We start from the raw sequence: 59,681 nt of genomic DNA on the forward strand, positions 1-59,681 counted from the left end.
AAAAATTTTGCAGAGTTCATTTTATGTGTTGTTCCAGGCAAAAAGGGGGCATCTTGAGGATCGATAGGGTCTTTTCCCTTTTCGGTCCAGGTGAAACGACGTCGAGGTGGTAGCTCAAAGGATTTGCGAGGAGGAAGGATTTTCTCCCATCCATGGTGGCGTGCAGATACAGAACGTTGTAACTGAGGTGGGTTCGCTTTATTGGTAACATAAAGATTTGAACCAGAAGCATGTATTGTAGCCACAGTGGGTTCTGTGATACGTAACTTTGGAACAGAATTGATGTTATCAAATAGCCAAGTTTTAGGGATTTCTAGATCAGTCCAATTGAGAAGTTTAGGCTCAATTATTGTATCGAATGGTCTAGGTTCAAACAGAGTGACTAGTTTAGAGTCAAGTGTAGGAACGGTGGCAGTTTCGGGTTCTCTAGTGAGTTCATAGAGGACTTTCCACTGGATTCCGAGGCTAGGAGAATCGTAATCCATTTGTAGTTTAGACAATTGGAGTTTGACTTGGAGGACCTTTTCGATGTTTGGATCGGAAAGTGAGATGAAATAATTTGGTTTGATTTTAAACCAAATAAGATTATTGACTAAATTGGATTGAACACCGCCAATTAATGCATCAACGGGTTTGTGAAAACGATTATCCATTAAAAGGGCAATAACAGGTTGATCTGTTCCTCGGCGAAACAGGGAGGTGATCTTGATCTGTACAAGTCCGATATGGATATAACGAGCGAGAGGATTTTGTTGTTTCCATCGGTCGATTTTATCCTTGCTGAGGATATTAAAACCACATTGACCTTTTGCAGTATAGTCAATTGTTGTGTTGCCACTGAATTGTTCTAAAATTCGTTTCGAAAAGAGGGCAAATCGGGAAGTTTTGTAGACTTCTTCCTTTTTGATTCGTTGGAGTTTATCAAACTGAATCAATTGTTCATTAGTGAACTGGACTTCTTCTCCAATGATGTCACTAAGTTTGATGGTAGCATTTTCCTCTGGATTGGAAGGGGTGACGTTCATCATACAGATACTTTCAATATCTGAAGAATCCTCATCAGTAGTGGGTTCGGATGTGGAAGCATCGCTAGAGCAGAGCGTACTGGAGAGTTCGTAAAGAATGGTAGAGGGATCGGTGATTTCGCTACCATAGGCAACACAAAGGTTATCGGTTTGTAAACGTTTAACCATTTTGGAGGCCTTTTTACCCTTTTGAGGGCAATTGGTGGCATAGTGACCAGCTTCATTGCAAATATAACACTTGCAATCCTTTTTGGTTTCAAGGGCTTTAGAGGATTTTTTGGATCCTTTTTTGCGACCTTTGCCAGGCTTTGAAGGAGGAGAAGCTTGTGTGACGTATTTTTTGGATGCTTTAGGCTTGCGACCTTTCCATTTTTTCCAACGGAAATTTTTGCGCTTGGGTCGCTTGGAGGAGGTTGCTTTATAAGGAGCACAACCAATTTTCCAGGTTTCCTGGAGAATTCTGTCGCAGCATCTTTGGCCTTCGGCAGTGCCATTAATCTGGTTTTTTACCTGTTTTTTGGCTTTCGTCTCAAGACATTTTTCGTTAATGAGACGGTAGACGAAGTTGGTGCGAAAACCAATATTATCGTTCTTTTGGATACGAACGAGGAAATCGGGATAGCCTTTTGCAGCAAGTTCATCCCAAGGACTGGGAAGTTTGTGAAAGAACTGAGGTAACCAATGTTCTATCGCATTAGGTGGGAGGCGTCGAAAGTATTTGGTAAATAACTTGACGTACTCAGGGAATTGGCATATGTTGCATAATTCGATTTTCGAAAGAGCACATGTAGCATCGTCAGTGAGGAGTTGTTCACCGGTATGGCCAACTAATTCTTCTTTAAGAATTTTCACAAAACCGCGTAAAACACCATCGATTTTATCGAAGTTATTTAACAGGGCGTCTTTTTGCTGTTTACCTTGAGGAGTTTGATCCCATTGTCGTAACCAGTCAAGTGCATCACCTTGGAGGGTTGCTGAAAGGTAATCAAGGAAGCGGGGTCTTTCCCAGGTTCCTTTGTAGTTATTGACTAGAATGGCCAAGGATTGAGCCCATTCGTCTATAGTTTTTAAATGGTCCTTATAAGGAACATGTGTGAGATCAAGATAAGTGCCATTTTGTGAAATGGGAAACTTATTGAGGTCATCTTTACGTGTCCAGGTGGAGGACTTAACTTTCTTGTCGACATGGTTACTGACTGGAAGATCGACTTCCAACATAATCTAGAAGCAACCAATACCCATATGGCTTCTTCTTTTGATGATGTCCAACAAGGCTTACTCTCCTTGAACGACAAACTTGAAACTCTTACCCAGATTTTCACCCTTTCCAATAATCCTGAAACAGCCCTTCAGGAACAATTAAATCAAATGAAGATCGACCTAGCTAAGCTTCAAAAGATTAAGTTATCCGATCTTTATCCGCCGGATCCCCCTGATCCTCCACCCAAAGAGCCACTCTCTTCTGACAATTCTCCGCCAATATCTACAGACCAAACCTCTGTGAACAAACCCATCCGTTACAAAGTCAAACCTTTGTTTTACGGCCATGAAGACACTGTTGAAAATATAAAAGTTTTCTCAGCACCCTCTTCTTCCTCTTATCGCCGTGATGACTATGATAGTATCATAGATCAGCTTAATTGCCTACAAGCCTTATACGTCAATCCAACCCTTACGTTTGACGAAAGCGCTCATATCATCACACGAATAAGACAGATCTCTTTACAAAACGAGAATCTCCTTACTCATTTTGGTTACCCCATAAATGAAAGTTCCAGTTCCTCTGATGAAGAAAATACATCAGACGAGGAGCAAGTTTATGTCTTTTCCGATAAATCAGATTCCTCCGAAGAACTTGATGAAACCATTCAAGCCGACCCTATTCCGGAATCTTCCTCTTCTGATACACCTATCAAAGAGACTCCCACACCTTCTAAACGAAAAGGAAAATCCAAAAAACGTCGTTCCGATTTCGTTCTCGACGAATCCTTCTATGGAGATTTTCCCACCGAAGACTTTCTTCCAGCCGAAGAAGTCTCTGGTTCAGAACAAAAAACTGACGAAGAAAAATCTAAACCAGCTACTGAACCCAAAATCTATACGTCTTCGTATAAATACGACTTCTCCACAGTCCCCTCTACGGTCCCCACCTGGACACGTAAAGATGACCTCAATAAGTTTCCCATTTCACAAAATGGCACTTATCTTGATCTCACACATGTTCCTTATAAGGACCATTTAAAAACTATAGACGAATGGGCTCAATCCTTGGCCATTCTAGTCAATAACTACAAAGGAACCTGGGAAAGACCCCGCTTCCTTGATTACCTTTCAGCAACCCTCCAAGGTGATGCACTTGACTGGTTACGACAATGGGATCAAACTCCTCAAGGTAAACAGCAAAAAGACGCCCTGTTAAATAACTTCGATAAAATCGATGGTGTTTTACGCGGTTTTGTGAAAATTCTTAAAGAAGAATTAGTTGGCCATACCGGTGAACAACTCCTCACTGACGATGCTACATGTGCTCTTTCGAAAATCGAATTATGCAACATATGCCAATTCCCTGAGTACGTCAAGTTATTTACCAAATACTTTCGACGCCTCCCACCTAATGCGATAGAACATTGGTTACCTCAGTTCTTTCACAAACTTCCCAGTCCTTGGGATGAACTTGCTGCAAAAGGCTATCCCGATTTCCTCGTTCGTATCCAAAAGAACGATAATATTGGTTTTCGCACCAACTTCGTCTACCGTCTCATTAACGAAAAATGTCTTGAGACGAAAGCCAAAAAACAGGTAAAAAACCAGATTAATGGCACTGCCGAAGGCCAAAGATGCTGCGACAGAATTCTCCAGGAAACCTGGAAAATTGGTTGTGCTCCTTATAAAGCAACCTCCTCCAAGCGACCCAAGCGCAAAAATTTCCGTTGGAAAAAATGGAAAGGTCGCAAGCCTAAACTTCTCAATTGGACTGATCTAGAAATCCCTAAAACTTGGCTATTTGATAACATCAATTCTGTTCCAAAGTTACGTATCACAGAACCCACTGTGGCTACAATACATGCTTCTGGTTCAAATCTTTATGTTACCAATAAAGCGAACCCACCTCAGTTACAACGTTCTGTATCTGCACGCCACCATGGATGGGAGAAAATCCTTCCTCCTCGCAAATCCTTTGAGCTACCACCTCGACGTCGTTTCACCTGGACCGAAAAGGGAAAAGACCCTATCGATCCTCAAGATGCCCCCTTTTTGCCTGGAACAACACATAAAATGAACTCTGCAAAATTTTTTCATTTCCATACCGGAAAAGATGAAATTTTAATTGCTCCATCCCAAGGCAAAAAACGGAAATATACATATGTTAACGGCATCCTCAATTTCAAAGGTTATAAACCATATGGCCTTTGTGTTCTAATCGATACCGGCGCAACTACTAGTTGTTGCAGATATAATGCCCTGCCTTCTGAAAAATGGCAACAAATGAAACATCCCATTGGTGTTCAAGGTATTGACGCTGAAGCTCCCTTAAATGTGATTCAGTTCAAAGCCAAAGATGTAGCTATATGGCTTAATGAAAAAAAATTCATTATTCCCAAAATCCTGTGTTTTCCTTATATGCATGGCGATTTCATTTTAGGATGTAACTTTATCTATAGTTATCTTCCTTTACAGTTAAACGAAAAAACAATTTCGTTAACATTAAAAGATAAGACTGTTGTTGAAATTCCTATACAAGAAAATTTAGCCTCAGTATGTAACGAAAAATTCTCTCCACCTAAGCGAGAATCTGATGCCTTGGTACTACAAGATACCCATTGGCTCTATAACTCTCTTCGACAAAATTTCTCTGAAAATCCACTTACCTTGTGGAAGAGAAGTCCTCGTTTTTGTCGTCTTCAGCTCAAAGATCCCAATGTCATTATTCGAGTTAAACCCATGATTTATCTTCGAAGAGACATTGATGAATTTGATGCCCAACTACAAGACCTTCTTGAGAAAAAACTCATCGAGCGTACTAAAAGTCCACACAGTAGTCCAGCTTTTATGGTCAGAAACCATAGTGAAGTTAAACGTGGAAAAGCCCGCATGGTCATCAACTATAAACGGCTAAATGAACATCTAGTCTTCGATGGATACTTTATCCCTCGCAAAGACGTTCTTCTCAATCAAACTAGAGGAGCAAAAATCTTTAGTAAATTTGATTGTAAGGCTGGTTTCTGGCAGATTAAACTGCGCAAGAAATCCAAACCATTAACCGCGTTCAGTACGCCTCATGGACATTATCAATGGACCGTTATGCCCTTTGGCCTTAACACAGCACCCCAGATTTACCAACGCTGGATGGATTCAATCTTTAATGACCTTAAAGATTTTGTTGTTGTTTATATTGATGATATTTTAGTTTTCTCTAAAAACAGGGAAGAACATAAAACTCATCTCATATGCCTTTCAGAAACACTAAAAAAGTATGGCATAATTTTGTCTCCCACCAAAATCGATGTTGAACAAGAATCCATTGATTTTCTCGGATTAGTTTTAACCCACAAAGGCATAAAACTACAGGATCATATTATTATAAAGATCCGTGACTTCCCCGATATCCTTCAAGATAAAAAGCAGCTTCAAAGCTTTTTAGGAATCTTGAATTATGGCCGCTCCTTTATTAAAGGATTAGCCCAAAAGGAACTTCCTTTATTAAAGAAGCTCCAAAAGAATATCCCTTTTGACTGGACTGATAATGACACCACCATTATCCAACAGATCAAAGCAGATCTGGTACAGATCCCTGAAGTTTATTTCCCTCAGAATGGTGATAAACTTATTCTCGAAACAGATGCCTCTGACCTCTGTTGGGGCTGTGTTCTAAAAGCCATCCCCGAAGAAAAGTGGATTGATGACACTCCATCATCTCCTATGATTAGAGCTCGCAAAACTCCGATCTCCAAAAAACTTCAAAAAGAAGAATTAATTTGTGGATATAATTCTGGAAAATTCAAACCAAATGAACAGAATTATATTATTTATGAAAAAGAACTTCTGGCTATAAAATTAGCAATTAAACGTTTTCATATTTATCTTGCTCCAGAAGACTTTATTATTAGAACAGACAACCAAGCTGTTAAAGATTTTCTAATCAATAAAAGAAATTGCTTAGATGGTCGTCGCTTAAAATGGTATAATGTTATTGCCCAATATTCTTTTGCTATTGAACATATCAAAGGAACTAATAATTTTCTTGCAGATTTCTTAAGCCGACCGACAGAAGTATCTAACAAGGATATTTCTTCTCTCCTTCTAACAGATGGATGAGTATCCTAAGCCTATACCTGACAAAGAAGGTTGGATCACTGTTGCTAAAAAAGCAACCTCCAAACCCTCTCCATCACAGCCACAAAAATGGTTCGTGGTTTTTGCAGGTCACCAACCTGGTATCTATGAGAACTGGGCAGACTGTCACAAGCAGCTTCGATCCTTCAACGGTTCTTGCTTCAAGGCGTATGACACACTTATAGAAGCCCAAACAGTTTTCTATAATGTGGGCCAAGCCTCTAACAAAATGTTTTCAAAAAACCCAGACATTTTAGAAATTAACAATTTCTATGATCCTGGTCTTCCAAACAATTTGTACAATGAACTGAACACTGTTTGGAAAGCACATAAACTCGGTGCTAATAAAAAATTCAGACAGCATCTGAGTTCTCTTGCTGCTCTCATGGCTGAACAAACAGCTATGACGACTGAGCTTAAACAGCTCTGCATACAAAGCTGTCTTTCTATCGACTGGGAAAAAGATTTTTCGCTTTCTCAAATTAATTGTTTTCTTAAACTTGCCCAGTTAATAGGAGAACAAGACTTCCCTGCAAATACGTTTGCTAAAATCAACCGTATTTGTCTCCTGGAAAAGGCCAGAGCACTCTTACCTTCAGATATTTTTCGGTTTATCTACCGACAAATTGAGAATCATTATGATATAATAAAAACATATTATACCACCTATCATGAAGATATCAATACCTTTGATACTCTTTATAATGGAAAAAAGGTTCTTAAACTTGACTTTTTTATCATTCCAGGCCTTGAATGGTCCATGGATCCAATTGATTGGGGATTAGTTAATAAACTTACCTTTTCCTCCCATGATTCATACCAGAATTTTCCAGCAATGATAAAATCAATGATTTACAAAATCAGTCACCGCTGGCAATACAGTCGACATCTGACGTTCTGGATTTCTAGTTCAATTGGGAGTTTTGAAAAAACTCGCTTTTTTCAACCATACCAGATCTGGTACCTCAAATACACTGGTCAAGATGATGAGGCAGACTATGAACATCATAAACTGATAAATTCTGAGGAACTAGCTGCCGGCTTAGAACCTTATTATTTTGAAAGTCATAGTTTCTTACATCTACAAGACGTTGCTCGCCGTATTCTTGATGGATCATACTACCACCAAGAACCTATTTATTATTGTTGTGATGGACGCAGACTCTTCATCACTTCCATTCGCTGTTACTATACAGACGTTGCCGAAGGAGAACACAATATCCAGATGGCCATGACTTTCTTAAAAGATATTGTTCATCACCACTCCACCATGGACATACCGTCCCGAGTCAAAGATGAGGTTGAACGTACTAATCTTGACTGGGACATTGCAGACGCACAGTCTCCTGCCAGTACCCCTCCCCTTGATGAATATGAACTCCATAACATCATCAATGCCATGGAAGGGTAACCGACACTCTTCTCCAATCGACTGCAGCCTGATTCAGCACACGACAGAAGAATGTCCCATCTACTTTTCCAAAAGCTAAAGTAGCCGAAAGTTGCCGACACACTATTCATCAACAGTGAAAGTTGCCGACACTCTTTTTCAAACAGTAAAAAGAAAGATTCTCTCTTATCTTCTTTGACACTGTTTAGCTTCTGTAATATCTATTTAAACGAAGACCTTAGAAGGGTTTTGTTATCTGTTTTTTCATTCTCTCTTTTCCTCTCTTGTTTTGAGGAATCCTCATGTAAAGTTTTGTTTTTATTTCCGCATATTGTAATTGGTATCAGAGCCCTCTACGAATCTGGACCACTGTAAGTTTCTGTAATAAAGTTTTCAGCTAAACTAGTCACTCTGTTTGAACCTAGACCATTCGATACAATAATTGAGCCTAAACTTCTCAATTGGACTGATCTAGAAATCCCTAAAACTTGGCTATTTGATAACATCAATTCTGTTCCAAAGTTACGTATCACAGAACCCACTGTGGCTACAATACATGCTTCTGGTTCAAATCTTTATGTTACCAATAAAGCGAACCCACCTCAGTTACAACGTTCTGTATCTGCACGCCACCATGGATGGGAGAAAATCCTTCCTCCTCGCAAATCCTTTGAGCTACCACCTCGACGTCGTTTCACCTGGACCGAAAAGGGAAAAGACCCTATCGATCCTCAAGATGCCCCCTTTTTGCCTGGAACAACACATAAAATGAACTCTGCAAAATTTTTTCATTTCCATACCGGAAAAGATGAAATTTTAATTGCTCCATCCCAAGGCAAAAAACGGAAATATACATATGTTAACGGCATCCTCAATTTCAAAGGTTATAAACCATATGGCCTTTGTGTTCTAATCGATACCGGCGCAACTACTAGTTGTTGCAGATATAATGCCCTGCCTTCTGAAAAATGGCAACAAATGAAACATCCCATTGGTGTTCAAGGTATTGACGCTGAAGCTCCCTTAAATGTGATTCAGTTCAAAGCCAAAGATGTAGCTATATGGCTTAATGAAAAAAAATTCATTATTCCCAAAATCCTGTGTTTTCCTTATATGCATGGCGATTTCATTTTAGGATGTAACTTTATCTATAGTTATCTTCCTTTACAGTTAAACGAAAAAACAATTTCGTTAACATTAAAAGATAAGACTGTTGTTGAAATTCCTATACAAGAAAATTTAGCCTCAGTATGTAACGAAAAATTCTCTCCACCTAAGCGAGAATCTGATGCCTTGGTACTACAAGATACCCATTGGCTCTATAACTCTCTTCGACAAAATTTCTCTGAAAATCCACTTACCTTGTGGAAGAGAAGTCCTCGTTTTTGTCGTCTTCAGCTCAAAGATCCCAATGTCATTATTCGAGTTAAACCCATGATTTATCTTCGAAGAGACATTGATGAATTTGATGCCCAACTACAAGACCTTCTTGAGAAAAAACTCATCGAGCGTACTAAAAGTCCACACAGTAGTCCAGCTTTTATGGTCAGAAACCATAGTGAAGTTAAACGTGGAAAAGCCCGCATGGTCATCAACTATAAACGGCTAAATGAACATCTAGTCTTCGATGGATACTTTATCAAAGCAAACTCTAGCTAGCTTCATGTTTCATCATCAACTCCCCAAACCAGACCGTCGACTTCCTCCTTCTGCTGAATATGGTCAAAGTTTACCAAATAGTACTGCATCTTATTCAGTACCTCCATGGGGAAGTTGGGGTCTAGAGGGTGGGAGTACTATTCAAGCTAAAGATCACGTGATAACCATTTTTCCAACACCACAATACAGCAATTATGGAGAGGCAACCTTCGTCTCCGACTTCAAACATATGAAACCCCAAGTGTGTAGAGCCATAACGATGGGAAAGCAAACTGATCATGAGTTTAAACTCGACGTTGAAGAAGAAGAAGAAGATACAGCAGACTACAAGCGGATTATCAGTGCCCGTGGGAACACCATTCTTCATGTTGCCTCCAGTTTAGGCCATTCCGGCCTCGTCGACCAGATACTCAGCAGCCACTCTAATTCCAACCTAATCTTCAGCAAAAACACCACTGGCAACCTTGCTCTCCATTTGGCTGCTGCTGCTGGCCATCAAACTGTCGTCCAGATTCTGGTTCGTCATGCAGAAGATGATGGTTCGCAGCTGGATCTACTCGTCCAAGAAAATGAGGACAAGAATACTGCGTTACATCTTGCCATTAAAAATCATCACCACAAATTGGCTATTTTCTTAGTTGAGAAGAATCCAGATGCCACCATAAGAGTAAACCGCGAAGGAGTTTCTCCCTTGTATATGGCCGCCGAAGCTGGGGATGTGGAGCTTGTGAACGCTATGCTCAACAGAAGACCTGCTGATGATATGGGATTTTTCCAAGGCAAGTCACTTGTTCATGCTGCCATTCAAGGGAGGGACATAGGTAAAACAAACCCTAACTCAATTTGTAGATATTATCTGTTTTTGTTCGCTCAATCCAACTTTGTTGCCATGATTGGTTCTCCACAGAACGTACACATTCAATATACATCAACATCATTTCAAGAATATATATTTCTAGCCCCCAATTTTTTTTTTTTTTTTGGGTAAATGTTTTGCTAACCCCCAATTCACACTAACATATATATTTTCTTACTAGAGTAATATTCCCAAGTTATTTGGAAGATAAATTATGTTAACAAAAGATGAACTTCAAATTATTAATAATTCATAAATAATTTAATTAGTAATTTTGTTAGTGTGTACCCCCATCCCTTTTCCTCTCGATCGTCTGAAATATTAACTCTTTTATTTTTTTTCTTAATTGGTATTCACACACATGCCTCCATTGAAACTTGAACCACAGACCTCCCTTTGGGAGATAAGGGCCTGATACCACTATAACACTGACCCGTTGGTAATATTAACTCTTTTATCGTATGAATTACCAGATGTCTTAGATGCCATAATGAGGTACCAATCCTCTAACATGCCAACAAATGTCTTACACGCGGTAAAGGGATATCAAACAACTTACATTGCTACTTCTGTGGATGGAATGCCTTCTTACTGTATTTCATTCGATGATGGAAGGAAGACATCATTTTGTTTTGTTCTGCTTGATGAAGAAGGGAAAACTCCTCTTTCCTTTGCATCCTCCATTGGTTACCTAGAAGGTGTTTGCTACTTCTTAGACAAAACTTTTGATGCAACATACACAAGAGACCGGGATGGGTCTTATCCCATTCACGGGGCATCCAAGAGAGGCCATGTCAAGATTATAAAAGAGTTTATCCAACGCTGCCCTGATTCAAGGGAGTTGCTCGACGAAAAAGGTAAAAATATTCTTCATGTGGCTGCTGAGAGTGGGAAATGGAATGTTGTAACATGCATTCTTGAGACATCCGAGCTTGCCATGCTTATTAATGAAAGAGATAAAAATGGAGACACCCCACTACACTTGGCAACCAAGAATAGGCATGCTCGGGTTGTGACTATCATGACATGGGACAAGAGGGTTGACTTGGAGCTTGTAAATGATGAAGGCCTAACGGCTTTGGATGTTGCAGATAACGACGGTCAGACAGCATCCTCATTTGAAAAGGTATGTGTTCTTAATTGAAATAACTTATTTCTTGATTGGTGTGTGTGTGTGTGTGGGGGGGGGGGGGGGGGGGGGGGGGGGGGGGGGGGGGGTTGTAGAGAGAGAGAGAAAGCGCATTATCTCATTCATTAATCAATAATGTTTACATGGATGATCATGGATTTCAGCAACTGACATGGCTAGCCCTGAGATATGCTGGCGCACCACAAGCTAAGAAGTTGAGTACTTCCAGAGTGAGCAAGCAATCTCCTTACATGAATGCCCAAAGACCAAAGCGTCAACATAATCCACTCAGCATGGAAAGTTACAAAGAAGGGTCAACGCACTGTTGGTGGTGGCAACACTAGTGGCCACTGTGGCCTTTGCGGCTGGTTTCACAATGCCAGGAGGATATAACACACAGTTCTCCTTGAAAAGCGTATGTTCTACGTCTTCCTTATAAGTAATACCGTAGCTATGTATAGTTTCATCATTGTTGCCATTCTTCTCTTTTGGGCAATTTTTAATGATCTAAGATTGGGTCTTAGTTCTCTCAAATTAGCAGTACCCTGTTAAAATTAAATTAATGCCATCTTCATTATGCATTTTGGGTTTGTTCATGTATCTGTTATTATACATGTATCAAGTGTGTACATGTATCATGTGTATGGTTGAGAATTGTCTGAAAAATTCAGAAGTTTTTGAGAGAATAGTATATATAGTGTAAGAGATTTGTTGTTAAGATATATCAACACAACAAATAATTGAATACAAAAATAATAATATTTGTTAATCTATTCATTCTTCTCCTCTCTTCACATAAAAATTATTTAGTTGGTTGAAACTATAGCCAACATAAGTAGTATTAGAGCTTGATTTCGATCAAGAGCAAATTGGGCATGGAGCTTATTGTCGAGAAAACAAATCCCGAAGAAGATCGATCGTGATAGCGACTACAAGAAGTCAAAACCAAGGTGCCCATTAATCAGTACTTCCCGTTTTTGGTGGGAAAAATTATAACTTTTATTATATGACGATGAAGACCATTTTTCTTTCATATGATTTTTGGGACTATGTTGAAGATGAGTATGATGAACCGAAGGATGCAACTACTTTGATGAATGCCCGAAGACAACAATTGAAAGATCATAAGAAGAAAGATGCAAAAGCTTTAGGCTTGATTCAACAAGGAGATGCTGATACAATCTTTCCCAGAATTATTGTAAAAACAGTGTTAATGCGGAGTGTGGAAGCTATTAGTTGATTTTAATTGTAATTAACTCAATCTATTAATGACCTAGATCTGATTATTAGGTCAACTTGCTTAATTTATGATTACTTAAATTGTATGATCAATTAAACATCCACAATCATAAATATAAATACTGAAAAGTAAAGCAAGTTAAGTTTAGAGAGATTGCACTAGGATTTTTAGCGAGGAAACTGGTGGTTCGTCGCTGCCCAATCCAAAGTTTGTGTAAAAGAGAGTGGTGTTGGACTATGGTCAAGTTTTACATTTATAATATGCCACTACTACTTTTCACTAAAAATATAGGTAGGGCAAGTAGGGATTGTCCCAAGGGATTGGTGGGTCGTATTAGGTTGTGAAATCAAGATTAGGTTAGTAGGTCAAGTGATCAAAAGATTGGTTGGTGATTGAATTATACTAAGATGCAATTTAAACTAAAGTAAATAATTAAATGCAAAAGCGAGAAAATAAGAGAGAGAGATCTTGGGGTTTAGAGATCACCACTACGCATAACTTTTCTACACCCTTAATGAATGATTAATGGGGGGGAAACATGTATTGCAACATTAGAGTGTGTATGTAGTTGTTTCAATAAGTATGGATGATTAATTAAGTATATATTGTCTAAGCAACATGATGTATAGCACAATATATCAAACTAAGCCATTAATTCTTTCTTTAAGCTCACAATCCAAACACATCACAAGGTTAGAGACATATGCTAGTTGCTTTCATAAGTATGGAACATCAAACAACAAGCATAGATTGTCCTCCCATTTAACATTAAACTATAACTACACTACAACTAAGCTAATAACATGGAATTAAACTAATTAAATTAAGGGAAAGGCACAATCCATCAAGAAATGAGTATGAACCATCAAATAAACCATAAGAGCATTCCATTAAGCACTATGTCTTGACAATCTCTAAATCTATAGCATTAATACACATAGACATGTATCAATAACACAAAATCTAGAGACAAACACATGAACATCTATACTAGCATACATAGACATATGGATAGAATGAAATGATCAATTGAAAGCACTAAACAACATAAATCATTGAATAAACAAGATCTATATATATATAAGTGTCAAAACATATATCATAATATAAATCCCCTCAAAAATACATAAATCAAGATATAGAAAGCATACTTAGGGCTAACTCTAGCCCCAAGAGGATGTCTAGCCACTCATGGATGGTATCCTCTAACCCTCAAGGGCTAACTCCATGGTAGAGATTGCTCCTCTTCTTGGTTAATGGAAGAACTCCAAGCTTGTGTCTCTAGCCTCCACTTTTCTTTTCTTCCTATCTAAGAATATGGAAATTGTGTCTCTTGTGTATCTATCTAGTATATCTCAAGAATGGCTCATATTCCTTATATAGGTAGGTTAAATGTCATCCCCAATGAGCTGGGCTCGTACACTGGACTCGTACACCAATATTCCTTCCAATGATTGGATATGAGACAACTTTTAATGAGCTAGAGATTGGATTTTCTCGGGCTTGAGGAAGTTCGATCGATCGATCGAACTTGTGGTGAGATTGATCGAACATGGCTGAGATCTATTGAATTTAAGCTGGATCGATCATCTGTGGCGGCACCTTTTTGGATAAAAATAAATCTGAGATATTTTGAAGATATTTTTGGGAAAGAGACAAGTGTGGTAAGTAGGGTGGTACAACTGGATAAGATGGAATCTTTTCGATCGATCGGAAGAAAGTTGGATCGATCGAATTGTAGGATCTTTGGATAAGGACAAAAGAGCTTGGATCCATCTTGAAATGCTAAGATCGATGAACTTTTGATCAATCGAATATTTCCTGAGATCGATCGAACTTACTGAATTTTCACCACTCGTTTCCTTTTGCTTCCACTTTGCTCCTTTCTTTGATTCATCTCAAGATTGCTTCAATTATGCTCTTATTTAGCTAAGTTAGCTTATTTTGGGGATATGTACCTAAAAATGGAAATAATACAAAATCAATCTATAGCAGGAAAATAAGATAGATAAAGGTCCTAGAATACCTAAGTTTAAGGGGTTTAAATGCGCACTTTTCAGCGTTCATCACACCCCCAAACTTAAATATTGCTAGTTCCTAGCAATGAACTAGAAAGTAAAGGAATGAAATGAACAACTATACAACTATGAATTAGAAAGCAATAAATGGACAATGCCACTTTCATAAGGAGCACGATTACATTTAGCATACGCAACAAGCCTTTTAAACCCTTAGGTTACCCCCAGTGGACGAGTGAAGTCTCGTGAGGGTTTCCAGAATTGATACCGACAAACATTAAGCTCATTCTTTCAAAAGAGATACCAATATTGCAAATAAGCATTGGGAGAAGACTACCTCAAATATGCAATTTTTCAAACATTTTCAAGCAATCTCCCAAAATCTCAACACCAAGCAAGTAAGCATGGTTCTCCACACATCAAGAAAATGATCATGCAAATCAAAACAACTCTAGAATCCTTTTTGAGTGGACCGACATCAAATATGTTGCTATCTAAGCCAACTAAAGAAATGATCACATCATTACCCTCAAACTAGCATACAAATCTAGTCTCGATCATTAAGACAAAGAGTGAACCTTTTATTAAAGTTTTATTGTTCTAGGTGCGCTTATTATTTTCACTCGATTGTTTTTTTTTTTTTTTTTTTTTTAGGATCAAAGATGGAAGCATAGTGCAATGTGTTGATCTATTAAGCTTTCTAGCGATCCATGAGGTCGAGCGTTAGGTCAATGACTCCCAAACTAGATGGTTTTAGGGTACTAGGTATTCAAACACCCCTAAGGACTTACAAGCTCAAATCAACTAGGCTACAAATCAAAACAACATTCATCTAATCATTTCTCACTTCTCACCTTTTGGGGGAAGTCCTCATTTTTTTATTTGCTTTTGCAACAACTTTTTTTTTTGAACAAACAAGTTCAATTATTAACCTAGAGTTTGGGCCCTCCACCTTTCAGTGCGAGAAATTCAGTGCTTAATGAGGCTAGAATTCCGGCTACTCAGTGAAAAGGGTTTGTTATCCACCTTTATCAAAATGAAAGCTTTCAATGCACTACTAGCTCAATTGGGATATAACCAATTTAATAATCAACAAAGCATGTACCCCACAAATGAATGCTAGTATGCGCCTGTGCTAGTGTTGAATCCTAGAGTGAATCTCAAAACAATCACAAAATCAGGATGATGCGGACCACAAGTGCAAGCATGATATCAATCTTTCAAAAAATTTACTCCTAAATGGCATCCACAAGGCATACAAGGAGTATTGGACTCTCAAGTCAAACAATTTTTAAATTTTAAGCAATATAGTCCTCAAAAGATCAAAATCATAATTAGTTATGGATCAATCATAGAAAATTCCTTAAATACACAAGTCATGCTCAAAATTTTGAATTGAAAGCAAATACTATAATTAACACCGTTACACCCCCAAACTTAAATGGCACAATGTCCTCAATGTGCAAAGAGAACAAAGGAAAGAGTATACCAGTGCAGCTAAGTAAAGAATGGCGGGGACACAAGTATCCAAAGTAGGTGGCATAGCCCCCCCAAACTTGGGATTAACTGTGGTCCTAAAAAGATGGCACTGGATAAAAGTTCATTAGACAACAAAGGGGATAATAACAGGTGCACAGTGGATATGCAAGTGTAAATGGGATAAGAAATTGAAGTAAGGAGAGAGGAAAAAGGGTGGTCCTGAAAAATTCAGGCAGTACTCTCTCTCACTGAAGTCACTGGGATGCATCTGATGGAGTCAAGCACAGACAGATATATCAATACGCAAATATGACATCCATAAACAAAGTATACATAAAAGAGAAGTAAAGAATAGTACAGTACATCCAGTTTTTAGTCCAACAGACTGGCTGCAAATATATAACAGTAGCAAAAATATGACAGATATCACAGATATATAATAGGAGAAGAAGATATGGAAATTATGAAGAGGAGGTAGGATGAGCATGGCGTGCTCCGCGGATGTCTCTGGATAGATCTCGTAATGCAGATATGACATCCGTGCGGAGTGAAGCAATATTAGCCCGGATAGAAACCATGCCGTCCTCCAGAGTCTGAAGACGCTCTCCGAAGCTGGGTATCTGAGGTGGAGCCTCAGGTGCTGCTGGAGCGGGAGAATGATGATCCTGAGCCTGTTCCTCATCGTGAATGGGCGACCTAACTGGAGATTGATGCTCTGGGTCCTCTGCGGGTTATTCTAAGTCAATATCCATATGCATGGCAGCCGAATCGACTGGTACATCGTCTGCCGCCTACTCTGCTGCTACAGCCGCTGCCTGCTCTAACTCCTCTCTCTAGCTCCTCAGTTGCCTCCACAGTGTCGTCTTGTAGACTCTTGATAAGAGCCTTGTAGCTCTTATCCCAATCCTTCTTCTGGAATGTGCATGCCTCAGACTCAGTACGCTCCTGTGGCTAGAAGAGATAGCGCTGGTCTCTCAGAATCTGTGTGATGAGTAGCCGAATGAGAGATACTTAGCCTGTTTGGGCTTGGCCTTGCTGATATGATCAACATACAGCTTCATCATAATGCTCCAGATGAGTGCAGGAATGGATAGCCAATGCCTTGTATAGAAGACGTATAAAGCTGTAAGATAGTCGCCGCGCCTCTGTATCTTGTGGCCGGCCATAAAAACATTTCGGAATAGCATCGAATCAAAGAACCATAGGTCGTCTGGCAAATAAGTCCGAGTGGCGAAAGTCTCGCCACCGGCATAATGACCTGTGAGTGCAACGGCCATGTCTGCATATGAGGGCCTCCATAGGGTAGGATATGTGGAGATCGGGAGGACAGACATGTGGACAGCGGCAAGATCTAGAAAGAGTGTCCACATTGATATTGATGGGGTGGTCGTCAATGGTAGTCCGCAGCTCCGCCAGGTTACTCGGGGCAGGTTGGAGGTTCTGGAAGAACATCCGGACCAACTTCGGGTACACTGGGTATGTGACATGGGCTAGTATGGCTGAGATGCCCCTCCGGTCTATGTTGTCATATGTTGTTCTGGTAAGAACAGACCAAGAGAAGTAGTCTATATCAAAGACTGACTCATGTGCCACCTAAACGCGTGAGTATCTCGGCAATGGCCGGTCCAAGTCCTGGGCTAGCTGAGGTAGTGGTGGTGATGGAGATGGTATGTGCTCAGCCTTAGCACCAGCCTATGAAGAAGATGCCTCAGCTGAAAACTGTAGTCTACTGTCAGCAGATGGAGACTGAGGTGGAGTAGGCTCTGTTGGCTCCTCCTGAATATAAGAGGGCTCTGGCTCGGACTCACGAATGGGGTCCTGGATGTGAGATGGACCTGCCTGGTCGTCTAATCTCCGCCTCGCCCTGCGGTGATAATGTCCACGAGCAACAGTCTTGACCCTAGCTATGGCCTGCAAAATAAAAGGAAAACTTGTAAAAAAGAAGTTAGTGCCGGTATAAAGAATTAAAGCACATTTTATAGAATCATGTATGTCAAATAAGATACACAAAATAGATAAGGAACATGAATCTATGTAAGTGACAAAGAATAAGTGACATGATGTGAAGCATGCTAGACAGTATAAGTATGGAATGCATTGATGAGCGCTGAAAAATGCACTTTTAAACCCCTTAAGCTTGAGTGTTCTAGGACCTTTATCTATTTTATTTTCCCATTTTAGTACTTATTTGTGTTTTTGTCTATTTCAGGTCAATAATGTTAAAATGGGCTAAAAATGGTTTCTTAAGGCCTTTTTGGAGTCAAACTAAGTCTTAGTGATGATCCAGAGCAAAAAGAGGATGATTTGGAGCAAAAAGAGGTTGATGTTGAAAAACTGCCAAGTGAGATCGATTGTGAGATCGATCGAAAAAAGTGAGATCGATCGAACTTTTTCTCTAATCGATCGAACTTTTCTCTAATCGATCGAACATTTGCTGGTAGCAAGCTGTCTTATTCCCGCACGTGCCCGAACTCCCACCTACCACATAGTACAGGATTAGATATTTTTTGGGCTATATTTCTGACTTAATGGCTAAGAAAAGGACCTTCTATATAAAGGGAAGTGACCCATTTCGTAAAGAAGCTTTTATCTTTTTATTTTTTACATTGTATTTTTTATTTTTCTCTCTAGCAAAGTTAGAGATTAGGATTAGAAGAAAAGAGGGAAGTGGAAGCACATCTCAAGATCCATCTCTAGACCACACTCTCTCTCCATCTCTAGAGCTTCAAAGATGAAGAAGAAGAAGAGGAAGAAGAAGATGGAGCCATATTTGGAGCTTGATTCCATGACCACATCTACCTCCTCTATGATTGGTTAGATCTACACTTAGGGCTTGGATGAGTCCTAAGTCTTGCGTGATCTAAACCCTTGTATTTCTATTTTTTGGGATTTATATATATATTGTTGTGATTAGTGCTCTAGCCTTGTGAATTTAATGAATCTTGGTATATTTCTATGATTTTTATGGTTTAATTCTTCCTATTAATTCTCTAATTTATTTACATGTCTATGTGTGATTAAATTGGGAATTATGTCTCACATGATTCATATGGTTTAATTCTTCATATTGATTCTCTATTTTGATTACATGTTGTCTTATGTGTGATTATTTGGGGAATTGATCTCTACACCAGATTCTCTATGTTGGTTGCATAACTATGTGTGATTAATTAAGGATTTAGTGATGGCTAAGCATGGGTTTTCATTGAATGAGTTTATACTTATGCTTGATGGGTTGTTCTACAATTTAATTCATGTTTGTAGGTAGGTAGACAATCTATGCTTGCTTAGATATTCCATGGCTTATTATTGCAAATTCCATGATTCTCTAGATTGATGTGTGCTACAATTGTTGCTACCTAGATGGGTCATGCTTAAAATTGATGGGTTGTGCTACACTTAATTTAGGTAGACAATTCATACATAAATTAGATGGTCCATGCTTAATATTGTAATTGGTAGTCGCATTTTGTTCACAACAATGTATTCCCCATTAATGGAAAACAAGTGGTTAATTACATGAGCTTAGTGGTGATTCCAACACCCTAAGTCCTCTCTTCATATCTCTTAAATCCCTGTCTCTACTTAGTTTATTTTAATTGTATTTTCATTAATTGAAGTAGTTTAATCATCTCATCAAATCTCTTTTGTAATCTTGTGATACGCTAGAGTTGAAGTTAAATTCCAATACGTATAATCCCTTGGGATGATCCCTACTCACTCTTGCTACGTTAGTAGTAGTGTTGGTAGTGGTTTTTATAAATTTAAATTTGACATAAAAGGCTTTTCTTGAACCGCACATTCACTATATTATTTTGACGTATACAAGCGGCCCTCGTTATGCATCCAATGTGGAAACACAGGCATTGGGCATGTATGAGGTAGCATGAAACACAAGAGATAGTGTGTGAAATGTGTAATGCAAATCTGTGAAGTTCAATCAATCACAAAAATGTGAGATCAATTCGAGTTCGATCGATCTTGAGATCGATCTCAGAAAAAGTTCGATTAATCGAACTGTGAGGTGAAATTCAAAAAATCAGAGATATGTGGCGTGGATGGCACGGGGGCCTCACAAACACCCTTGTGGGCCCCTCTACACAACAAATCAACAAATTTGGTCACTTTTCATGGCCTGTGACTCCCAAAATCAAGAATAAAAATCAAAAAATATAAAACCTATATATACATATATATACACATATATACATACCTTCAAAGCTTCATCAATGGCAAGATTCATCATTAAAACATCATAGATCTAACATGGAAGGCATGGATTCATGAAAATAAAGCTTGAAATCAAAAGAGGGGTCTCGGATCTTACCTAAAACCGAAAGATGACATGAAAGGGAAATGAGATCTGAGGTCTGAGATGAGGGAGAGAGATTCGAGATGAGGTGGACTCGCCGGAGGGTTCGCCGGAGGTGGGGAGGTGAGTTGCAATGGCGAGGGACGAAGGTGAGGGTGTTAGATCAATCTATGGTATCGATCTAATAACCCTAGGTTTGGTTTTTTAAAAACATCCCGTTACCAGTTCGATCGATCGAACTGAAATCTCAGATCGATCGAACTATGATCGATCTCTCCTCACTAAAAGGCAAAATTGTTTTGTTTTGTTTTTTTTTTTTTTTTTTTTTTTTTTTTAAGCTTTTGAATTTTTTTGAAAATAAAAAATTTAAAAATGAAAAATATTTTTTTGGATTTTTGAAAAAAAAAATTAAAAATAAAATAAAATAAAATATTTTTTGGAATATAAAATAAAATAATATAAAATAAAATATTTATTTATTATTTTATTATATTTATTTTTTATTATTATTTTTTTAAATTTAAAATTCAAAACAAAAAAATCAAACTTAAAACAGTAAATCAAAGAACAGAGATTGATCTCTCAAAGATCGATCTCAGATGAACTCCGATCGGTCGAACATGCAAAAACCTACAGACATGTTCGATCGATAGGATAAAGAGCCTTTTGATGCAGGTTGGATGCAGGCTCAAAAATTTTCTAAGTGTTGGGACTACAGATCGATCCAAGATGAAGTTGGATCGAACGAAGAACTAAAGATTGATCTAGGAACAAGTTCGATCGATGGGACAGAGAGCTGAAATATACAGGTTTCCTTCAAACGATTGGGCAGAGAGGTGATTGGATGCAGGTTTGATGCAGGTATGGAGTTCGATCGATCGAACTTATGCAAAATGCTAATTTTCAACATGAAAGTGCATGCAATCCTAATCACAGTTCCTAACAATGTATATGAACCTAAACCAAATATCTAGACTTTTGCAAGAAATGAAATTTAAAATAGAAATGAGGGAGGAATAGGGTTATGACACCCTACGAAATGTACTAGTCTTTAACGTCTCTAGCAATACATTGGGCTCTTTTAGCTCGAGTCAAACATCTTGTGGTGCATCCCCTCCTTGATGGGGTGATAAATGCTTTGAACTCCACCCAACAAATGGTTCCCTAGAGAACTTGTTGGATTAGGCTCAAAAGAAATTTTTAGTCCTTGGTCAAAATGATCTTTAGGCTTTCATGCCCTTTTAAAACAAGATTTTGAAACTACTTTCTTGGAATTCAGGGTTGAAGATGAACTTTTTGGAATTTTGGTTTTACACAAAGACTCTATTCCTTCACATTCAAGGTCATGATATTTCTCTACAACATTCACTTCTTCATGCTTGTCAAATGAATTGGGGGTCGGATTGAAGATATTCAACTTCACCTTCATGTGACCAAATGAGATCTTCATCATCCCCGTCATATAATTAATGTTGGCATTCGCGGTTGCCAAGAAAGGACAGCCAAGGATAACGGGAATTTGGCTCTTAGGATTCGAGACCGGTTCCGTGTCAATGACAACGAAATCAACGGGGAAGAAAAATTTATCAATCTTAATCAATACGTCCTCAATGATACCCCTAAGCTTTTTGATGGATCGGTCGGCAAGTTGCAAAACTACCGACGTCTGTTTCAAGTCTCCTAAGCCTAATTTGACATATACAGAGTATGGAAGAAGGTTAACACTTGCTTCTAAGTCTAAAAGAGCCGGATTAATGATATGATCTCCAATAATGCATGAAGTGGTAGGTGAACCGGGGTCCTTAAACTTTGGAAGAGTGTTATGCTGCAAAATTGAGCTTACTTGTTTAGTTAAGACTATTTTCCTAGGTGCTTGGCTTTTGTTCTTCCTCTTTTGGGTGCTTAAGTCTTTCAAAAACTTGGCATAAGCCGGAATTTGCTTGATTGCATCCAAAAGTGGAAGATTGACTTTCACTTGCCTAAACAAATCCATAATTTCATTTGTTTTGGCATTTTGCTTGTCAATTGCAATTGATCCTTTTAAGACATCCGGAAATGGAGTTCTTGGCTTAAAAACCTTTTCAGAAATTTTCTTTGAAGTCCCTTCAACACAAAAAGTTTTGAAATCATTTTGCAAATTTTTCTTTCCAAAATCACCTTTTAAATCACTTTTCAACGCATTCTCATTTAAAAGATCATGCATATGTAATGAAGGAGGAATATGATAAGATACGGGACGGGTGTCAACTTTGGGTTGCATCGGTTCACTCTCTTCCTTGGACATGCCTACTTGGTTGTCCACAATCTTCTTACTTCTCAAGGTAGTCACCGCATTGACATGATCTATTGTGTGACCTTCCGATGAGGAATGAGTCTCCACAACACATTGTTGCTTGGGTGGGGCGTTCAAAGGCATTTTCCCTTTCTCTCTAGCAGTTAAGGTACTAGCTATTTGCCCTACTTGGGTTTCTAGCTTAGCAATGGATTGAGAATAAAAATGGAGCAATTGATTGTTCGCCTCTAAAGTGCCTAGAGCGGTCAAAACTTTCTCTTCAAAAGCGGGGCTCCTAGAATTTCCTTAAGAATATGATGGTTGATTAGGAAAATGAGAATTAGAAAATTGATTTCCTTGTGATTGAAATAATGATCTAAAACCTTGGGAACCTTGGCTTTGCATTGGAAGTGGAACATACTTCCCTTGATAGCCACCTTGGGGAGGGTTTGAGCCTTCCCCTTGGTTTCTCCAAGAAAAATTTGGGTGATTCCTCCAACTAGGATTATAGTGATTGCCATAAGGATTGTTCCCTTGATTAACAAAAGTTGCATTGACTTGTTCATAATGCTCACTTTGCACATGTCCTTGGGGATAATTGGAAGTAGAATGTAAAACACTTGAACAAGTCATACATGTCTCATTGGATGCATGATGGGAATGGTTAAGGACGAAAGATACTTGATTTGCTGAGTTTTGGTTGATCAAGAATTGATTAAACCTGTGAGATAAGGATTTCATCTCAGCTGCTATTTCATTGGAATGGTCAACTTGATGTAAGCCAACACTCTTCCTTCCACTTGAATTCCTACCATTCTTGGAAGATAAAGTTCGATGCAAAGAATTTTCACTCATGCTCTCATAAAGACGCTACACGTCATCCTCATGCCTATCAATGTAAGAGTCACCTCTCAAAGAAATATTGAACTAATTGCCATTTGGGCATGTCATGATGTGGACACTTCCTAAGCAATTCAATGAATCTTTCCCATGCCTCATGGAACGTTTCCCCATCCCCGTGTGAAAACTCTCGAATTGAGGTTCTCATGGAATTAGTCTTAGAAACCGGATAGTACTTCTTCAAGAACTCTTGTTGCATTTCTGCCCAAGAAGTTATTGAAAAAGGCCTAAGATTGTTAAACCAATATTTTGCCTTGTCTTTAAGGGTGAATGGAAAAAGTTTAAGCCTTAAGACCTCTTCCGGCATGTCTGTGTATCTCACGGTGGAACATACTTCAAGAAACTCATTCAAATGCTTATAAGGTTCTTCACTAGGAAGTCCATGATAGTTATGAAACAATTGAATGGTTTGTGGCTTGATCTCATAGTGGTGTGCTCTAAATGGTGGCAATTGAATGCATATGGATGCATTGTATTCATTAGGCACATAGTAATCTCTTAAAGCAAAGGGGAGGATTAGCAATTGGAGGTGCAACATGGGCACCTTGATTGCCTTGAACTATGGGAGGTTGTGGAGCATAGATTGGCCTTGGCATTCCTAATGGAACTTGGCCTTGTTGTTGTGGTGGGTGAATGAATGGCCTCGGCATGCCTAATGGTACTTGCATGTTATCATGATGCACATTGGGGTGGAGAATACCTTGTTGGTCTATGTGACCAAGGTCCTCCACATGGTCCTCATTATGTCTTTCCATTGATGAAATGGATTGACTAGAACTTCCTCTTCCCCTAGGGTTTCGAACAACAGATTCAAGATGAAATTAAGAGAGACAAGAATAGGTTTCAATGATCTACGACCATGCATGCACAACAAAACACAACAAGCAACAAGTAATGAACAATCATTTCACCTTCAAAACAAATCAATTATCAACAAACTTCCTCCATATACAAGGATCCCATACTCCCATGCTATCAACAATATGCAAAAATAATAAAATTGCCTCCACGTGGGCTCACAATTTATTTAAGAATTGAAATATATGCCTCCACGCGGGCCGACGATTTAACTAGAGATTGAGTTAAGAAAGAGCTCACAAAGGGTCCTTTAACACTTCAATTCAATTTTCAATTTTAGCTTTGCAAATTTTTAGATTTCAGTTTTTTCCTTGCTTTTGCTTAGCTCCTGGCTTGAAATACTCCTTTGCTCACCTTCTAGCTTAATGCACCTAGTCAAACAAGAACCAACACAATAAGTAACCAAAATGAAAATAAAGTAAAAATACAATCAAAAGAGTACCAATTCCTAAATGATTCCACAAATACGATGTTGTCTTCAATCAATCCCCGGCAACAGTGCCAAAAACTTGGTGGTTCGTCGTGGCCCAATCCAAAGTTTGTGTAAAAGAGAGTGGTGTTGGACTATGGTCAAGTTTTACAATTATAATATACCACTACTACCTTTCACTAAAAATATAGCTAGGGCAAGTAGGGATCGTCCCAAGGGATTGGTGGGTCGTATTAGGTTGTGGAATCAAGATTAGGGTTAGTAGGTTAAGTGATCAAAAGATTGGTTGGTGATTGAATTATACTAAGATGCAATTTAAACTAAAGTAAACAATTAAATGCAATAGGGAGAAAATAAGAGAGAGAGATCTTGGGGTTTAGAGATCACCACTAAGCATAGCTTTTCTACACCTTTAATGAATGATTAATTAGGGGGGGGGGGGGAAACATGTATTGCAACATTAGAGTGTGTGTGTGGTTGTTTCAACAAGCATGAATGACTAATTAAGTATATATTGTCTAAGCAATATAATGGACAACACAATATATCAAACTAAGCCATTAATCCTTTCTTTAAGCTCACAATCCAAATACATCACAAGGTTAGAGACATATGCTACTTGCTTTCATAAGTATGGAAAATCAAATAACAAGCATGGATTGTCCTCCCATTTAACATCTAAACTACAACTACACTACAACTAAGCTAATAACATGGAATTAAACTAATTAAACTAAAGGAGAGGCACAATCCATCAAGAAATGAGTATGAACCATCAAATAAATCACAAGAGCATTCCATTAAGCACTATGTCTTGACAATCTCTAGATCTATAATATTAATACACATAGACATGGATCAATAATACAAAATCTAGAGACAAACACATGAACATCTATTCTAACATACATAGACATATGGATAGAGACGCATTAAACCACATAAATCATTGAATAAATAAAATCTATATATATAAAAGTGTCAAAACATGTATTACAATACAAATCCCCTCAAAAATACATAAATCAAGATGTAGAAAGCATGCTTAGGGCTAACTCTAGCCCCAAAAAGATGTCTAGCCACTCATGGATGGTGTCCTCCAACCCTCAAGGGCTAACTCCATGGTAGAGATTGCTCCTCTTCTTGGTTTATGGAAGAACTCCAAGCCTGTGTCTCTAGCCTCCTCTCTTCTTTTCTTCCTCTCTAAGAATGTGAAAATTGTGTCTCTAGTGTATCTATCTAGTATATCTCAAGAATGGCTCATATTCCTTATATAGGTAGGTTAAATGTCATCCCCAATAAGCTAGGCTCGTATACCAATATTCCTTCCAATAATTGGATATAAGACAACTTTTAGTGAGCTGTAAATTGGATTTTCTCGGGCTTGAGGAAGTTCGATCAATCAAACTTGTGGTGAGATCGATCGAACATGGCCGAGATCTATCGAATTTAAGCTGGATCGATCCTCTATGGCGGCGCCTTTTTGGATAAAAATAAATCTGAGATATTTTGAAGATATTTTTGGGAAAGAGATAAGTGTGGTAAGTAGGGTGGTACAACTGGATAAGATGAAATCTTTTTGATCGATCGGAAGAAAGTTGGATCGATCGAACTTTGTAGGATCTTTGGATAAGGACAAAAGAACTTGGATCCATCTTGAAATGCTGAGATCGATAAACTTTCGATCGATCGAATATTTTTTGAGATCGATCGAACTTACTGAATTTCCACCATTTGTTTCCTTTTGCTCCCACTTTGCTCATTTCTTTGATTTATCTCAAGATTGCTTCAATTATGCTCTTATTTTGCTGAGTTAGCTTATTTTGGGGATAAGTACCTGAAAATAGAAATAATACAAAATCAATCTAAAGCGGTAAAATAAGATAGATAAATGTCATAGAATACCTAAGCTTAAGGGGTTTATATGCGCACTTTTCAGCGCTCATCAGAAACCCCAGTTGATGAAATATGTTGACTGTTTGTATGGGAAAAACCTCATGGACTGTTTAGTCCAAAGTAAACCGATCCATTTTGTTTGAAACAAAGTACACTGAACTTTGACTCTGGCTCACACCATATCATTTTACCAAACACTAATTGCTGACAATCTTCTGGTTTTGCAATTCCCTATCCAACAGCAACTTGACCTCAGGTTTATGCTTGATATTTGTAGAAGAGTAACAGGTAAATCAGACAACACTCCTTGAATGCTCCACCCTTTCAAAGTGTGATCGCTTTTACTTCTGTTCTTTAAGATCTGAACTCAATGTAGAAGAATTAAATCCTACTTTTCATTCGGTATATCCGAATCTTCAATATAGCTCTAATTCCGATGAGATAGAGAACAACACTACTAGATCACTCATGAATATATGTGTGTGTTCTAAAAAATTCATTCAGAATAATCAGATTTGATTTTCTTAATTTTCTCTGTCTAAGAAGCTTTTTCAAAATATAGAATTGATGTTCCTTAAAGCTATGAATAAACCTAGATAACTACCAATGTTTATATAGACTTTAGAATGTCATAATCCTTCTGTAAATATAGAAAATTTCGTCCATAGGACTTAGAAGGAAGTTTGCTCCAAAAAGGAATTAAAACGAATAAGGAAACTAAAGTTCTATACTGATTAGGACTTCTTAAACCGGTACTAGAATGTGGCTACCAATTCCAGAAGGTCAGAAGACATTCCGATGCACTCTTGCTACTGTTTCAGCCTTTGGCTACTGGTACCAAGAAGTTCCTACCGGTTCCCAATGGATAGAAGTAAATCTGCTATTTTCTTACCAGTACTAGATTTTGGCTACCAGTACCAAAAGGACGGAAGTAAATTTCCTACCAGTACTAGATTTTGGCTACCAATACCAAAAGGACAGAATGTATATTTCCTTAACACTTCGAACTTTTGAAACTTTCTAAGTATTCTCACTCACTCATATACCTTTCTAAAGCATTGTTCTCATTATTCTGGAGTGTAGTTTACCACAAACACTTGAACTTCTTTCAATCTGCATTCGATCTTCAATCTTTGAAATTTTGAACCGAAAAATTACAACTCTATCAGACTTGTTTTGAAAACGAGATTAGCCAATTATAAAATATATATCTCATAATCTCCCCCTTTAGCAATTTCGTGACAAAATTTTAAAAACAATTCAGCAATCTACTTAAGCAGAAAAATAAATTACAATGATTCTTAAAGGAAATAAAACTGCAAATTTTCTTGAACCTCGTAAATCTTCAACATTTGTAGTAACCTGTAATCTACATATTAGCTCAAGCACAACTACCCATGAAACTTACTTAAGGAAATAAACACAAGCATAAAATAGCAAAGCTAATAATGCTTGAATATTAATGCAATGTAATGCAATGAATAATGGTTCTCCCCCTCAATGCAAAAGTATCTCTCCCCCTGAATGATAAGATTATAAACTCTCTCCCCCTTTTTGTCACAAATGAATAGGGGTTTTAAGGAAAACATATCCTAGAAGTAAGAAGCAATCAACCATATAAATCTTGTAAATTGAAATCAATGAGAATGTAGACTCCACAAGACTATATATTTCAACACAAATTACCAAGATCAATTCAATGAAGTTCCACAAACTTCGTAAGTGTACTAAATCACCACCAAGTTCTAAAAATATATGATCGTCAATTGTTCAGATTTCAGACAATAAATCAATGATATCACATTTCCTTAAAAATCAAACAATCAACATGTGCAAAGGACATATATATATATTTTTTTTTAATATCTCTTTTTGTGCTCCATTTTTTTTTTTTGCATATTGGCGGCTTTCACGCTTATGGGCAGCCAACTCTTTCTTTTATTCCCATTTGTTTTAAGTCAAAGTAACTTCAGACAATTCCCAAAGGTAGCCTTTTCCATCTCACCTTTTTCTTTCAAAATGATAATTTTTTTCATTCTTTATTTTAAACTTTTCATTCCAAGCTATTTTTCAATTATTATTATTATTATTATTATTATTTATTTATTTATTTATTATTTTTCCACTCTTTTGGTCTAAAACATATAAATGAAGTTTAAATTCCAAGACATTGATCAATCATGTCAACATTATCTTTGACCAAAACAATGACATCACACAAGTAAATGTACTATCAATGATTCATTTACTATACGAAATAAGTAAGCAAAACTAATTTCTTCAACTCATAGCCATAGTATGTTTTACACAGATAATCCATGTGTCATAAAAACTCCTTGTGTTCAACATACTCAATCAATATGGTTTGCTTAACTTTCCAAAAACATAATCTAGACACTCAAGATATGCATGAAAATCATTTCTAGACTATGTCTTTGCAATGCATCTAATCAAGACAACAAACGCCTATAGATTTCCTAAAATGAGAAAACTTAGGAGTATCTAATGGTTTACTGAGAATATCAGTCAAATTCTGATCAATATGCACTTTTTCCAAAGACATAACATTTTATTCAATAAGTTCCCTAAGAAAGTGATGTTAAATATCAATGTGCTTAGTTCTAGAATGCAAAATTGGATTCTTTGAAACATTAATTATATTAGTATTATCACAAAAGATAGCAATAGTGCCTTGATCAACTCAATAATCTAGAAGCATCTGTTTTATCGAAAATAATTGTATGCAATAATTTACAGCAGTAATGTATTCAGCCTTACAAGATGATAAATATATATAATTTTATTTCTTGCCGTACCATGAAACAAGATTAGTACCAACATAGAAATAACCACCTGAATTACTCTTTCTATCATCCTTGTTACCAACCCAATCAGCATTAGTATAGCCTGCAATCTCAGAGTTAGACTCAGAAGAATAACGCAATACATAATTCAATGTACTATTGACATAACGAATAATGTGCTTGACTGCACGAATGTGTTATTCTCTAGGATCAGTTTGATACCTAGCACAAACACCTTCACTAAATGAAATATCTGGTCTAGTTGCTGCCAAATACAACAAGCTACCAATCATACTCCTATACAAGAAATGATCAACCTTGTTAGGATCAGAGTCTCTATCAAATTTGGATGAAGTACTTATAGGAGTTTGCATGTACTTTGAATCTTTCATTCTAAATTTCTTAACAAGCTCCTTTACATATTTTGATCGCGATATAAAAAACCCATCATCAAGTTATTTCACATGGAGACTTAGAAAAAAAGTCAGTTCACCAGCCATGCTCATTTCAAAAGTATTACTCATATCTTTAGAAAAATTATGAACAATGTTATCACATGTAGCACCAAAAATAATATCATCCACATATATTTGAGCAACAAGAAAATCTTTTCCTTTCTAGAAAATAAACAATATTTTATCTGCTCTTCCTCTTCTGAAGCCCTTATGCATTAAATAAGAAGTTAACTTCTCATACCATACTCTAGGTGCTTACTTTAAACCATAAAGAGCCTTTTTAAGATGAAAAATAAAATCAAGATTATGTGGATCAATAAAATCTTTTGGTTGTGCTACATAAACTTCTTCCTGCAAAATACCATTTAGAAAAACACTTTTAACATCCATTTAAAATAATTTGAATTTAAAGTGACATGCAAGAGTAAAAAGAAATCGAATAGACTTAAGTTTAGCAACAGGTGCAAAAGTTTCATTAAAATCAATTCCTTCAACTTGAGTGTATCCTTGTGCAACCAATCTAGCTTTATTTTTCATCACAAGATCATGTTTATCAAGTTTATTTTTTAAGATGCATTTGGTCCCTATGATATTACACTGAACTTTGACTCTGGCTCACACCCTATTATTCTACCAAATACCAATTGCTGACAATCCTCTAGTTTTGCGACTCCCCGTCCAACAGCAACTTGACCTCATGCTTATGCTTGATATTTGTAGAAAAGTAGCAAGTACATCTGATAACACTCCTCGAATGCTCCAACCCTTTCAAAGTGTGATCGCTTTTGCTTCAATTCTTTAAGATCTGAACTCGATGTAGAAGAATTAAATCTTGTTTTTCATTTGGAATTTTGTTAATCTTCAATATAACTCCAATTCCGATGAGATAGAGAACAACACTACTGGATCACTCATGAATATATGTGTGTGCTCTCAAAAAATTCATTCAGAATAATTAGATTTGATTTTCTGAATTTTCTCTCTAAAAGGCTTTTTCAAAATATAGAATTGATGTTCCTTAAAGCCATGGATAAACCTAGATAACTACCAAGGTTTATATAGAGTTTAGAATGTCATAATCCATTTGAAAATATAGAAAATTTCGTGCATATGACTTCGAAGGAAGTTTGGTCCAAAAAGGAATTAAAATGGATAAGGAAACTGAAGTTCTATACTGATCAGGACTTCTTGAACTGGTACTAGAATGTAGCGACTGGTTCCAGAAGATCAGAAGACTTTCCGACACACTCTTGCTACTATTTCAGCCTTTGGCTACCAGTACCAAGAAGTTCCTACCAAGTACACTGAACTTTGACTCTGGCTCACACCCTATCGTTCTACCAAATACCAATTACTAATAATCCTCTGGCTTTGCGACTCCCCGGCCAACAACAACTTGACCTTAGGCTTATGCTTGATATTTGTAGAAGAGTAGCAGGTAGATCAGACAACACTCCTTGAATGCTCTAACCCTTTTAAAATGTGATCGTTTTTACTTCTGTTCTTCAAGATCTGAACTCGATGTAGAAGAATTAAATCCTGCTTTTCATTCGGAATATCTGAATCTTCAATATAACTCCAGTTCCGATGAGATAGAGAACAACACTACTAGATCACTCATGAATATATATGCGTGCTTTCAAAAATTCATTCAGAATAATTAGATTTGATTTTCTGAATTTTTTCTCTCTAAAAGGCTTTTTCAAAATATAGAATTGATATTCCTTAAAGTCATGAATAAACCTAGATAACTATCAAGGTTTATATAGAGCTTAGAATGTCATAATCCTTCTGAAAATAGAGAAAATTTCGTACATAGGACTTGGAAGGAAGTTTGGTCCAAAAAGGAATTAAAACGGATAAGGAAACTGAAACACCTCAATGTCCCATGGTAAATAAATACCCATGCAATAAAATAATATCGGTCCCACATAAAAAATAAAATAATGCCCGAAAAATAAATTAAATAAATACTGAAAAATCCTAAAAAAATTCGGGACACTACTCTTTCGCTCTGTGGTAAATAATCTACTAGTTTGTCTTAGTCATCTCATTCTCAAGTTCATAGTCAACAAAAGCCTTATTTGGCAGCCTAATCAGCCTCTAAGACACATCATCACAGTTTCATGACAAAAACGCTATAATTTTGCTTAGTCAGTGCTTTATCCTCAGACAGAGTCAACAACGGTGTCAATAGTAGTGTGTTACATGCCACGATAGTTGCCATGTCAGACATAGCCAGCAGCGGTTCCAACAGTTGTGCCATATCACCTACCACGACAGTTACTATGTCAGACACAACCAGCAGCGATGCCAACAGTAATGCCACGTCACCTGCCACGTCAGTTGTTAACCGTGCCTCCATTTGCATCTTGGGTGAAAACCTATCTTCACCAAAATTTTGTCAAGCTACTTTCATGATCTTGCTTTCAATCTCAAGTTTGGTTCATACTCACCTTGAGTTTGAGGGGATGTTAGATTACAAGTTTACCCCTTTACCAACCACATAGGTTTCTTGCATACTACTACAAATTACTATATATGATTACACCTACCATATTACTATCTATACGTTACTTGTTCATTACTCACCTATCCCCAAACCTTCTCCTATATATAGGACCTTTATGTAATCTTCATTCAATATAATACAATATAATATTTTTTCCATTCCTTATTTCTAACACGTAAAAGATCAAATAATGGCCGATGCAGAGAAACACAAAGCGACAGTACAGTTAGTACTACTTCGTCATCATCTGCCTCCATCTGTACCTCTTTTGTTGAATATCATCAAAAGGATCTTGCAGCAACACCATAAACGAGATCGCCTCGCCAATTAATAAATCACTGCTACAACTTCGTCATGATAATGCAATTCATCAACTGGTTCTTAATGAAAATCAAATACTTAAAGGAAACTCTGGTGTCACCTTTACTGAATTTCATGAAAATATGGTAGCAACTCCTCCTCAAACGAGATCACTATTTAGTACTACATCTTATTTACTACCTCCTTAGGAAAGTTGGGATCTAGAGCGTCAGAGTAGTACTACTTCATAAAGGCATAATAGAATTGAACAGGTTCAAGGTAAAAGATTATGTGATAACCATTTTTCCAACAACACAATACAATAATAATAGAGAGGCAATCTTCGTCTCTGACTTCAAACATACGAAACCCCAAGTGTATAGAGTAATCACAATGGGAATGCAAACTGGTCATGAGTTTAAACTTGAAGTTGAAGAAGATACAACAGACTATAAGCTAATTATCAATGCCCGTGAACACTATTCTTCATGTTGCCACTTGTTTAGGCCATTCAAGCCTCGTGGACCAGATATTCTGCAAGCGTCGTAGTTCCAACCTAATCTTCAATAAAAACCCCATCGACAATCTTGCCCTCCATTTGGCGACTGCTGCTGACCAACAAACTGCCATCGAGATTTTGGTTCGTCACTGTAGAAGCTGATGGTTCGCTGGATCTACTCGTCCAAGAAAATGAGGACAACAATATTGCATTGCATTGCATCTTCCCATTAAAAATCACCACAATAATTTGGCTATTTTATTAGTTGAGTTGAATCCAGGTGCCATACGAATAAACTAAGGAGTTGTTTCTCTTGCAATTCAAAGAATGAATACTACAATTAAAATTATATTCGATAATTCATTGATGAGTATTACATCTAATTTATAGAATAGGATTAGCTAAAATAGGTAACTAATTACCTACCAATTAGCCCTAAATCAAGGAGTAAATAATTCAATCCTACAGCTGTACTATAAGAGATAAAATCTCAACACTCCCCCTCAAGTTGGTGCATAGATGTCACACATGCCCAACTTGTCTAAAAATTTTGAAAACACTTTATTTGAGACTGCTTTGGTCAGAATGTCGGCTAGTTGATCCTCAGATCGAATCTTAGGCAATTCCATAATTTTCCCATCCAACTTCTCCTTAATGAAGAATCTATCTATTTCAACATGTTTCGTACGATCATGTTGAACTGGATTATGGGTAATATCACATGCTGTTTTATTGTCACAATATATTCGAATAGGTTGCCTAGGTAGATAACCCAAATCCCGCAATAGAAGTCTTAACCATAATGTTTCACAAAGTGCAAGCGTCATACCTCTAAATTCAGCTTCTGCACTCGAGCGAGCAATAACATTTTGTTTGTTGCTTCTCCATGTAACAAGATTACCTTCTACAAAATTAAAGTAACCAAAAGTTGATCGCCTATCATCTATAGCTCTAGCCCAGTCAGCATCAGTATATGCAGCTATGTCTTGATAACCAGCAGTTTTAGTGAACAAAATTCCTTTTCCAGGAGCAGATTTCAAATACCTCAAAATGCGCATAACTGCATTCATATGTTGCTCTCTAGGATCATACATAAACTGGTTAACAATGCTCAATGCATAAGCCAGAACCGGTCTCGTGTGTGTTAAGTAATCAATCTCCCTACAAGTCTTTGGTATCTTCCTTTATTAGCAGGTACTTGATTGGACTGAAAAACGAGCTCATGGGGCTTCATGCCTGCCTTGAGTGAAAACCTTGAACCCAAATAAGCCTTCAACTCTGGAACACACTCAATGGCTTTTATCAATGGTTTATCCACAGCTTTCTGGTCATCTTTCTTCTCCTGTGGGAGAACATTCTTCTCCTCTTTATTTGCCTCAAAGAACTTGCCTTCTCTTTTCTTCTTCTTCTTTTCAACTTTCTTTGAGAAATACTTTCATCGATATTCTCCACCTTGACCCCAGATATGTCAACCTTAGTTGATGTACCAATCATGTAAGATTGATTCACACGTCTTAGAGGTACACCATTAATCTTGAAAGGTCTAGTAACTAGGAGCAACCCAGATGGAAGCCGTTTCGAGAACACAACTCTCTTCCCCTTAACCTCCCAGCCAGGATAATCAGCACTGTACCCGCAACAATACTAGACTTGAGCTTGGTGGGTTTGGGTTTGTGCTTGTTGACAAGGGGCTTCTTAACATCGTCGGCGGGGTAGAACTTCTGCGGTTTCTCGACGGGCTTGGCCTCAACGGGCTTCTTGTCGTGGTGAGGGAAAGCGCCGCCCTTTTTGGCCTTGATGGCCCAGAGACCTCTCTTGTGGTACATTTGGGATAGAGAGTACTTGCCGATGCCCTAAATTAGATCTGGGTTTCGACTCAACTTGGGAGTCTTCTGCTTCGTCGGCGCCATTGATGCTTTCACCCCTTTCTTTCTCTAGAAATGGTTAGTAGTATCGAAATTGAGACTTGAACTCTGACGACGATGGGGTTGGTGCCATACTTTCCATTTCTGGGCGTTCATCACCACTTTGATCCAAACTTATACCACTCGAATCCAATTCGCCTGATTCCTGATTGGTTGGTCCAACTTTTGAGTCATTAACATTAGAATCACCGTCCTCAAAAATGTGACAATCATAATCTAAAGTCTGAATTTCGTTCTGGTACTCCACTTGAAGTTCAGACGCAGAGGAAAAATACATCAAGTCTTCATGGAAGACAACATCCATTGTGATAAATATTCGTCGAGTGGGAGGGTGGTAACAGTGATACCCCTTTTGATGAGTAGCATATCCGAGAAAAACACATCGTAATGCTCGAGGAGTTAGCTTATTACGTTGATGCTTATGGAGGTGTACAAATGCTACACAACTAAATACACGAGGTGGTAGATTTGGGACAGTTGGGGCAATAACTGCATTAGTTAGAGCCTACAATGGTGTCCGGAAGGCAATAGAGCTGGAAGGGACTCGATTGATGAGATATGCTGCAGAGGTAAGTGCTTCTCCCAAATACGATAATGGCATATGCGCTTCTATTAATGAAGTACGAACAACCTCCAACAAGTGTCGATTTTTTCGCTCTGCAACCCCGTTCTGCTGGGGTGTATTGGAACAAGTGGTTTGATGAATAGTTCCATGGGCTTCCAAATACTGCTGAAGGTCAAAACTCTGATATTCTCCACCATTGTCACTACGGAGAACCTGAATATGTGCATTGTATTGAGTTTCAACCATTTTATAAAATTTTTGAAACAATAAGTTCACTTCACCTTTGGACTTCATCAAGCACAACCAGGTCATCTTGGTACAGTCATTAATAAAAGTAACAAACTAACGGGATCCACCTAAAGTAGTGACTTTGGACGGAACCCAAAATCAGAATGTATAAGCATAAAAGGAAGTGGGCTTTTATGCAAACATAATGGATGTGAAACACGGTGGATCTTTGCTAGTTCACAAACATCACAGCGGAAACTAGAAACATCACATTTGGCAAACAAACTAGGCAAATAATTTTTTCAGATAACCAAAGGAAGCATGCCTCAGACGTCGATGCCATAGCCAGATTTCAGATTTTTTTCTCTCCCCCTCAAAACCATCCATTGTTAATGCTTGTCGTAACTTGTCGGAACTTTAGGACATCAAGTCCAAATAATACAATTTCCCTCGCCTAATACCACAACCAATCATCTGCTTTGTTTGGATGTCCTTAAACACACAAAAATCAGGCCAAAAAATGACAACACAAGATAAAACTGTGGTTATTTGGGAAATTGACAAAAGATTAGAATCTAAAGATGGAACAACTAAAACAGAATCTAAATGCATATTATCAGTGAGTGTCAAAGATCCTTCCCCAGTAACTGGGGTCGAAGTCCCATTGGCGATAGAAACAAATTTGTGTGAGGATGAATTAAGAGATGAGACCAGACTAGAATCAAATGTCATATGATATGTGGCACCAGAATCAATTATCCATGTACTATTAGCAACATGTGTAGAAGTATTAAAATTCTTACCACCAGTATCTGTTGTCTTAACAACTGCTGCTGTGACGTTTCCGATTTTCGGCACTTTCCATTTTTCTGAAATTTCTTCGAAGTAAGGGTATTTCTGTCTTTTCACGTTTTGTGTGTGGGATTGTGGTTGGGTCCATTTGCATTTGGTGCATTTAATTTATATGATGGTGTGACATTTAAATGGTGATGCATTTTATATGGTGTAAAATTTCAAGTAAAAGATAAAGAGAAAAGAAATAAATTCGTGGGGCCCACCACTATATCAAAAGTGGTTTAGAGACCACAATTCTGCCTTCTCATTTCTCTCTCCCGTAAGTTCCTCTCTCTCACTCTTGTTCTTGCTTTTTCTTTTTCATTTTACTTCAAATCTTTGAAGCTTGATTCCATCTTCAATCGTTGGAGTTTTTGAGTGCCGTTTGAGGCAAAATGAAGAGCACGATGAGCTCTACGCGTGTGTACCAGAAATTCCAGCTTTGAGCCTCCCTAGGGACTTCGAAAATTTGAACCCATTTTAAGGGTTTTGTTCAAAATCAAGGTAGGGGTTCTTAATCCATGAAGTCTTGTGCTTTAGTGAATTAATCCTTCTTAAATTGTTGTTTAGCATGATCAATTTGTTTAGAACTTTAGTAAATTGTTGGTTGTTATGTGTATACATTAATTGTACAACTATGTGTGGTAAATGAGTTATGTAAAGAGCATATTTATGGGATGATTTATATATGTTCGTCTTGCTAAAATTATATGGTATAAAAGAATGTTGTAATTTCTTTAGAAATCCTTGTGAAACTATGCTTCGATTACCAAAGTTGAATTGGTTATGGAATAATGGACATGTACATGGTATTGATGCATCCGTGAACTTGCATTGGGCATGAAGTGGGAGAATTTTTCCTTCGAAATAAAAAGTGGAACTTTGGGAAAGAGTTTTTATGAAATGGTTTTATAAAAACCCGGTCGCTGTGGAGTCACTAACGGGCTGGTAGATTAATGTAACCTAGAGGGAACTAGGGAGATTGTCCTAGCGTGGTTGAGCTATCTGAGCCCCACGATGACGTTACAGAGTCACCAATGGTCTAGGGACAGTAGCCAATCCTTCTCTCGGCGCTGAGGGGGTACCAAAGGGGGTACCAAAGGGGGTTACATTAACAGTTTGAAAGTGATGGTTTCGAATGATGGAAATGGGAAATGACATCGGCATGCATTGCATTCCATGGAATTGCATTGCATTCCATGGAATTGCATTGATTATATTTGAATTTGGCCAGCATGTTGTATTGTCCCGACATTATATGATCCCCATTCCCATTATCCTATGCTTTGTTTTAGATTCACGGGGACACAAGAGACGTGTCTTAAGTGTTACCTACTGAGCGATTCGCTCACCCTATTATAATTATCATTTTTTTCAGGACATGGAAAAGAAGTAGCTGACGGTAATCCACCTCAGCCTTAGCTTAGAGTAAAGAAATGTCTTTTTTGTTATCTGTTGTAAATGGACCTAATTTTTGTAAAGTACTAACTCAAGATGTATTATTTTTGCAATGTGTGGTGTATTGAGATTCATTTTGTATATTGCTATTGTGAAATTGTAATTAAGTTTTACTTACTCTAAATCAGTTTGCGTATTTTAAGTAACGTGTGGCAAATTACGTTAACAACGTGGTGGTTGATGTTGTATTAGGTGTTGAAATGTATTTAAATATGTACGTGAATGTAATGGTGTGGGTGGTTAATTACCAAAGGTTGGTGTATGTGGGTTTTCATTGGACAGTGGGAAGTGGAAGTGAAAATTTCCCAGAACCGATCGACGTATAGCTTCCAATACGTCGACCGGTATCTTGACAGTGTGGGTCATTGTTGCACACGATGCAAACCAGTCGACGTATGGCTTCCCATACGTCAACCGGTATCCTGACAATGGGTTTTCCACTGTTCATAACCCAAACTAGTCGACGTATAATGTATATACGTCGACCGGTTTCTGTCTCTTATGTAATTGCTATTTAAGTTCTTAAAATTTCACTTTGGCACCCAAGTGATGTTACACGTAATTATTTTATAACCGAATAAAATGCAATAATTATATTTTAACCACCAAAAAAACCACATTGCCCGGGACTTTATTTTATTTATTATGTGATGCAAGTAAAAGATATTTATGTCCTTTGGGTCTCAAACCATGTGAATTGTAGCAAATTACCATCTTGACCTTTTTAGACGTTAATGTTTAAATTTAACGTGAAAGTACCGTATTACCCTCGGATGATTCTAGGTCAGGTAAGGACCCGTTTAATGATCCGGATCCATGAGGATTTGGGGCGTTACGGCTGCAGTGGAGGTCTTTGTTGAATTCTTCTTCCAACAATGATGATCCCACCGTTCCGGATATCCCACAAGTTTAAAACAGCGGCTTTTGGTATGACATGTCTGATTGTAATGAGTGCATTTGTAGGTAGACTTGTCAGTTCCAGATAATTCAATATTTTTTTCACTCATTTTTTTTTATTTATTTTTTATTTTTTTGGAACTGGTTTATCACAAAACCAATTTTCAAATGAGGTTACAAAACTGGTTTAGTTTTGAACTAATCCAGAACTGGAATAGTATTACACTTGTGGCCAACCAGAGGGCTTTGATTTTTTTTTTTTCCTTTTTGTGTATATATATATATTTATATATATATTTAAAACAAAAACAAAATATTCAAGCAGCCCCTAATTTCGTCTCTGTTAAGCAACAGAAACAAAAAACTAAAAAACTGAGATGAGAGATGGCAGATTCGGCGAAGGGAAAAATGATGGCCGTGGAGCGGCCGACGATCTGATAATGGAGACGGCGGCTGGTTCGGTTCGGCAGCGGAGAGGCGGCAGGTTCAGCTGAGATGGATCCGGCAAAGATCCGGCGATGCAACGCGATGAAGGAGATCCGGCGACGGCTGACAACGAAGAGGGCGTGCCAATCCGGCGACAGTGAGGGACGGTGCAGCGGTATGGTAGCAGCTTGTGATGGCTGCGGCTTGTGACGGCAGCAGAGCGGCTGCGGCTGCGGCTTGTGATGGAATCAATGGTGGATTGGTGAATATATGTGATGGCAGATTGGGTCTGTGTATGGATGGTTGGTAATTTCTGGGTAGGTGAATTTCTGTGTATGGATGGTTGGAATTTCAAAGATAAATGCAAAAGATTCAAAGTTATGGTTCAATGATGGCTCTCACACCATCTTACAATTCAAAGAAGGAATACTACAATTAAAATTATATTCGATAATTCATTGACGAGTATTACATCCAATTTATAGAATATATGATTAACTAAAATAGATAACTAATTACCTATCAATTAGTCCTAAATTAAGGAATAAATAAGAGATAAAATCTCAACAGTTTCTCCTTATATATGGTCTCCGAAGCAAGGATGTTCAGTCAGGCCCTGTGTGAAAAATAAATTGGGGCCTTACTTAGCATAGTCCCACTCTCATATAAAAATATAAAAATAAAAATAAAAATAAAAATTATTGTGATTAAATTAGTGCCAAGATTTTACAAATTTCATTAGCCACTTGGACCACTAGAATGAAAAAACATAAAAAAAAAATCATTCTAACCATAACTTGTTATCCACCCTATTTTTTATTTGAAGAGTAAAAACTATTATATATGAGACCTTTTACCAAAATAAAAAAGAAAAAGAAAAAAAAAGACAAACACCATGAACACGTAGGGAATGAAACTGTATATGATTAATAGTCAATACAATAGAAAATTAGTCTCATATATATATATATATATATATATATATATATATATATAAACATTATTGTTCAGCACAAAAACAATTATCAAATTAATTCTTCAAATTATAGGGGAAGTATATGTTCATACATTAAAAAATATATAAAAAATATATAAAAATAAAAGTGAAATTTACCATTGCCCAAATGACCCCCCAATTACCAGAAAAGGGATCCTCCACTTCTTAGTCGCTAATCGCTATATATATATATAAACATTATTGTTCAGCACAAAAACAATTATCAAACTAATTCTTCAAATTATAGAGGAAGTATATGTTTGTGGAGGGAAAAAAAACTCCCTCCAATAAAAAGCGCACACGTCACCACCACACATATCTACATTCCAAGGGCATTTAAGGCCCATCATGTTCAAGCCCAAATTGAGCATACTTACAGCCCAAGACCATTACAATTTGTCCTCCAACTTCCATCAAGGCCGAATCAAGAAGTCATCAGCCCAGCTTTTGAGTATTTAACATCCGGCCTGTTACTCAAACCCAGCCGGATCGAAATATATTCAGCCCAACAATGCACAAGTCCTGCTATTTGAAGGATTTACTGTAGAAGGAAAATTCTGATAGGAAGTTCTGTACAAGGCAAGTTTTATGTATGGAAAATTCGACAATGGAAAGAACTCTATTAGAAAAGAATGGCTATATAGAAAGAATTAGAGGGCAAGTAACGCAAGTCCTACCATAATTTCGCAATCTTTTGTATATAAATAGAGGCTAAGACCTCCAATAAAGGATCAAGCAATTCCACACTTCTCTATACATTGTTCTTATTTATTTTTATTGTTTTTGAGTGAGTTGTTTTATTTTTCTCAATCATTATTGGTTGAGCGAAATTTTGCACCTACACTTTGGCGCCGTCTGTGGGAAGCGTATACAAATATACTCCCACTTGTTCTTCAAATTAAATCCTTTAGTCGTGTCTGGAATGTCAAACGGAGAGTCAGCAATGAATCAACAGATAGAATTGATGCAAAAGATGCGAGAAGAGTTCTTGCACCAATTTGAGACACTCCGGCAAGCAAACGATACGAGTGTCGCCCAGATAGCTGCGCTTCAGCAGCAGACTCATACGCTGCACACGGCCATGGCCAGGCTAACGCCACAACCACCACCAGGCGATGCTACAGCACCACCTCCCACCCGGAATTTACCTCCGGTTCACGAGCCTCCAGCCAACGAGACACCACCCAACGGGGATCGACCTAGTGAGGCGCAGCAAAAGCAAGGGACGAGGTCCGAGGCGGTTCCTTCGGATAATCTCCCGCATCGCACACAGGACGAACAGGCCGAGTCCAGCCATAGGCTTACGGTATGGTCCAATGGCGTTCCAGATGGCGCACGTGTACAAGATGCATTCGATGAAAAAAAGCTCTTGAGAGTCCAGACACCAGCCGAGATGGCTAGAGAGCACAAGAACTCCTTGGTCAAGACCCCCTTTACTGACGAGGTGTACCTTGTGGAGAGGCCGAAGAAGTTCACTATGCCATCCTTCACCCAGTTCGATGGGGCAGGCGACCCCTCTCGGCATCTTGATCATTATGCGCAAAAGATGGCATTGGACGATCATAACGATCCGTGGATGTGTAAGGTTTTTCCTACCAGTTTAACCGGAGCAGCGTTAGAATGGTTCAGGAATAGGCCACACAAGTCTATCCCTGACTATAAGACCTTGTGCACTATGTTCTTAGCCCAGTATTGCGGAAATAAGAAGCAGAAGAAAAGTATAGCCAGCCTTTTCACCATAAGGCAAAGGAAGGGAGAAACTCTGCAAGATTTTTTATCCAGATTTAACATGGAGGCCTCGGAGATAGCAGATTGCCATCCTGCCACGGCAATCGAAACATTTAAGTTGGCAATGATCCAGGGAACCAATTTTCACACATCCTTGGTCAAATATTCCCCCCCGGATATGCAGACTTTGAACGCTAGGGCACAAATCTACATTCGGTTGGAGGAAAACGTAGCTCACCGTGCGCAGAACGCTACCCTCGTCACAGTGGAAAACAAGTCTCGAGAGAAAGCTGCGAGCACAAGGATGCAGAAGGTTCCTCATACCGCCACACAAGCCACCCAAGCGTCTGAGAAAAGGCGAAGGACAGAGGACAGGCTTACCCCTCTTCGTACTACCTTGGCGCGCCTATTCCAAGAGAATAAGACGAGGTTCGTGACTCCTCAGCCCATGAAACAACCCTTGGACCAGAGGGACAAAAACAAACATTGTGCCTACCATAGAGATTATGGGCATACCACCAATGACTGCAGGTCCCTACAGCGACAGGTAGAAAGCATGATAGCGAGAGGAGAATTGGTGGAGTATCTCGCCACGAAGGAGCATGTAAAACCTCGGGAGGTTAACCCTCGACGGGTAGAGGGCGGTCAGGTAAAGGTTATCCATGCTATTCACGGAAGGTCGGAGGATGATGAAGAGTCTGAAGAGTTGTACAGATCCAGGCTGCGAGAGGCTCATAAGTTACGAAGGTTGTCTTCGGTAAACACGGTTGCACCAGGCAGCATCAACATTGGATTCGGTAACAACGATCTTTCTAGAGTCCAGCGCCCACATGAGGACCCCTTGGTCATCAGCCTCCTGGTAGCGAATTACATGATTAGGAGAGTGCTGTTAGATCCGGGAAATAGCGCCAACATCATTACAAAAACAGCTTTTGGTCAGTTGGGGATTTCACTATCATCCATCAGGCCAACTTCTGGCCCCCTAATGGGATTTGATGGTACTAAGGTGAATCCGCTTGGGGTGATCGATCTATCCGTTACTGCAACAAAGAGAACTCTGAAGGAAAACTTCGTCGTGACAGAGATTCATCCATCTTATAACCTCATTATGGGAAGAGGTTGGATCCATCGTATGAACGGAGTCCCTTCTACACTTCATCAAGTAATGAGGTGTTTATCCCTGGATGGCAGGGAGGTCATCGACCTCTGGGGAGACCAGGTTGCTGCCAAAGAATGTTACATGCTAACGCTACACGAAGCAAAGAAAGCGTCGAAATCACCTCAGTCAGAGGCGAATCCCAAAGATGCAATCAAATAGCAGTTACAGTATCCTCTGCCCAAGTATCTCAAGGCAGAGGAAAAATCCGAAGCTGAAGTACCTACCGAGGAGTCCCTCGAAGCTATAGAGGTAGTCCTCGGAGACCCTCAGAAGATCACCTACATTGGCTCATCTTGCACAGCCGAAGAGAAGGAAGCATTGATCGGGGTTATTCGGTGCAATTCGGATGTCTTTGCCTGGGATCACTCGGATATGGTGGGGATCAATCCTACAGTCTCATGCCATAGTCTGAGGGTTAACCCAGAATTCAGGCCAGTCAAGCAGAGGCACCGACGGTTCGCACCTGAACGGAATCGCATAATAGTCGAGGAGGTAAATAAACTGTTACAAGCAGGATTCATTCGAGAGGTGCAATACCCACAATGGCTCTCAAATGTAGTAGTCGTTCAAAAGAAGAATGGGAAATGGAGGGTATGCGTAGATTATACCAACCTTAACAAAGCTTGCCCAAAAGATAGCTTTCCTCTGCCCAAGATTGATCAAATGGTGGATGCTACGACGGGTTATGAAAGGCTCACATTCCTCGACGCATACTCCGGCTATAATCAGATTCCCATGAATCCTGAAGATGAGGAGAAAACCGCTTTCATCACAGAAACGGGCACTTACTGCTACAGAGTGATGCCCTTCGGTCTAAAGAATGCCGGAGCCATCTACCAGCGACTTGTCAATAAAATTTTCAGTAATCTGCTGGGCAATACAGTTGAAGCCTATATCGATGATATGGTGGTTAAAAGTATACGAAAAGAGGACCACCCGAAGCACCTCCAGGAGGTCTTTGATACTCTCAAGAGATACAATCTGATGCTGAACCCCACCAAGTGCTCCTTCGTCGTTTCGTCAGGACAGTTCCTTGGGCACGTCGTAAATAAAAGAGGAATAGAAGTAAGCCCAGCTCAAGCAAAGGCACTCATACAGAACCAGGAGCCGAAAACCCGCAGGGAAGTGCAAGTTCAAACCGGCCGAATTGCGGCTCTTAGCCGGTTCATATCCCGATTATCTGATAAGTATAAACCTTTCTTTGATGCTATTCGATCCAAAAACAAAGATATGTGGGGACCTCAGCAGCAGGAAGCTCTCAATCAATTGAAAAGCTACATGACAAAACCCCCAATCCTTTCTGCTCCAACGCCTGGAGACACTCTCATCCTGTACCTGGCAGTATCAGCTGTAGCAACAAGTGCAGTGTTGATCAAAGAAGGAGACAAGGTTCAGCACCCAATCTTTTACATAAGCAAAACGATGACGGATGCCGAGACACGGTACAGCAAGACAGAAAAGGTAATCCTGGCGTTAATTTATGCCAAGAGGAAACTTCGACATTACTTCGAGTCTCACAGCATAGTGGTACTTACAAATTACCCTATACGGGCTATCCTAGCTAAACCAGACCTGTCTGGTCGAATTACAAAATGGGCTATTGAGCTTAGCTCTTTTGACATCACCTATGCACCGAAGGTATCTCACAAGGGGCAGTCGGTAGCGGATTTCCTACTAGAGTACGACGATCAACCTGAGGAACCGACACTTCCAGAGCCATACTGGGAGTTACGAGTTGATGGCTCTTCCAACCGGAAAAGGGCAGGGGCCGGTATTGACATCACAACACCCGAGGGTACCAAGCTGCAGCAGTCAATTTTGCTAGATTTCCCATCTACTAATAACGAGGCCGAGTATGAGGCGATGCTCGCCGAACTTCAGCTAGCTAAACAGCTACAGGTACGATGTTTAAAAGTTTTTAGTGACTCACAGCTTGTGATCAATCAAGTGACAGGGCAATATTCTCCCAAGGAGGAACGTATGAAGTCGTACAAAGATGCTGTACAGAGTGCTATCCGAGAGTTCGATCAAATCGAGTTCCATCAGGTACCACGAGATGAAAATGCCGAAGCAGATCGATTGGCCGCAGCCGCATCATCTTCAGATGAAGAATTGATTCGGCTTGTTCCAATCGATGTTCTCGAAGGACCTAGCATTAATCCCCAGCAAGAGGTGATGGTGATCCCGAAAGTACCACGCGAGCCCTGCTGGATTGATCCAATCGAAGCCTACCTCAAGGAAGGGGTTCTCCCGAATCAAAAAGCTGAGGCAAGGAAGCTTAGGCTTACCGCGGCTAAGTACGCCATCATCAATAACCAGTTGTACCAAAGGTCATTCTCCGGTCCCTATCTCAAGTGTGTAACCCCTACTGAGGCTCTCACAATTCTAAAACAAGTTCATGAAGGAGATTGTGGAAACCACTCCGGAGGAAGATCCTTTACACACAAAATTCTAACCCAAGGTTATTTCTGGCCATACTTGGCTCGGAATGCCGAGGAATACTCAAGACGATGTGACAAGTGTCAGCGCCATGGTCCAATAAAGCACCAACCTGCCGAGGGTTTGCACGCCATGGCTAATCCATGGCCGTTCGCCCAATGGGGGATTGATATAGTAAGACTATTGCCCAAAACCATGGACAAAAAGGAGCATGTGCTTCTGGCTACGGATTACTTCACCAAGTGGGTGGAAGCTGAAGCCTTCTCTAGCATCACCCACGAAGAAGTAAAGCATTTCATTTGGAGCAACATTATTTGCCGGTTTGGGGTACCAAAAGTCATCGTAATGGACAATGGTAAGAACCTCGATAACAGAAGTACAAGGAAATTCTTTAGCGAACATGGAATCTTGCAAAAGTTGGCTGCAGTTAGTCATCCATAAGGCAATGGGCAAGCTGAAATAACTAATCGCACGATATTCGGGTGCTTAAAGAAAAAATTGGAGAAATTGAAGACAAAGTGGTACGAGAATCTCCCTCAAGTGCTTTGGGCCTATTGAACCACTCCAAGACGACCCACGGGAGAAAGCCCATTTGCTATGGCATATGGATCCGAAGCTGTCATTCCTACCGAGTCCATAATCCCAACCCTTCGGACATCCTTAGTACTGGAAGGGAATAATGAGCAACAACTCGAACATAGCCTTGATCTTGTGGACGAAAGGAGAGATGCGGTAGCAATTCGGCTCGCGGCATACCAACAGCAGGTGTGTAACAGTTATAACAAACGCGTCAGATTCAGGAGCTTTGTGGTAGGCGATTGGGTTTTGAAGCAGGAGACAACTCATGTAAAGAAACTGGAACCTAATTGGACCGGACCCTACAGAGTTACCGAAGTAGTGAGGAAAGGAGCATATCGTTTGGCCGAAGCTAGCGGACGTCCCATTGCGCGTCCTTGGAACGCAATACACCTGAAAAGGTATTTCCATTAGTTAAGTTTGTCAATTTTGCTACAAGTTCTTCACAAATAAGGCTGAATATGTCCACAGTCAGCCAAACTTTTCTTTATTTTGCTTCTATATTCAATACAACTCTCCTCTATTTTTGTTTCTTTTTATAAAAATGGGGGCATACGAACTCTATGATTACGCAACTTTTATGCGCATGCCAAGTCGCACTATGCGTTAGAAGCAAAGCATTTACAATGATTTTTACACAAAAAGAACAAAAACACAAACACAAAAACCAACATGCACACAAGACACAAAACACATGAATTATGGCCTGTGCTTAAAACTTTCTATCCCACATCAATAAAACGGTATGTGCTACATTCTGTTATATATGGGAATATTCAAATAGTTAATTACGGTGTAAGGAGGGCCCACTGGTATTTAAAGCTGTCAAGCTCAATACCAGAGGCATTCCTTACACCGACTTTTTTGACAAAATTTAGTCTATGTCCCACATCGGATAGAAATAGAAAAGAAATGCGGTTCATATATGCGTGGTCCACAACATTTGGTTGCCAAGAAGGGAGTATCAGTGGAGGCAGGTCTCTAAAGTTGACAAATGGAGAACTTCACAGCCACTGTTACTCGCTTTCTTGGCCTCCTATCATTTTTGAGTCTTCGGCCTTATAATAAGTGATTTGAGGAAAAATATGAAATAAACCTCCCCTCAGGCTCAGCGCCGGGGAGTAGTTCTCTCGCCTCGGACCCTAAGTGTCCGGTTCGGCACAACCTCCCCTCAGGCTCAGCGCCGGGGAGTAGTTCTCTCGCCTCGGACCCTAAGTGTTCGGCTCGGCAAAACCCCCTCCGGTTCCACGCCAGGGAATGAATAATTCGCCTCGGATCCTGAGTATCCGAGACAGCTTCGGACCCTAAGTGTCCTATTCAGCAATATTCCTCCACACCCAGTGCCGAGGAATAATTCGCCTCGGATCCTAAGTATCCGAGACAGTTTCGGACCCTAAGTGTCCTATTCAGCACTAGTCCTCCACACTCAGTGCTGAGGAGTAATTCGCCTTAGACCTTTGATGCCCAGATCAGAACTCTTTCCTCCGGACTCCAAGTGTTTAATACCTTGTGTATGCGGATATGTCATAAGTTCATCATACTCCACCCCACATCAGGAACACATGAGAAGGAAAGAGTATGTATACGTCTACTGAAGGCAAGTAAAAGGCAAGGAGGGTTCATTTAACAGTTAAATCATTGTCCATGCGAATCATCCTGCGATATCAACTAAACTGTTAAAAGGATCTCATTCTTCTCACAATCTTTGCGTTTTCACGGATAGCATAAATCCGAAGCAAAAAGACAATGTTTAATGTTTAAACACATTACCAAACAGAGAAATATGAACAGTATCAAGAACATACAACAAAAGCAAGTCAGGCAAGCCTAAAACGAAAAGGTATATTCATTATCCCAAAACAAGCTGTTCATAAAAACAAAGTACATGGCTCTACTTCCTCTTCGGATCGAAGGGAGTAGATTCAAAAGCATCCACTACATTAGGATTTGAGGTAGGAGGAGTTGAAGCCGCAGGAGCAGGAGAGCTGGGAGTACCCTTCAGATGTGCCTTCACCATCTCGGCAAAGCAGATTTCAGCTTCCAAAGCCTCTGGCCCTTCATCGTATGGGAAGTGCACCCCCACTTTCTTGTCAAAGGCGTCCGGATCCATCGTCTTAGGGCCTGAACCCTGATTATAGCCAGACCGGAACGCTTTAGCACTAGCCAAGTGCGCCAGACAGGAGTAGCGCCCTTGCATTTGCTTCCCTGCCTTGAAGCAAGTAGTAAGAGCCTCGGTCAGGCGTTGAACCTCGGCCTGAAGAGAATCCACCTTAGCCTCAGAGGCTGACAACTGCCTCTTGTACACATCCTTGGCTTCAGAAGCTATCCTCAGATTGGTAGAGGCAGTAGTGACTCTCTTCTCTGCATTTTCAAGATCCTTTTCCAACTTCTTGATGGAAAGGGATTGAGCTTCAGTAGTGGCGCAGAGGGCCATGGTATGGTATAGACTCTATTTAACAGGGAAGCAAATATAAGCATAAATAGACATATAAGCAAGCAAAAGTAACTTAATTCTAAAGGAGCAATGCGAACCTCTATGGCCCGGACTGGAGCAGAGGGGAGTAGTTGCTCCAACCCCATTTGGCTGATGGCTTCCTCGTCCTTTGGGAGCCACATTCCTCGAGCCACCGGCAGTGCAGCTGAAGGGTCTGTAACCACAGAATCCCCTGAGTGCAGGACTGACCTGTCAGCCCTGGTGAAGGAAGGAGTCCAAGGAGCCCCAGTCTCAGCAAGAACAAAGGCCCTGACTTCATCTTCAGGTTCGGCCTCTCCAGCTTTTTTCCCTCTGCTTTTAGAAGGGGCTTTGCCCTTGCCAGAGGAAGAGGGGTTGAGGCGAGATTTCTTCAATAGTGGTTCCTCAACCTCCACCTCATCCTCAGTTGATCCAATGACGACCAAGGGTTGGGCATCTTCGGCTTTCTTTTTTAAACCCTCAGCCCTCCGTATCTCCTCCTCGGTCATAGGGAAACTGTCAAAGGATGGTAAAGCCAGATCCATGAGGTCTGCAGCAACGGCACTGGAAGCAATGTCCCTGAGGTTTGAAGAAGTTAACAGGTCCTCGATAGGCGAGGGGTCACTCCAGACTCGTTCCTCAAGAAAAGAAAGTCTGTTCCTTGCTGCGGAGGCTGGGAATGTAGCTGAAAAAACACCAAGAAATTCATAAATACGGCAAAATATTAAGACTTGGCAAGGAAAACAGCCAGAACACTTGGTATGAAGGGAGGTTAAATATTCTATACCTAATTTCCCGAATTTGCGCGGGATGGGAAGCGCAATTGATTGGGACACGAACCATTTTCCTTTAACTACAACCATCATTTCTTTCTATTTCTTTTCGGATGAAGGAAGGTTCGTGCATATCCTTTAATGAAGGGGAGAGGTAAAAAAGAAGCGACCAGGCTCGGTCCCATGCTTAGATATATTGTAAGTAAGCAGAAGGTCGGCAAGGGTCAAATCCAGAGCCTCTAATTTCCAGCGCACCAACAACGCCGAAAGGATGCGAAAGAAATTGGGATTTACTTGAAGGGGGGCAAGACCTAGCTTATTGAAAACTAAATGATAGAAGGGATGAAGAGGGAATCGGAAGGCGTTAAGGTGCCCTACCGAAAGAAGCAACTCATCCTCCTCAATTCCCTCGCCGGAGGTGAAATTGGCACCCTCGGGATATTCTGCAATTTCTACTCCTTCAGGAACATCAAATTCTTCCATTACCGAAGCAATAGAGAATTTGATGCGGCGAATAGAGATGATTGCTTTCTTCTCTTCATGGGTAAGAACGTAATCAGAGCCTGAGGTGGATGTTTCGGTTGGAAGAGGGGAAGTACCTGATGGATTCAACGTAGGGCGATCTGTAGAAACCCTAGGAGGGGGAGCCCTAATGCGAATGGGGGAAGATGAAGGTGTGGATTCAGAATCCCCAAGGTCTACACGTTCGGGAGTAGATGAAGTACTCATAGTGAAAGATTGAAGAGAAAGATGCGAAACTAACCTGACAAAGCGATGGAAGCGATGGAATGAAGGACGCAGAAGTGCAACAAGGGCAAATGTAACTCTTGCAAAGTCTTGTGTGACGGATTAATAATGAAAGACCACGAACTGTTTCTGAAGCAAAGTAAAAACCGGTTTCAATTCCCTCTTTAATAGGAGCCGTCACTCAATTAAAAATGAAATTTGGGGCAAAGTGTGGAGGGAAAAAAAACTCCCTCCAATAAAAAGCGCACACGTCACCACCACACATATCTACATTCCAAGGGCATTTAAGGCCCATCATGTTCAAGCCCAAATTGAGCATACTTACAGCCCAAGACCATTACAATTTGTCCTCCAACTTCCATCAAGGCCGAATCAAGAAGTCATCAGCCCAGCTTTTGAGTATTTAACATCCGGCCTGTTACTCAAGCCCAGCTGGATCGAAATATATTCAGCCCAACAATGCACAAGTCCTGCCATTTGAAGGATTTACTGTAGAAGGAAAATTCTGATAGGAAGTTCTGTACAAGGCAGGTTTTATGTATGGAAAATTCGACAATGGAAAGAACTCTATTAGAAAAGAATGGCTATATAGAAAGAATTGGAGGGCAAGTAACGCAAGTCCTACCATAATTTCGTAATCTTTTGTATATAAATAGAGGCTAAGACCTCCAATAAAGGATCAAGCAATTCCACACTTCTCTATACATTATTCTTATTTATTTTTATTGTTTTTGAGTGAGTTGTTTTATTTTTCTCAATCATTATTGGTTGAGCGAAATTTTGCACCTACACTTCATACGTAAAAAAAATAAATGAAAATAAAAGTGAAATTTACCATTGCCCAAATGACCCCCCAATTACCAGAAAAGGGATCCTTCACTTTTTGGTTGCTAATCGCTATCAGTAAATCGACATGCGCTAGGTATAAACTTTGACTCCTCTCTCTCCTTTAGGTTAAGTGGCATATCATGTTCTTCTCCACTTAGATTGGGCTTAAGTTTATTAAAATAGTAAAAAAAAAAAAGTTACAAGTGGGCTAGCTCGAATGGGCTGTATTAAAAAGAAGTCAGATTAGGCTGTATTCTCTGCCACTCAGATTGGGTCTAAATTAATTTTAAAAAATAAAAAAATAAGTTACAACTTACAAGTGAGTGTATTAAAAAAAGTTGTATTTACATGGAGCCTTCACCAACTGAGCTGCAATTCATTTTATAAGTAAAATAATTTTCATAGTATATACATTATATAGGGCTTAAAAAAAAATTTGGGCCATGCCATTCTATTTGTATACTCACCCAATGACAATGTACAATTTCAAAAAAAGTTAGCTTGCTTATTTATAAAATTGCTGACAACGAGATAAAATGTTATATTTAATTGGGCCATATAAGTAAAATAATTTTCATAGTAGATATACAAAAAATTTGGACCATGCCATGCTATTTGTATACTCACCCAATGACAATGCACAATTTCAAAAAAAGTTAGCTTACCTACTTATAAAATTGCTGACAACGAGATAAAATGTTATATTTAATTGGGCCAGTATACCAATAATATGGCGTACACGGCGCACCCAATATATACTTGTTGTGGTGGTAGATTGCATTGCCAAGGAGAGTTTTAAAGTTATGGTAGATTGCCAAGGAGAGTTTTAAAGTTACGGAAATTTTTTTTTAGAGAAACCAAAGAAATTTTAAAGAGAGAAAAATGTAAGTAGAAAATTTACACAATTTTGTCCTTTCAAAGATTTTCAAATTACATAATTTATACGAGGAATTGGTCTAAAACCTTGTACCCTCTCTGGTTGCTTTTTAGGAGCTGTTTGACAGCCACGCTTTATATTTCTGCTTTGACAAGAAGCAGAAGTAATGTTCTGCTTTGAAATATGTTCAATATTATTTAGAAGTTTGTTTGGTAAGGTATATTTATTGCAAGATTTTTTAAAGTAAAAATATGAAAATATGTTTGGTAAAAAAATATTGCAAATTTGAAAAATTAAATATCTAGTTAAAAATGTCATTTTAGAGTTTATTTTTATTTTTTGGGTGAACAATGCTTTTACTACCATGCGGAAACAACCGAAACAATCAAATTTTTGCTTCTAATTTTGACCTTTTTTTCGGAAGCGCTTCGATATTATTCAAATCGCAACAAAAGTTACCTAACACTATTTGTGCTTTTGCTTTGCTACATGAAGCAGAAGCGGTTACCAAACAGAGCCTTAATTTTTTGTTAATCTATGACAAAAACAAAAACAAAAACATGAATAGAAGTGATTGCCAAACAGATCCTTAATTTTTGTTAATCTATGATTTATGTTGTAGTAATCGAAGTGATGACCTATCTGTTAGGTCTGTTGTCAAAGTTGAAAACGGTGATGGCCGGGGACAAGCCGGCCAAGCAGGCCCAAGCTTAAATGCCTAATAAGTGGGCATAAATGTATGGATATAACATACAATAAATGCTTTAGAAGGCTTGAAACAGGTGTGATTAATGATAGACAAAGACAGGTGAAAGATTTAACTGACTGCAATTTCCTAATTTCCTGAGCTTTTGAAATAAAATAAATAATTAAATAAATAAACAAATAATAAGGGGCTGGAGAAGAGAGAGATCTGGAGATGGTGGTGTTGTGGTGATAGATTGCAGAGGAGAGATTTAAAAGTCATGGAAAAATTAATTTTAGGGAGACCAAAGAAATTTTAAAGAGAGGAAAAGGTTTAAGTAGAAAATTTACATAATTTTGTCCTTTCAAAGATGGTCAAATTGGTCATTTAAAAGAAACATTTCATCCATGCAGAAGGTCATTACCAAAGGTTAGAGCATCTCCAGGGTCCATTATAATTTGATTACATGAAAAAAGTGAACTGAACTGTGACGTTTCCAATTTTCTATATTTTTTATTTTTCGAGTAATTCGTTGATACAAGGGTATTTCGGTCTTTTTATGTCTTGTGTACGGGTTTTTAGTTGGGTCCATTACATTTTGTGCATTTTAATTTATGTGGATTAGGTAATATTTTGTGTGTTGCATTATATAGGTGTGGTGTAGAAATTGGAGCAAAAGAAAAAGGGAAAAAAAATTCAAAAATGGTGGGACCCACATGCATGTTTTAAGCCTCATTTTCTTCCTTCTCTCACTTCACTCCCGCTGGAACCTCTCTCTCCCTTTCTAGAGTTTTCTTTTTTCTTTCTTTTGAGTTTCAATCTTTGAGACAAGATTTCTCTCTCAATTCTTGCCGAATTTAAGTGCCATTTGAGGCAAAACGAAGAGTACGATGAGCTCTACATACTAGTACCAGAAATTTCAGCTTTGGTACCCTCCTTAGATTTCGAAATTTGGAACCCATTTCAAAGGTTTTGTCCAATCTTGAGGTAGGGGTCCTTAATTCATAAAATCTTGTGCTTTAGTGAGTTGATCTACTTTATTTGTGTCTTAGAATGCTTAATTATGTTAATTATAGTTCAAATTGACTTGATTGAGATATATGAACATGTGAGAATATGTGTTAAATATGTTGTATGAAAAATATGCTTATATGATAACTATGAAACTATGTGGATTAAATGCTTTATGTAAAGAGCATGTTTATGTGTTGATTTTCATATGCCGAAAATGTTAGAATCTTGTTATATGCCGTTATGTGGTAAATCCTTTGGGAATTTTTGTGAACCATGCCTTGTTAGTTAAATTTGAACTAGCCGTGGGATTATGAGCATGGACATAGCATTGATGCATTCATACACTGGCATTGGGAATGAAAGGGAAGAAATCGTTTTGAAAAGAAAAAGAGAATTTTGGGAAAGTATTTTAATGAATCGGTTTTGTAAAAACCCGGTCGCCGTGGGGGTACTAAAGGGCCGGAAGATTAATATAGGCTAGAGGGAATTAGGGAGATTGCCCTAGCGTGGTTAAGCTAGCTGAGCCCCATAATGACTCCGCGGTGGTACCAAGGGTCAGGGACACTAGCCAATCCTTCTCTCGTGTCGCTGTAGGGTCACCAAAGGGCGGGTTATATTAACAGTTTACAAGTGATGGTTTGGGTTTTGAAAACGGAGAGCGACATCGGCATGCATTGCATTCCCATTGCATTATGTTACTTATGTGGAGATTGATTATTATATTGTGGTTTCCCTACATGGCCTGATCCCTATTCTCATTGTTCTATTCTATGTTTGGATTCACGGGGATACAAGAAGCGTGTCTTAAGTGCTACCTACTGAGCTTTATACTCACCCTATTATTTAATAATTTTTTTTTCAGGAAACAGGAAAGAAGTGACGGATGACTTTTCACTACAGCCCTAATTTGGATTAGAAGATTTCTTTTTGCTATTTTTGTATTAAGTCTCATATTTTTGTAAAATCTTAGTTTGTTATATTTGGTATAAAGATTTGTGAACTCTTAATATTGTAACTATATTTTGGGACTGTAATTATGATAATTTGGATTAATCGGTATGTAGATGTTCCACCATGAGATGAGCCATGTTGAGGTATAAGGAACGGATGGATGGGATGTTGGAGTATATTAATTGTATTATGTGTTGGGATAAGTTAGAGGTGTTTTGAAAGGCCAGGAAGAGCCATTGCGGTTTTTTTTTTTTTTTTGAGCAGGTGGTTGTAGTCCTTTTTTTAGGGGAGGTCATGCGAATTTTTTTTTAAAAAATGGTATCAGTTTAGGATCGTTTCATCAACTGAAGAAAAATTAATTTTACCTCATACTTAATCACTATAAATTTTAAATAACTTTGTGGAAATGAAAAGTTCGCAAATATGGGTAACGTAGATCTGACTCAAATTGTTTCTGCTTTTCACAAAATACACAAAACAAGTAGCACAATTTTTTTTAAATGGTTGCTCCTTTCATGCTCTGCATGTACTTTCAGCTTCACTTGCCACTCTCACGCTCCATTCGCGACCCTACTCTCTTGCCACTCTCACACTACATTCGCGACCCTACTCTCGCTCTACCTCCTATTCTCTGTAACTTAAATTTTGTCCTTTTTTCGTGCTCTCTCTAGCGTCATGTGATTTAAGAAATGAGTGTAAAACGATAAACTTGCCCATCTATATTATACTCGAGGATGAACTCACATTTTCATTGAAACCACAAACCATACACCCAAACCCAAATAACTAGAAACTGAATTCTTTTTGGAAATAATTCAAACACAAAGAAGATGTAGAGTTTGTCAACATCTAAGCATGAACCACACTATATGAACAATTGGAATTCAAAAGGAAATTTAACTACTAAGACCAGTCTTGTAGAGTAATCATGACCAAATAAGATACCAATTCTTGAAAATTTGTCCAAATGGTTGAAGTGAACTTGCAAGAATTGGTGATCTTGAAGAGTAATAATCATGTAAAGTCCAAAAGAAAATTGCACAAAACTAAGGACAATACTATCATTTAGAGTTCAAAAGCATATTGCATCAAACTTAAGGACAATATTCATCATTTAGAGTTCTCAAAAGCAAAATTGCACAAAACCCATCGACACAAAATAGTAGTATATTCAGTCAACTACAACAAGTTTCTTGTACTCCTCACCAGAGATGGCTAGTTCCATGACATCCTCAGGGTTCACAACCCCACCACCCTCCAAGAACATAGTCAGCAGATTCTTCGAAAAACCGCTCACCAGAGCCACCCCGCTCTGCCTCGCCACCACCGGTGTGGAAGACGAATTCCTAAGGTTCCAAAACACGATTTCCGGCACCTTACTATATCCTCTCTCTCCGAATTTCCTCTGTATGACTTGGTAATCTGTCTCCCAGCCATTCTCATTAGGTCCATCATCATCACCACACTCTGAATCACATTCATAACTCCTCACACCTGACGCTTGGTCAAATTCCATATCACTGAAAACAAACACCCTTTTAATCATCTGATCTTCATTCAGCTTTCCTTCAACTGCAACTTCCAATATCCTATCAAACACTTTCTGAAAGTCTGTGTTCATACCCCACTCCATTTTTCTCACAAACTCGGTCTTGGCCAAAAGGGTATTTCCCTCAACACTCTGAATTTCCGGGTCGGCACTGAATGTGATCAATTTGCCCTTCCATGGCTCTTCACTTAGCTCCGAAACCAACACACCAAGCGCCACGGACACCTCCATTGGAACTCCGGACATGCTTCCGGACACATCACATATCGCTATGCAATTCGTCAGCTTCCCCTTCTTCGACATGTCTTCCACCATTCTCTTCCACTGAAGCTCCGCCACTTCGCCACCGTCTTTGTCCCCCAACGAGACTATGATCTCGTGGGGGAGCAATGCTCCGGCAGCAATCTTCGCCTTCCCACTCTTCACATTTTCAAGGTATTCCTTGAACCGGTCTTCGTCGTGCTTCAAGAACAGCTCTTTGTAGGTTTTCATCGCCACCGAGGCCACCCGATTGTACTGAAGGGAGCCCCATTGCTTCGCACTCATGAACACCTCAGGCAATTCCAAGGCCTTGTGCAAAGGCACAAGCACTTGTTTTCTCATCCTATCTCTGACCCTATACACATAGTGTGCCTCCTCAATTCCCTGATATTGTGGGTCAGATTCTCTCGGAAAAAGCTTCCTCGCAATGCCTTCGCAGATCAGAGTGGACTTGTCGTACGACGAATCGACCGTCGGACACCATTTCGCCGCCAAACTGATCTGGTTCAGCTTGCCGGAGTTCAAATTCTCGATATCGGATTTCAAAAGATCGACAAACAGATCCGAAATCCGATCGTGCAAGAATCGGTAATTGGGGTCTTGATTGTACTTGTCTAGGGCTTTTTTGGCCTTCGCAGCTTCTCTCTCCTTCCTCAAAACCCTAGCAGTCTCTTTCTCTTTCGATCTCTCTGCATTCATCTCTTCCAAACTCCTCAAAATCCTTTCCCTCTTCTCTTCATTTCCCTTCTTGGGTCGATTCTCTCGCTTGAACATCCCTCCAGATTTCGATTTCGTTTTCGTTTTTCTCCACCTCTCGTCCTTCTCGATCTTTCTCACCTCGGGGCCTTCGAGAATTCGATAGAGGATCTCCAGAAGGTCCTTGAAATACCCGAATTCGACAAAAGCCCTAACGCTGGAAGCTAGGGTTTTGGGGTGGTGGTTATGGAGCCAAAACGCCGCCGTGTAGAACCCTTCCTTGTCGGACTTTCCCGTCCCTCTGACCCCTCTCAGGTTGCAGATCAGCTTCAGAGTGGTCAGAGGGTTGTGGCTCCAAGCCAATTGAAGCCGTTCGATCAGATCATCCGGTGGCGTGTCGGGCACCACGTGGAAGAAGAAGTCCAGGCATGGGTTGCCGGAGGACAGGTAGGTCGCAGAGAGGTTTTCCGTCAACCCCATCGGTGGTTCTCCGGCGTCATCAGTCTGACACGCCGATGGTTTCTCGGACAGATCAAGGCTGTGGGTTTGGGACACCAAAGACTCCATAGGGGTGTCTCCGGGAGGTGGCTGGGTTTGGATTTCCGGTGGGCCGAGAAGCTGACAAGTAGTGGCCATTTGTTTTGGGGTTTGTTGGTGTGATCAGTCTTCACGCCATTTTTATAGAAGGTGGTTACTGGGTACAGTAAATAGAGATTTAGATTCCGTGTATATCATGTGCACAGTATCGTTGTGAATTTTCTATCTAAGAATGACACGTGGTATATGTTTGACTAAATTCCATATTTAGACGTGATTGTTTGAAGATTATTGGGTTTGCATTTCAACTTGTGAAAATTCATACTATAGAGCATTAAAAATTTGAAAATAATAAAGTGAATATATATTTTTTTAAAGGTTTATGATTTTGTCTAAATAGTAAACAAATATTTTTTTTTGACATTTTATGATAAAATAATAGTGCACGATTTTTTCTAAAAAAGTTGTTTTTTTTTTTTTTTTTTTTCTTTTTTATGAAACGAGTTTTGTAAATTACTGCTTAGACCTTGATATTGAGTCAAAAGTGATGAATAATAATGAATTTCCACAGCATATTGGAACCTTCCTATGCGTCTTTTTTTGTCTTTTACTTTTACTTTTCTTTTCTTTTTTTTCACAGAAAATTAAAATAAAAAAAATTGTATGAATATGGAAGATATTTAGTATTTTACAAGTATGAGCAGCTAGCCCACAAGAGACAGCCCAAAATAGGCAAAGTCCAAGCCCATGGACCCAAACAGTTCAACAAAGAAAGAACCATAACAGCATTCAGCAAGAATTCTAAACTGTAAAGTTGATGTAAGCTTGGAAATTAGTTGGTGTAAGGGTACTTTGGGCCCCTGTTTTGGGTTGTTTTCCTTTTTCCTTCTTCGGTCTTTGGGCTTGTGGCCAGTATTATTGTAGTCCTTGGGCCCATGACAATTTTATTTTTAATTTTTGTACAAGGTGAGGAGGATGGGGAGAGTTGAAGCTGGGTTCCCACAAGATCGGGGGAGTATGTATATTTACTAACTGGGCTATCCAGCTCACCCTGGGCTGGTGGAAAAAAAAAACAAAAAACAAAAAAGGAGAACCAATAAGCTAACAACAAAATTGAAAAAGCCCATTTCCAATACATTGCAAACATAACAAAGAAAGTACTAAATTGTGAGATCATGAATTGTAGCTTGATGGACATCCAACACTTCCAACAGCCTTGCTACTCTATCAAGAGGCATGTGTGATCCACCATGGAGTCTAGAGTTTCTCTCATTCCAAATCCCCCACAAACATGCAACAAAAAGACTTTTCAGAACCTTGGAGTGAAGATACATCTGCTTGAACCACTGAATTAGATCTGAACCATATCAAATTTATTTGCCTCCCACTTCAGTACATCAATACAACAGGACCAGAATTGCCAAGCATATTCACAAGACACAAAGATGTGATCTCTTGTATCTACATCTTTCAGACAGTTGGAGCATCTAGAAGCCAGTTGTATCTTTCTTCTCTGCAAATTGACCATGGAAAGAAGCTTATCATGCAACACAATAACAACAAATACTAGACCAATCCACCTGTTCATGAGCAATCTTGCATGCACTCCATGCTCTCTTGAAAGAAAACTGTCCCTCCCAAAGTAATTTGTCTCCAGTCCTATGGATAAGCACTGAGCCGATATATATATTGTTTGAACTGTGTAAAGACT

At 39.0% G+C, this 59,681-nt stretch overlaps 2 protein-coding genes and 2 pseudogenes across 2 annotated transcripts; 2 read left to right on the plus strand and 2 right to left on the minus strand.

The window, feature by feature from the left end:
• The first annotated feature begins 9,396 nt into the window (after positions 1-9,396).
• LOC132297144 (protein ACCELERATED CELL DEATH 6-like) lies at positions 9,397-11,983 on the plus strand. The gene is made up of 3 exons (XM_059794897.1): positions 9,397-10,229; positions 10,738-11,390; positions 11,558-11,983. Exons 1-3 carry the CDS (start codon positions 9,413-9,415, stop codon positions 11,735-11,737), a joined length of 1,650 nt encoding a protein of 549 aa, XP_059650880.1. The 5' UTR covers positions 9,397-9,412; the 3' UTR covers positions 11,738-11,983.
• Positions 11,984-23,658: 11,675 nt separating this feature from the next.
• On the plus strand, positions 23,659-23,757 carry LOC132283731 (small nucleolar RNA R71; annotated as a pseudogene).
• A 9,675-nt stretch (positions 23,758-33,432) lies between these two features.
• Positions 33,433-35,278, minus strand: LOC132272384 (large ribosomal subunit protein eL6-like; annotated as a pseudogene).
• A 20,685-nt stretch (positions 35,279-55,963) lies between these two features.
• LOC132297160 (uncharacterized) lies at positions 55,964-58,093 on the minus strand. Its single transcript, XM_059794898.1, has one exon. It carries the CDS (start codon positions 58,067-58,069, stop codon positions 56,099-56,101), a length of 1,971 nt encoding a protein of 656 aa, XP_059650881.1. The 5' UTR covers positions 58,070-58,093; the 3' UTR covers positions 55,964-56,098.
• Positions 58,094-59,681: the final 1,588 nt, after the last annotated feature.

Source organism: Cornus florida, unplaced genomic scaffold (assembly GCF_030987335.1).
Source record: "Cornus florida cultivar Cherokee Brave unplaced genomic scaffold, ASM3098733v1 CherokeeBrave_3.0.0_Hap2_Chr01, whole genome shotgun sequence".
In the NCBI taxonomy this organism is placed as follows: domain Eukaryota; kingdom Viridiplantae; phylum Streptophyta; class Magnoliopsida; order Cornales; family Cornaceae; genus Cornus; species Cornus florida.

What these genes read in the sequence shown, in the direction of transcription:
- LOC132297144 (XM_059794897.1), top strand. Translation starts at nt 9,413, where the DNA reads ATGTTTCATCATCAACTCCCCAAACCAGACCGTCGACTTCCTCCTTCT. An exon ending in CATTCAAGGGAGGGACATAG is followed by an intron (nt 10,230 to 10,737) that starts GTAAAACAAACC and finishes ATGAATTACCAG; the next exon opens with ATGTCTTAGATGCCATAATG. An exon ending in CAGCATCCTCATTTGAAAAG is followed by an intron (nt 11,391 to 11,557) that starts GTATGTGTTCTT and finishes CATGGATTTCAG; the next exon opens with CAACTGACATGGCTAGCCCT.
- LOC132297160 (XM_059794898.1), bottom strand. Translation starts at nt 58,069, where the DNA reads ATGGCCACTACTTGTCAGCTTCTCGGCCCACCGGAAATCCAAACCCAG.